The sequence below is a fragment of the Cibotium barometz genome, chromosome 50 (genome assembly GCF_041138505.1).
Source record: "Cibotium barometz isolate CiBa-2024 chromosome 50, ASM4113850v1, whole genome shotgun sequence".
Taxonomy (NCBI): domain Eukaryota; kingdom Viridiplantae; phylum Streptophyta; class Polypodiopsida; order Cyatheales; family Cibotiaceae; genus Cibotium; species Cibotium barometz.
The window spans coordinates 45,607,982-45,680,070 of NC_141095.1; the positions used below are offsets into that span (position 1 = coordinate 45,607,982).

General features: G+C 43.8%; 1 protein-coding gene across 1 annotated transcript; it reads left to right on the forward strand.

The window, feature by feature from the left end:
* The first annotated feature begins 7,618 nt into the window (after positions 1–7,618).
* LOC147610155 (UNC-50 family protein) lies at positions 7,619–55,082 on the forward strand. The gene is made up of 10 exons (XM_086786985.1): positions 7,619–7,773; positions 34,714–34,781; positions 38,674–38,699; positions 38,900–38,990; positions 39,112–39,207; positions 40,590–40,661; positions 53,173–53,231; positions 53,353–53,475; positions 53,641–53,712; positions 54,669–55,082. The coding sequence occupies exons 1-10, from the start codon at positions 7,681–7,683 to the stop codon at positions 54,722–54,724; spliced, it is 756 nt and encodes a 251-aa protein (XP_086643111.1). The 5' UTR covers positions 7,619–7,680; the 3' UTR covers positions 54,725–55,082.
* Positions 55,083–72,089: the final 17,007 nt, after the last annotated feature.

A 72,089-nucleotide genomic window follows, 5' to 3' on the forward strand; every position in this document is an offset into this window, starting at 1 on the left:
AAGTTGGACAAGGTCCAAAAAAGTACTTAGTATGAAAGAGAATCGTATGCTATGGTGCATACGTATGCTATGGTGCATACGTTAACGCAGTGGTGTCATTGGTATGGTACCTAGTTTGAAATAGCCTTTGGCCTTGTGAGTATCAAATGGCTATCTAGATAAAGGAAGTTGAGAGGTTGAAAGGCTCGTCGAACAGAGTTGTCAAGAGTTTGACCTTCAAGTTAAAGAAAAGAGTGCTCGCTTGTAATCACTTAAGGGGTAGTGTGTTGATGATCCTCATGATGCCCATGTGTGGTGTGCCATAGTAATGAGATAGTACTCATCCTGAAGTATAGTGGCCCCATTTTTGAGACAGGCACAACCACTCACGGTAAATCTCATAAAGAGGGTAGTGTCCGATAAGTGACATGATTCCCTAGATGGTAGATATGATGTTGGGATCCTTATTCACCATTCCAATCAGAATTGTTAAGCTCAAGACTACCATAAAAAGAATGTCCGAGGTGACATTATCCCACTTTAATTAGTGAGATATAAAAGAAGTTATTGGCTAGACCAAAGGATGTCCACATTTAAGAGGGTCTAGTTACAATAGCGGATTGCCAAAAGTATCTTGTTGTTACTAAGTGGTATGGGACTTAGTACATAATGAGGATGAGGTAATCAAAAAGTGGTTGACCGGTACTTGGTTGAGAAGTTTCTCATCCAATGATATTTCAAGCTAGTCGACACTTGAAATATAAAGATTTGGCCAAAGGAAGTAAAGTATATGGTTAGTCAATGAGTAAGATGTAGAACTCGAGAGTTAAGGGATTATCCACAATGAATAGAGGCCATGATTCGGTTTGCATAATCAAGAATTGGTTGACTAAAAGGTGTTGGTGCATTCCAACAAAAATACAGTGAGTATGCTAGAGTTAGTTTGGCTATTCATTGAGTATATCAGTCGTATATATGTGGGCTGATTGTTTTGGCATGCTGTGTTCAAAATATTGGATACTATGCTAAGCTTAAGTACGATTACTCATCCATAGCAATGGTCTAACCAAGAGAGTCAATCAAATCCAAAAGGATATGCTACGAGCATAATTAAGAAGCAAACCAATTGGATGCGTATTTGCCCATATTGATTTGGTAACAACTGTACTAGACATTCAGAATGAGGATCCAGTGTAGATTCCTCATGGCCGTTGGACTTAAGAAACAAAAGATACAAAAGGTTAAATATTTTCTTCAAGATCTCCACGAGATGATGAAAATTGAAAGATAATGTTTAGAGAGCATAGGACCGTGCTAAGATTATGCAGACAAAGATCGTAGACAAATCATCTTTGAGGAAGGTGATAAAGTGTTTCTAGAGGTTCTTGCACACTCCGAATCTTTGAAAACAGGAAAAAGTCCAAAGATATCTCCAAGGTATTGTGGTCCATTCACAATACTTAAAAAAGTAGGTAGTGTTGCTATAAGTTAGCTTTACCAAAAAGCTCTAAAGTTCATCCAGTTTTTCATGTTAGTAGATTGAAAAAGGATGACGATAATCTTGTCAGTCACACAAGAGATCCTAGTAAAACTTATTGAACCCCCATCCTTACCACATGAACCAAAAAAAGTCTTAGATTTCGAAGAAAAAAGAACTCGACACTCTGTATGACAAGAGTGTTTAGTGAAGTGGAACGATAGACCAGAAGAAGGTTCTACCTAGGAAAAGGTAAGCACACTCAGAAAGAGGTTCCCAAATTTCATTTTCGAGGACGAAAACTCCTCAAGGGGGAGTAATGTCATAATGAAATTATTGGGAGCCTAGAGAGCTCGACCAACCAGATAAGTCACGGGAGGGGTGGGTTTAGGGGAGCCAAAATGACCGGGTATAGACTCAAGAGTGGTCGGACACTAGTAACAGTGGTCGGGCACATATGAAGAGCTTACTAGCTAATAAAAGAGTGGAGTCAAATCTTAGAAGGTCATGCAATTTTAACTATGGTTGGGTGGAGAATCCAAGAGCTCTTAGCACCCTTGTCTTGGGAAGGAAGTCGTGCAACATAGGCTGCCCTTATAGAAATACCATGCCGTCTTGATGCCGTCGAGTGTTTCTATGCGCACTGTGCCTTGTCGGGTTATTTCAATGACTAGGAAAGGTCATAAGCCTCTGAATTTAAATTTCTTTTTGTGATTTTTTGTGCTGTAGAGGAGGGCCATATCGCCCTCTCATTTCCTTATCTTTAAGTTGGTCATTAAGCCATTGTTTACACCTTAGCTTTTCCACATTCATACTATACACAACTAGAAGGGGTGTTTCATCCAACCTTTCAAGTTCGAAAGATCGGCAGCTTAGGAGATTTCCCGTGAGTTTCACTTGTACCGCGACTCTTAAGCTGGGTACTAAGAATTCCATAGGCATGACCGCTTCAATACCATAGGTTAAACTGAAGGGTGTTACATTTGTGGCTGTCATGTGCAATACGCCCAAAGTGTAGCTGGTTACTTTTGTTCCCAGTCATTTCGGCTAGCGTTAACTGTTTTGGTCAGGATAGCACAAAGGAATTTATTTGTGCTTTCTGTGGGTGACTGGGATTTTTTTTAACAAGACTTGTATCACTTCATTGATGAAGTGTGTGCCATTATCACTCACCAGCTTAAGAGAGCACCCAAAGCGTGTGATCACTGACTGATTTGTAAAGGAATTTCGATGTGGATCTTGCAGCAGCAGCCTTGCAGGTAGGCCTAGCTTTGACCCATTTAGTACAATAGTACGTGACCACTATGATGTATCGTGCTTGAGTGTACCTACTTGCCAAGCTAATGGGTCCTATGAAATCAATGCCCCACTTTTCAAATGGTTGGACGAACACGACTGGGTTTAGGAGCATTATGTCCTTAAATCATGGGATTGCCACTCGTTGGCATTCATCACATCGTTTGATGTATTCTACAGCGTCTCCAATTAAGGTGGGCCACCATAGTCCTACTAAGAGGATTTTGCGAGCAATAATGTCTGCTTTGCTGCTACAAAGTGTCCTTCCACAGTTCTAGAGTGGGCTTGCTCAAGAAGGCATATTTTTCTTTCCGGACATGATATCTTATGATTATATCTTTCCCTTACTTGTAGAGCTACCCTATAATCAACTCATAAGGAGCAACTTTTTTAATGAGATGCCTCACTCGATCTTTGTTGAGGAGTGGGTTGGTGGGTAGGCCATTGGCACAAGGAAGTGTGCAATTTCCTCTCCCCATTCAGGGATTAAGCATAGCTAGAACAAGCAGGCATCTAGTAGGTCATCATCAACACCCACCGGTGGTTCACCAGTGGGGATGTGTGACATATGGTTGGCCAAAACATGTTGTGAGCCTTTTCGCACTGTGACAGTAAAGGTGCTGGTAGTTTTGAAGGATGCCTCGTATGTGCCCTTATGTAGTTCTTGGAAACGAGTTCCCTTGAAATTATCGTCAAAGTCCATAGCACTCTTGCAGCATTGCTCAAAGGAGGTGTGGGCTAGAGCATATAAGGAGTTCTGAAGGGGTACATCTTCTATGCCCTCGAAGAACCTCCCAATCAACCTTTCATCCGAGAACTTATCTCTGTCATTATAGTGAGAATGGAGGTATCTCACCCGGTTGATATAGTCCCGGATGGATTCCCCATCCTTTTGTTTTACGTTGTGCAATTGCTCGATTGGGATCCATCGAGTCCCTTGCCGTAAGTATCCTACTTTGAAAGCCTCTTTCAAGGCTTCAAAGGTGGCTTTATCCTTTACCTTCAGCGATCGAAACCACTGCCCATCTTTCCCATCTAGGGTGAGGCAAAGGCACTCACCTTAACTTGGTCATCCACGTGGCCAAATGCCTCGCAAATTTGATTAAACATCTCCATGTGCGGTCTGGGATCACACTTGGTGATCAATTTAGAGATGTGGGCTGGTTTATTCTTTTTGTATCTAGGCCCTTATCCTGGTTGAGCCAATGCTGCTGGTGTTATTCTTGTAGCTACCCCCCTACCTATTTCCATGGCTATCCTCAACATTTTTGGAGCTAATCCTGCCATGGCGGGGACTGGTGTGGGTTGGGGTAAGATAGGCGGGGGAGCTAGGTCATAGTATACCATTGGGGGTCCTTGTGTCAAAGGAGGACCGGTTTGTGCTTCATAGGGCCCCATATGATATTCGGGCTACTTTTCGCGAGGCAGGTATTGCTGGTACCTAGGTGCTGCAGGTTGATAGAATTGTTCCGAGTGGCCTCTCTCCCTTTGATAGGAGGTTTCCGATTCCCGGTGAGTGGGTTCCTGTCTAGGTTAGGCATAGACCTGTGGTCTTGGTATGAGTTTTCCATTCCAGTGGTAGAGATGGTTCCCAGACTGCTGGATTAGTCTGGATCGGGTTACTTTCACTCTGTCCTATCTCAAGTCTATGGCCTAGCAGTGTGGACTCTCTTTCAAGAGGTTGGCATTCCATGCCCCTCTCTCCTTTGATAGGAGGTTTCTGGTTCTTGTTGGTGAGTGGGTTCCTGTTCTAGGTTGGGCATAGATCCGTGGTCTTAGTATGAGTCTGCTATTCCAGTGGTAGGCATGGTTCTCAGACTACTGGATTAGTCTGGATTGGGTTACTTTCACTTTGTCCTATCTCAAGTCTATGGCCTAGAAGTGAAAAGATGCAGGGGAGAAGAGAGCTTGAGCTCTTGCAAGCACACACACACACAAAACCCTAGAAGAGAACACACAAGGTGAGAGGCTGAAAATCTTCTTCTTCTTCACACGACAATCAACACACCATATACAAAGATAAGAGTACACACAATATGAAAAGGTACTCAACCAAATACATACTAGGGTTCTCTATAGTGTGAACCCAGCTAAATGAGCTGGCGCAATAACTATGCCACAGTCTCTAGAATGGCTGTCACACAGCCTGTCATCTCACTGGCTGCATATCACCCATGATCTCACCAACCATGCCAGTGGTATAAGTGTGGGGCCTATCCCCCAGGCGGGTCATCAGTGTCCACCGCCTCATTAGATGAGCTCGATATCTCAACACTCCCCCTCGAGCTCAACTCCATCTCATGTACACCAAGCAAAGTCCTGAATCTGCGGAGCTTCTCTGTACCCAACGCTTTGATGAAGATGTCAGCGACCTGATCCTGTGTGCTGACATAAACAAGGTCAATGTCTCCTGCCAAAACCTTCTCTCTAACAAAATGGTAGTGGACCTCTATATGCTTCGTGCGAGCATGAAAAACTGGGTTCCTGGCCAACTATATACTGCTAATGTTGTCACAAAATGACAACTTGTAGTACTCGGTCCTCTTTCTGTACTGGATAGAGCAACCGTAGGCTGCTTCGTACTGCTCCAAGTACAACAGCACTCCCCAAAGAAAACATGAAGCCACTAGTAGATCTTCTATCTGAGATACTACCAGCCCAATCAGCATCTGTGTACCCATGTACACATATCTCTGTCCCAGTTTCATAAAATAGTCCACAATGCAAAGTAGACCTCACATACCTCTCAGTATGCGTCTCAATGCATGATGCAGCCTGCCACTCCATGGTCTATCAACTAAACCACTAGATGAGGACTCTTCTGGTCCACTCAAAGACTGTGATTGCTGACTTGTATTCTGTGCAACCACATTTCCACTCACATCAGCCCCAACAGCTTCTTTTTCAGCAGCATACCGGCTGCTCATCTCATCAAAAACAACATCCAAGCTTACCCTGAACTCACGTGTAGCAGGGTTATAACACATGTATCCCTTTTGCTCAAGGGAATACCAAATAAACACGCATTTTTCAGCTTTTGGATCTAGCTTAGTTCTCAGCTCATCTGGCACATGCACATATGCAATGCATCCAAAGACTTTAAGATGAGACAAATCAGGTTTTTTGCCAGTAAACCTCTCCTCTGGAGTTACATCATGTATGGCTGCAGTTGGAGTCCTGTTCATGATGTAAACTGCTGTAGAAACAGCCTCAGCCCAATAGCTATGCGGCATATTCTTCTCTCCCATCAATGCTCGCGCAATCTCAGCAATGTGCCTATTTTTCCGCTCAGCAACTCCATTTTGCTGCGGAGTGTATCTGCATATAAACTGTCTCCGAATACCATTCTTCTTTAAAAATTCAGCGAACTCATTGGAGAAGTACTCTCCCCCTCCATCTGACCTTAGGCACTTTACATATTTCCCTGTTTGCTTTTCAACCAGAACTCTGAAATTCTGAAAATGAGTGAATACCTCACCCTTCTCCTTCATGAAGTATACCTACACTTTCCTTGTGTGTGGTCATCAATAAATGTCACATAATACTTGCAGCCTCCCATAGATATGGTCTTCGTAGGACCTCATACATCTGAATGCACAACATCTAGTGCATTTCTGCTCACATTTCTGTCACGTGGAAATACATGCTGTGTTTGCTTTCCAAATTGGCATGCTTCACATATTTTCTGCATACCTTCAACTTTAAACTTTGGCAGCCCTGTCACAATTCCTTTAGTCTGCATAGACTTCATTCTCTGCACATTCACATGTCCAATTCTTTTATGCCTCCTGCATAGATAATGGCACATCTCCAACATGGGCAATTGGATGAGCAGTGTCATCCCTTGTTTCCACAAAACCTGGTCTTTCAACTTCTCTTCTAGAGGGTACGGGTGCTCTTTTTTACAAGGTACGGGCATACGTTGAGCAAGGAACGGACGTTCATTTAAAAAGGTACAGATGTACGCTTGAGGAAGGCACAGATGTGGCTTGATAGATGGTATGGGCGTACGCTTGTGAAGGAACGGGTGTACGCTTGCTGGGTCAGGTAGATCTACTAAATTCGCAGGGATGACGTGTCTTCTAACAGCCACCCCTTGATATTCTCCTTATTGTATAATTGTACCCTATTTGTACCCCACTTCAATGCTATTTATGCCCTTTTCAATGCACTGTATTCTCCTTGAATGCACACTACTCATATTTATGAAGTAGATTTGGAAAGATCTGGCCAGAAGGAAGGAATGGCCGCGACGCCTAAGGAAGGAACGACCGTGGCTCTGAGAAGTGAATGGACGTACGCTTCTTAGAAGACGAAAAGGCACCAAACTTCCTCGAGATATCTTTGAGATTTTGGGTTTTTCTTTATGATTTTTTTTTGTGTTTTCTTTTTGTGGATAGCTTGAGCTAACCTCAAGCTACCCAATGGTACATAGAATGCTTGACAAAACCTATTGACCTACGACAAAACCGACCAAATGGGTCGAGTACTAGAAGAAGTGGATGCTTGGATACTTCAGTTGTGCGATGAGGTTTGTCCACTGCCACTATCTTGGGTTGCATTGTAGCCGAGCTAGGGGGTGTTAATAGATGCCACCGAGCGAGACGGAGATGGAGCCGCTTAACGTCGACTTGAAACCAGGTGGGTTCATGTCATCCCAAGGGCAATCCCACTCGCCATTTCTACCGCACGATGGGTGGCAGAAAGGTCATGAGAGTGTCCTCTTTTACACACACATACCAGGAGACGGAGCTGAGACGGAGCGGAGCTGAGAGAGAGAGAGAGAGAGGAGAGAGGAGGAGGAGGAGGAGAAACAAAAGTGCAAAAAAAGATGGCTATTTTTTTTTCAAATATAAGAGTAATAAAGAGTATGTTGGGTAAAATCATGGGAAAAAAAAGGGGACGCTTGTGCACAGAGTAACGCAAACATGTTGCCTACTACTACCTCCAGCAGGCATCGCCCGGCTGTAGGCTTTCGCCAAAACTCGTTGTTGACGCAGTACCTCAGGCAAATAGTCAAGGTGTGTTCCTCTGTCTCGCATCAAATTTCGTATTGGAATTCTTTTTGGTCAAAATACACAAATTTCAAGATCACTAAAAGCCATCGCCGGGCAAGTTAATGAAAATTTGCCGTTTTCTTCTTGATCCTGTTTTTTAAAACTAGCGTGAATCTAGCATTACGGCACGGGTACTTGTATCTGAAAGAACTCTGCGAGACATCAATCTAGTTGAGAGTAACAAGGGCATAACAATAACAACAAATAAAAAACCAGATCTACCTTTTCCAGATGAAACCGTTTTAGCAGCACCACAAGACACAGTCGCATGCGCTATTAGATTGGCATACATATTTTTGTACGAGGGATATCACAACATGAAATTCCGCAGCTCTCCCGAAACACACTAATGTTGGTACACCTGCCTGTGGCAGGGACCCATCGTGACCACTTGTGAAACTTAGATGGGAAATCTTGCTCATCCAGACTCTGCCCATGGCCGCGCTGGCAAAGATTTTTCTGCATGAAGGGCTACTCTTTCATGAGCCATTGCTTGATAACTCATGAAATTTACAGCTTCTTGAGGGGACACTAAACTACGGCAAAATTAAATGAGCTAATTAGATAGATAGCTAATTAGATAGATTTTAGGAGGACGGATACGGTTCTATGTTTTTAGTAAGCTATCATTATTGCCACCTACTTCTAGCTAATTGTGATCTTAAGTGCTTTGATTGTGTGTACTTGAACAGGGGTGTTTCCTTTGTAGGGTCTCTAGCCACTCCACATTTTGAATTGTGATTATATTTTTTTGCTCCAGACCCTTGATATTTTCCATAGGAGACAGTCCTTGTAGTTTTCATGTTACCCTCATGCATAGGATTTTCTACTTTCTTCTCCGAGAGAGAGAGAGAGAGAGAGAGGGAGAGAGAGAGAGAGAGAGGAAGATATATTAAGAGTCTACTAAAGACCCAATGTGCCTATGAGACCAAAGTGATACAATAATGTCCATGGCATATCTCATCATGGAATGGAAAATAAAACAAAAAGAAGACATAAACATAGCTATCTCATTGGGGTGATACAAAACTGTCCATGGAAACTCATCATGGAATACTAAGAACATAGAAACATGAGAGCAACATCAGCTCCGAGTAGATGGTATAATACCAGTCTCCAAAATATCAAGCATGGGGCTAATGAGTATGGCCAAGAGGTCTCTCCCTCAGCTATGTCACGTGGAAAGGTAGCTCCATGGCGGTGGAGCATGTCCTGGGTTTGGAGCTGATGAGGTGATCCTTGCCGACGGGGGGCCGAGGGCGTCGGGCACGTTGGAGTGTGGAGGCTCGATTTGAGGTAGCTCCTCTCGGGCGAGGTAGGTCCAAAGCAACTCGTGGAGGGTCCACAAGATCCACCATGTCGGTGTCCTCCACCTCCTTGGTCCACAAGAAACTGGTGATGGTTGGCTGGTGAGGGAGGGGGTGGGGTGGTTGGGGCCGAAGCTCTCTCAAGAAGGTGTCCCTGTGTCTGCGGAGCTCAAGCAGAAGAGGCCTAGGCAACGTTGGTCCTGGAAGTCAATGATCCTAGAGAGTGGACCATATCCCTCACGAAATAGACAGTAAAACCTCCGGCGGATCTCATAGTATACCGGGCAACGGCATATGTAATGCTCCTCTGTCTCAACCTCTGTGTGGCATAATCGGGAGATCCTTTCCTCTCTGGGTCTCCGTATGAGCTTCCTGGCTTTGAAGATGCGCCCAGCTCTACCTGTCTCCACTTTGAGGCGGTGGGATGAAACCCGTATCTGGCCAATCGCAATCCGCATGGCATGGGATGTGAAGAAACAACACTTTTTCTAGCCCTAAAAAGGGACTTTCTGGATATTTTATATTTTATATTTTTGGGGGTTTTTTGTTTTGGCAGCTGGCCTACACCTTTATGGTGACCGACCAGCACCCCCCCTTCACTATATATAGCATTGTCTATACCTCATCATTCATGTACCACTTCATCGCCATATCAGGTACCATTTGGCCACCTATAGGAGGGGCTCATCTTTGCGTTTTCCTCTGTTGGTCCAGGTTGCTTTTTACATCAGGCAGTTTCTTGGCGCTTACATCAGGCCTTCTTCTGCTCCACATCTGCATTTTACTTTAGCACATGTCAGTGCCTACATTAGAGCATACATCAGCTTACATCAGAGCTTTGCTTCAACAATCATCTGCGTTTTGCTGCAGCATACATCAGCCCACATGTGCGCTTACATCAGGCTTATGTCAGGGCTTATATCGGCATTTATCTCAGCCTTCTTCAGCGCACAGATCAGGGCTCACATCCGTGCTTACCTTCAGCAAATCTTGTGCGTTTTGGCACAGCCCTCGAGACGGCAACCCTCTCTGCTACATCGGGACAGCAGCCCTCTCTGCCACACGTCGGGAGAGCAGCCCTCTCTGCTACATCGGGACGGCAGCCCTCTTTGCTTCAGGTACGCAGCACCCATGTCACCAGAGCTTGAACCACTCGGAACGGTAGCCCTCTTTGCATCATGTATGTAGCACCCATGTCATCGGAGGCTGCACCACCATCATCGTCATCGACGTTACCTTTTTCCGCTGTCACTATCACTTCGGACAAGAAAAACAAGGGGCAATAAACTATCGAAACCAAGGTTGAATTAAAGGACAAGGAAAAGGAGCTTATGGATGACATAAAACCAAAAGGGGACATAAACCCAAAATAGCCAAAAGCTACACATGATGCAGAAGCATCCACCTCAAAAGTCACCACACAAACCACAAAACCCATATGTGCGAGACACAGGGTACAAAAACCCAAAAGAAAATTCGATCTCGTCGCATGGGCAAACATAATGAAAAACTGAAGATCCAAAGAAAGTCAGAAGATGAAACAAGTTCTAGTACGTCACTTTGTGAGGATGAAACAAGTTCTAACTTTTCACTCAGTGCACCTCATAGACCAATTAAGAAACTAGAACCCACCCAACCACCCCAAATTGAGAATCATGTTCATATGATATATACTGAACGCAAAAAGCAAGCTCAGAAGAGCATGCTTAGCTTGGTTGAATGTCTTACAGGATCACCGGTTGTGATTGAGCCTAATAATGCCAAACCTAAAAAAACAACCAAAATACAAAGCTAGAGGAGTACCGCTTCCCCTTTCAAGAGGAAGACATACTCTCTATAAAAGAGTCATTTGAGACAGAGTGCGCGAATTATGCGGTTGAGAAAGCACGCGAGGAATTCGATAATTCCGTTAGAAAATTAAAGCAGTCTCTCAAAACCTCATTTGGAGCCTGTAGGAATGCTCTTCTCTCATGGTGAAGCCAGCATAACATCAGCACTTGCACCTTTAAGGGCTCAACATGAGTTATACCAAGAAATAAAGAACTCCATAGAACAGGATTGTGAGGATTCGTAAGTTTTCAAACAGTTCTCATTTAGAATTGTCAAAGGACCAAATGTGCCAGTGTACACATTGGGTACTCTTGAAAAGCTGAGAGCCAAAAAGAGGATGAAAGTGAATGGGAATATGAAATCGAGACGGGATCTGAAGGTGAAATAAAAACTGAAACATTCATGGTTCTTTTGGAAGATTCTATCATGATATGGTTGGATTTTCCTACAGGCAATGATGTTAAGCACAAACGCGTAGTGATTAGTCCTCGAGTTAGTCATAACATCATGACAATAGACACTTGGGTGTCATTGGGACAACCTAAACTCATCCCTACAGACAATGCTCTTGTAAGAGGAGCCAATGGACAAAACATTGAAGTTCCTGGTTCTTTTGGCTATGCTACTCAAACAATCTATGGAGATGTGGAATTTACATTCCATGTTACCCTAGATTCCCTTGAGTATGATGTCATCCTTGGTGGAACTTGGATACGTGACTCGTTGTATTCAATAGATGAATCCATGCAAACAGTCATCTTGAACACTCCTGCAGGCCATGTACAATTGCTATTACGGGAGTAAGAGACCTTGGAGGAGCTGGAACTTCCAACATATCTTACTGAAAAGATCCCTAGGATTGGAAATTTCAAATAAAATCACCACAATTTAAGCACAGCTTTATCCAATACGAGAACACAATCTCATGAGTCTTGAGTTATGGGATTTGTTAGGTCAACCAACACTCATGGCTCATCCTGAAAAAATTCCCTTTACACAAGACTTGAACATGCCATGTTTGGGGTACTTTGAAAATACAATGTACATTGGAACTAACCCCCCTTTTGGTTGAGTATATTGGAAGCAGATTTGATCTTGGGGCATAAATGGACTATTGTTGCCCAATTACCATTGGGCTTCGCTAGTGATAGAATCATCATGATGGTCACCGACAAAAAGTTGACAATACCATATTGCAAGGAGGAGGATCCAACTTTAATGGATTTCTACAATGTTGAACGCAAAAGGTTACAAGCCTCTTCCACAGAAGCCCCTCTACACAATGACCTACCATCTACGTCAATGATCGACTTCGATAAAGCATCTACTCCTTCAACCCCATCCTCACCAACGAAGTTAGATGCCAATACCTCGCAATCAAAAGCTATTCCTGAAGAAATTCCCACAATGCAACCATCTATCTCTAACATGGAACGCAAAGGAAAAGCCTCGGAGCCTATGTCTCTCATCAACAAATCCCAGCAAAGGAGACAACCGCATGCTCGAAAGCCTCATCATCGACAGTCACCTCATTGTCAAAAATACCCATGAGTCTCAAACATGCAACCTCAGTACTGCCAACCAATGTGAAGGAGGTCCCAAAACCTTTCACTCCCACCAAAAAGAAAACTCCACCAAGACACCAAAATCAAGGTATCTTAATGGTATCAAGATGTGGGTGGAGAAGCAACTACTTGTAGCAAGGCTACTACGAAGGTGCCATTCAAATTTGGGTGCCTCGACAGTCAAAGCCTCTTCTTTAACGCAGCACTCAGAGGCCAAGCAAAAAGAAAAGTACTCCACAACACCATCCACAAAAGCCTGTGCGAGTTCCTAAAAAAGATTACTGTAAGCACAAGGGTACTACCAAGATAATACCAAAGCTTGGATTCTCAAGCGCATCACAAAGTCCCCTAAGCTTGCACAAAGAAGAAAGCCTCAGCACCAAAAGCATCAACCACAAACTTATAATGTTCATCAAAGATGGGTGCCTGGGCATGTGCTTCAACAACAAAGATACTATGATGGCAATCCCATCATATGGTTGCCAAAATCGAATAACGTAAAGAAAGCCTCACCACCAACTTCAACCCCAACAGCTTCACCTAAAGTTAGATAAGCATGGAGGCCCAAACAACACCAAGCAAGTCACTTAACCACTCTTGTGCATTTAGTACCTACACAAGAGCTTGTGTGTTCAAGCAGCAAAATGGTCACTAACCAGCAGTCTTATCTACCGTCTTGACAATAATTGAGCTAAAAATTCAAGAATCAATTCCCACATCTGCGACGGAGACTTATGAGCGCATCAAAGACAAACTCACAATTCTCTTTTCACCCCTCTGGATGTGAAGTGTAAATGCAGAAGCTACACGGCAGACATAAGAACCTATTCTCTCAAAAAGGAAAATAGCCACAAGAACCTGTTGTTCTGTCACATGCACTCTGCACTCGGTGCATGGTGACAAACTGGCTCATCATCAGCAGTGCAACATTTGTACATTATTAGAACCCAGTAGGATGATATTTGTCGTACGCTGTGACCACATTGTACATCAATCCAGGATAAGTCAAGTACAAGCTATGTAGGTCATTCCTCAGCCTTAGCGGGTCAGTCAGTCAGTCAAGTCCCTTAACCCACTTGGAGAGAATCATTCATGCATGTAGAGCCAGTAGAAGCCTTAGGGTTTTGTCACAGGCACTCTGCACTCAGTGCATGGTGACAAATTGGCTCATCATCAGCAGTGCAACATTTGTACATTAATAGAACCCAATAGGATGATATTTGTCGTACGCCGTGACCCCATTGTACATCCTTAGTCCAGGATAAGTCAGGCACGAGCTACGTAGGTCATTCCTCAGCCTTAGTGGGTCAGTCAGTCAGTCAAGTCCCTTAACCCACTTGGAGAGAATCATGCATGTAGAGTCAGTAGAAGCCTTAGGGTTTGCATCAGAAAGCACTCTGCATTTTGCATAATATGCATTCATATGCCTGTGCATCATTTAGAACGTCCCATAAGCCTTAGGGAATTTACTAGGATTTATCCGGTATTCTTCCCATATTTTATGGTATTTATTTAGCATTTAATGTCATTTATAAATATAAACTTTATTAAATAAATGACCAGCCAACTTGACCAGCCCCTAGTTAGTATAAATAGGCTTGCATAGGGCTTAGTTCAACATTCAATCTTCAGTGTGCTAAGAGCTTTCCTCCTGAGCCCTAGGAGTACCCTTGCCTTCAGCCTAGATTGAACTCCTGCTCCTTGGTAGTTGGCATCTTCTTGCAGCCCTTCTTGAAGCCCATCTAGTAGCCCTAGGCGCAGCCATCAGACCCCTTCAGCCAGCAGCCAACAGTCCTTTTAACGCAGCAGTTCAGCTCTTCAATCCCCTGCAGACCTAGGCGCAGCATAGAGTCCATAGGCGCTTGCAGTCAGCACTCTTGCAGGCCTCAGATCAGCATCAACCTCTGCGTTTGTGCATACAGCATAACCAGCAGGTACACAGACCAGTACAGTCGTGCGTTTGCAGATATCCAGCCTTGTAAACTTGCGTTTGAGTCATACAACAGGTGTAGATCTGCGTTACAGCCCTACAACAGCCCTACAGACCTGTGTTTGCGGATTCCCAACAGTTCAAGCCTTGATTCATCAGTCTACATCAGTATCGAGCATTCAGTGCATCATCCAGGCAATTCATAAGCATTTACAGCATTCTAACATAGCTTACATTAGTCCACCATCTTCTTTTCTCAGCCTCAGGTGTGCAGCCCTTCCTCATGCCCTTGGGAAGAGTGCATAGGCTCGAGATCAGTTCATTGAGGTGTTTCTACAGCCATGTACAGTTCAGCCAGGCTTCCGATCCTCCGAGATCTTGCGTTTGGCTTATCTACAGTCCACAGTCATTCTCTCTAAAGTAATAAAGCAAATACTATCTTGTTATCGGGATAGGGGGCCCTTCAGTGGGTAATCCGGGACCCAATCTGGTGTACAGTTCTCATGTATCTCTCTCTCATTTCCCTATCGTCTTTCCAAGACTTTAGAGGGCGAGTTAGAAAAGCAGTTATCTGAGCTTCTCCGAGCCGGATTCATTCGGCCTTCTTCCTTCCCATTTGCTGCACCTATCCTATTTGTCCAAAAGAAGAACAAGTCTGCACGCCTTTGTGTAGACTAAAGGGCATTAAACAAACTCACTATCAAGAATAAGTTTCCTATGCCAAGGATAGAGTACATTTTGGAGCGTTTAGACAGTGCTAAGTTTTTTAGTAAGATCGACCTCAAGAGTTGTTACCATCAGGTCTGCATTTTTGAAGCTGACATTCCAAAAACAGCTTTTCGAACAGAGCGTGGTCACTACGAGTGCGTAGTCATGCCTTTTGGGCTTACAAATGCACCCGCAACCTTCAATAAGATGATGTCTAGGATTTTCGCAGTCCACAATTGGAAGTGTGTTTTTATATTCCTTGATGATATACTAGTCTTCTCAGCCACTGCGGAGCAGCATGAGAAAGATGTGGAGAAAGTCTTGCAACTTTTGCGAGATAATTAGCTCTACATAAACGCCAAAAAGTCTGTCTTTGGTGTTAAGGAAGTTTAGTATTTGGGCTACATCATCAGTTCCGATGGGATTAGACTGGATCCATCAAAGGTTCAGGAGATCTTAGATTGGGACATTCCTAAGACCGCCCAAGAAATCCGCTCATTCGTAGGTCTTTGTCAGGTCTATAGTACCCATGTCCATCAGTTTTTCAACCTTGCAGCACCTCTTACCGACTTGTTGAAGGGGGTGAAGACTCGCAAGCAGAAAGTCTCAGTTACAGGCAAGGCGCTTGATGCATTCCGTGCACTCCATAAAGCTGCCTCAGAAGCACCTGTATTAAAGTTAGCATCATGGGACGAACCTTTCGAGGTCATCACCAATGCCAGCAATGTAGCCATAGGTGTAGTCCTCCTGCAAGACAATAGACCCGTGGCATATTACTGTAGAAAGTTGGAGGTCGCCGAAAAGAATTATTCGGTATATGACAAAGAGCTTTTGGGTGTGATCACAACGCTTAAACCTTGGAAGCCTTTTCTTTATGGACAGGCTTTCACAGTGAAAATAGACCACCAAGCACTTAAGTGGCTTCAGACTATGCCAAGTGCCCAGTGGAGTGATCGACAGGCCAGGTGGAGTCAAATCTTCCAACAGTTTGGAGGTATGATTGAATACATCCCTGTAAGCATAACCCAGTAGTAGATGCTCTTAGTCGAAAGTCCAGCATCCAGGCAGTCCAAGAATCTACCATTCTCGAAATCACGGGGAAGGACTTAGATAGTATGAAATACCAATATGTCGACTCTCCTGAGTTTGGTAGTCAGTACAGTTTGGCCCTCAATTCTGAGCCTGGCCACTATTCAGTACAGAACGGTTGGTTGTTCTACAAGAACCGTCTCTGTGTTACTAGGGAAAAGCGTTCCGTTCTTCTCCACGATGTCAGAATATGCAGCGGAGATGATGACCAAATCTGGGAACACAAGAGCAAAAACGCAGGCAGAAAAACAGCACAAGAGAGAGACAGATGTAGGCGTGTAACTCTGCTCTATATACACAAGAAGATCCCGAGGAATGATACAAATGAGGTATGGGGGCTGAGGACCTATATATACCCCCCTAGAGGGCAGTCGGCCAGCATAAGGAAAAGCCCACGACTGATAAAAAGGTCCACGACTGCATAAATGCAGTCGGCCAGCAATCTGGTGCCCAAAACTGATCAAAACCAGTCGGCCAGCAGCAAGAGTGCCCACGACTGATAAACACCCAGTCGGCCAGCACTGTACTGCTCTTGGCACCCTCTGGCAGCCCTCCCAAGCCTCAGAAAAATGGAAAAAATAGGGAAAAAATGCGAAGAGTGGGGAAAAATGGGAAAACACCTCATAAGGGCGGGCACACCCACAACAAAGGCCCTGGTGTATAAATCTAGACAGGATATGACTTCTAACACCCCCTCTCAGCTCCTGGCTGTGAAACCAACCACTGGGAGCTGGGGTGCCGCCTGAGCAAGTCCTGAGAGAGCGACTTCGTGAAGAGGTCCACCGTACTGTCCTCCGTCGAACAGAACTCTAGCAAGATGTCATCAGCAACGATCTGTTCACGAACAAAGTGCCTCGGGATGACCATGGGTTCCTCCAGTGGAAGCCCAAACCTGCAATGTAACCTCCTCCTGCTCCGTAAAATTGCTCCTGGGACATAAGTAGATCTCCTCGTGTCCGGATCTCCTCCCCAAACCGAGTCACTCCAACCGTGGAGTCGGACTCCATCCAACAATCCCCCTCCTGTGTACAAGAGTCCATGATCCTTCGCATGCCGCAGAAACCATAGGAAACGCAATCCTGCCTCCCAAAGAGACATCTGCAACCAAGAGCTCAACTGCCTCATCAGGAAGCTCTCGTCCAATCTGGTGTCCATCAACCAGATCAATGAACCATACAGCTTCTGAATCACAGAGACATCACACTGCTCACAAGGATCAACACCTGTTATGGTGCACAAGCAAGTCCTGGAAACCTGATGAAACCTGTCAACCACCCCCTCTGAATCCGGAACCACAAAGCCTGGAGAAACCACCTCCTTCTGCAAGTAAGCACCTGTCACCTGCCGGGCTTTCCGAAAGGTCCCCGTGGAACACAAGATCCCCGTGACCTGTTTAGCTTCCTCTGACTCACGAACACAAGAACTACCAACCTCAGTACTGGAAAGTTCCTGCCAACTGCTGCCATCTACTGGTAAGCTATCCACCATCTGGTCCCGGAAAGCCTGTACCTGCAGCGTATCCACACTTGAGTAGCCATTACCAGACTGCCACTCATCACAGCCCTGAGGACGTGGGAGAGAGAGTGCTGAAAGCCTGTAGACTCCATTCTCCACTCCACCTTCCCAAACCACTTGGCCTGTTGCTTTGTCTCGGAGAGCAACAAAATGCTCATCAAACTCCACCCGTACGCCAGTCTTGCAAACCTGATGCACTGACAATAGATGAAAACCAAGTGCCGGAACATACAACACCTGGGAGGAATGCTTCCCCCCTCTGCCATCGGGAACTATCTCCATCCTGCCCTCACTGTGAACTGGGATAGTGGACGTATCCCCAGTAAGAATATGACTAGAACACCTGCAGAGATCCTGTAAACCGGAATGGGAAGGAGTCATGTGCCTGGAAGCATCACTATCGAGAATCCACTCCCGAGTATCCGTTGCGGAGAGTCCTCCAATCTCCTCCTTGCCTGAAGAAAATGAAGCATCGGTGTCCATCACCTCCAGGTGCACAAAAGCCGGAGTCTTCATGATTGCTAAGGAGTCTTCACCCTTCTCGGTCTTCCGCTTGGGACACTGCCTCCAGTAGTGGCCTTTCTCGCCACAATCATTACAGGTCCTCTCTGCCTTCAGTTTCTCGCGGTCACTGTCGGACTTCTTCTCAGAAGACTTCTCCGATGAAGCCTTCCCTTTGCCCGAGTTACGGCCTTTCGACCGTTGGCCAGTAAAGGCCTCCGAACCTCCACCCTGAGGAGGGTACGAGAATCGTTCCTCCTGGTCCAGGACCATGGGCACAAGCTCCTCCCATGTGATGGTGTTGAGCCTGCCACTGGTAATCAACGACGAGTAGAATGCTGAGTACGAAGAGGGCAAATGTGACAGCAACGTTATGGCCATGTCCTCTGACGATATCTCCTTCCCAGCCTGAAGAACTTCTTGCTGAAGAGCTTGCAGCTTGTTAATATGCTCCCGCATCGTCGACGACTTTGCAGGGCTCATAACCCGCATCTGTACTTCCAAGGAAATCCTCTTCATGGGCGATACCCTGTTGTAAAGTGAGGCCAAATGCTGCCATATACCTCTGGCCAGCGTCATATGCTTTACATGATTAATTACCTGTGGTGTGCAATTGAGGAAAATAAACGAATGGACCCTGGCGTTGACGCGATCCCACATCTGCGTCTGGGCCTCCCGGTCCTTTCGGATCGACGGTAACTCCCCTTCCTCTACTTCCGGCCGTGGAACACCAACAACGACGAAATCGGCGAGGTCGTAAGACTCCAAAACGGATTCCATCATCACCTTCCATATGCCATAGTTGCTCCCGTCCAACTGACCGTCCACCGGGAACGTGGGGAGTGTCGGGATCTTCACATGTCTCTCGGCCATCTCATACAGATCTGCCATAGCGGGGATGTACTCTGAAAAGGGTGGGTGGGTGGGAACAAAGAAGAATTGATACCTGCAAGTGGCTGTCCAGCAAATCAGCCCGCCTTCCTCTTGCTTCTCCTCTTCCCGATCAGCCCAAAACAGTCCACCAATCAGCCACAAAACAGCCCCCCTCTTGCTCACACAAATCCCAAGACCTATCTAGAGCCTAGGGCTCTGATACCATGTCAGAATATGCAGCGGAGATGATGACCAAATCTGGGAACACAAGAGCAAAAACGCAGGCAGAAAAACAGCACAAGAGAGAGACAGATGTAGGCGTGTAACTCTGCTCTATATACACAAGAAGATCCCGAGGAATGATACAAATGAGGTATGGGGGCTGAGGACCTATATATACCCCCCTAGAGGGCAGTCGGCCAGCATAAGGAAAAGCCCACGATTGATAAAAAGGTCCACGACTGCATAAATGCAGTCGGCCAGCAATCTGGTGCCCAAAACTGATCAAAACCAGTCGGCCAGCAGCAAGAGTGCCCACGACTGATAAACATCCAGTCGGCCAGCACTGTACTGCTCTTGGCACCCTCTGGCAGCCCTCCCAAGCCTCAGAAAAATGGGAAAAATAGGGAAAAAATGCGGAGAGTGGGGAAAAATGGGAAAACACCTCATAAGGGCGGGCACACCCACAACAAAGGCCCTGGTGTATAAATCTAGACAGGAGATGACTTCTAACACACGATGCCCATGACTCCTTAGTTGGAGGACCTAGGGGTATCAACAGTACCCTCGAGAAATTAGAACGGTCCTTTTATTGGCCAAAGATTAGGCGTGATGTCTACGCACATGTACAAGCCTGTAAGATTTGTCAAAAAGTCAAGGTTCCCCATACAAAGAAGGCAGGTTTACTTCAACCTTTGCCTATCCCTGACGGACCTTTCATCGACATATCTATGGACTTTGTAGGGTCTCTACCAGCATCCACCGGATCCCGTAACACTCAATGTTTTACCATTGTGGATCGCTTTAGTAAATTTTGCATGCTCATCCCATGCAAGCATACGGCCACAGTCGAGGACGTAGCCCGTCCGTTTCTCAAGCATGGGTATCCAGTTTGTGGTTTGCCTAGTACCATAACATCAGATAGAGATTCCAAGTTTACCTCGCATTTCTGGAGGGCATTATTTGAAAACTTCGAAACTAAGTTGCAGTTGTCTAGTGCATTCCATCCACAGACAGATGGCCAAACAGAAATTTATAACCAGTTGACCTTTGATGTTCTCAAGTCACATACTGTCATGACCGGCAGTCCAAATGGGAACATTATCTTCCATTGGTCCAAGCTATCTTGAACGACACTCATTCATCCATTGTTAGGCGGACTCCATATGAAGCAGCCTTTGATCGCCGTTTTTCTTCTCTTTTGACGAGAATGGTGTCTCCATCTTTAGAGGCTAATAAAACCACGGAAGCATTTTCCGAGATCATTGAGTCAGTCAAGGACCGCTTGACCAAAGCTCAGGAAGCATATAGCAGACAGGCAAATAAGTCTAGACAAGATGCCCACTTCAAGGAAGGGGATTGGGTCTATTTGCGTATCATGAAACAGAGATTGAAACAAGTGGACAAACGTTGTCCCAAGGTTTCATTCCCTACTTTTGGCCCTTTTCCAATAGTTAAGAAGTTAAGTGATGTCTCCATGAAGTTAAAGTTGCCTACCACAATGCATGTTGTTTTCCATGTTTCTTGGCTAAAACCATATGTTGGTCCAGAAGTGTTTGATGTTTCAGGATGAACAGCAGCTAGACGTGGTAGACGAAGCGGAAGTTATGGAGCCCGAGCAGATCCTTCTTCATCGTTGGAGCATGGTTCCGGTCGAGGGATACGTCAGTTCTATACGAAATTCGGAGATCGAGGTACCCACGAAGCCGTATGGCTAGACGAGGAGTTCTTCCAGGAGTACCCCCAGTTGTTGGCGGACTACTTGGAAGCCATGAACCTACCGCCAAGCTAAGTAGGAGGGAATGTCACATGCACTCTGCACTCAGTGCATAGTGACAAACTGGCTCATCATCAGCAGTGCAACATTTGTACATTATTAGAACCCAGTAGGATGATATTTGTTGTACGCCGTGACCCCATTGTACATCCTCAATCCAGGATAAGTCAGGCACGAGCTATGTAGGTCATTCCTTAGCCTTAGCGGGTCAGTTAGTCAGTCAAGTCCCTTAACCCACTCGGAGAGAATCATTCATGCATGTAGAGTCAGTAGAAGCCTTAGGGTTTGCATCAGAAAGCACTTTGCATCTTGCATAATATGCATTCATATGCCTGTGCATCATTTAGAACATCCTAGAAACCTTAGGGAATTTACTAGGATTTATCTGGTATTTTTTCAATATTTTATGGTATTTATTTAGCATTTAATGTCATTTATAAAAATAAAATTTATTAAATAAATGACCAGCCAACTTGACCAGCCCCTAGTTAGTATAAATAGGCTTGCATAGGGCTTAGTTGAGCATTTAGTCTTCAGTGTGCTAAGAGCTTTCCTCCTCAGCCCTAGGAGTACCCTTGCCTTCAGCCTAGATTGAACTCCTGCTCCTCGGTAGTTGGTGTCTTCTTGCAGCCCTTCTGGAAGCCCATCCAGTAGCCCTAGGCGCAACCATCAGACCCCGTTAGCCAGCAGCCAACAGTCCTTTTAACGCAGTAGTTCAGCTCTTCAATCCCCTGCAGACCTAGGCGCAGCATACAGTCCATAGGCGCTTGCAGTCAGCACTCTTGCAGGCCTCAGATCAGCATCAACCTCTGCGTTTGTGCATACAGCATAACCAGCAGGTACACAGACCAGTACAGTCGTGCGTTTGCAGATATCCAGCCTTGTAAACTTGCGTTTGAGTCATACAACAGGTGTAGATCAGCGTTACAGCCCTACAGACTTGCGTTTGCAGATTCCTAGCAGTTTCAGCCTTGATTCATCAATCTACATCAGTATCCAGCATTCAGTGCATCATCCAGGCATACACCAATCATCTGGTAAAGGTATTCTATCATTCATGAGCATTTACAGCATTCTAACATAGCTTAGAACAGTCCACCGCCTTTTCTCAACCTCAGGTGTGCAGCCCTTCCTCATGCCATTGGGAAGAGTGCATAGGCTCGAGATTAGTTCATAGAGGTGTTTCTACAGCTGTGTACAGTTCAGCTAGGCTTCCGATCCTCCGAGATCTTGCGTTTGCCTTATCTACAGACCACAGTCATTCTCTCTAAAGTAATAACGCAAATACTATCTCGTTATCGGGATAGGGGGCCCTTCAGTGGGTAATTTGGGACCCAATCTGGTTTACTGTTCTCATATATCTTTCTCTCATCTCTTTAAAGTTTGAAGTATTAAAGTGGATTGCTAAACTCACGAAACTCAGGATACAGAAGACGGTGTGAGCATTTGTGTGACAGGATCTTCCAATACAAAGACTTTCGCTGCATATTACAGGTTTGCATCAGAAAGCACTCTACATCCTGCATAATATGCATTCATATGCCTGTGCATCATTTAGAACATCCGAGAAACCTTAGGGAATTTACTAGGATTTATCTGGTATTTTTTCCATATTTTATGGTATTTATTTAGCATTTAATGTCATTTATAAATATAAACTTTATTAAATAAATGACCAGCCAACTTGACCAGCCCCTAGTTAGTATAAATAGGCTTGCATAGGGCTTAGTTCAACATTCAATCTTCAGTGTGCTAAGAGCTTTCCTCCTGAGCCCTAGGAGTACCCTTGCCTTCAGCCTAGATTGAACTCCTGCTCCTTGGTAGTTGGCGTCTTCTTGCAGCCCTTCTTGAAGCCCATCTAGTAGCCCTAGGCGCAGCCATCAGACCCCTTCAGCCAGCAGCCAACAGTCCTTTTAACGCAGCAGTTCAGCTCTTCAATCCCCTGCAGACCTAGGCGCAGCATAGAGTCCATAGGCGCTTGCAGTCAGCACTCTTGCAGGCCTCAGATCAGCATCAACCTCTGCGTTTGTGCATACAGCATAACCAGCAGGTACACAGACCAGTACAGTCGTGCGTTTGCAGATATCCAGCCTTGTAAACTTGCGTTTGAGTCATACAACAGGTGTAGATCTGCGTTACAGCCCTACAACAGCCCTACAGACCTGCGTTTGCAGATTCCTAGCATTTTCAGCCTTGATTCATCAGTCTACATCAGTATCCAGCATTCAGTGCATCATCCAGGCATACAACAATCATATGGTAAAGGTATTCTATCATTCATAATCATTTACAGCATTCTAACATCATAGCAGCCAGGTACGGGACGGGACGTATAATACGGCAAAGTATAATACGCGTATTATACGTCTTTTTCGCGGGGCCAAAATAAAAAACGCCGTTTTTTTTAAATAAAAAACACTAGTTTAATTACATTTGGTCGAGACATGTCACATACATGTTTAAAGTTGAAACTTGAAGTGTTGAACTTTAAGACTCAAGAGAGAGAGAGAGTTATGTTGCTACCTTGAGGGCCTGAGCAAGGGTGGGTGGGGAAAGGGGGGCGACCAGCACAGCGAGGAGGCGAACAAAGGGAGAGAGGGGGAGCGGGGTGGGTGGGGAAAGGGGGGCGACCAGCACAGCGAGGAAGCGAACGAAGGGAGAGAGGGGGAGCGACGAGCAGGGGCGAACGAGCAGAGATGAGAGAGAGAGAGAGAGAGAGTACCGTACCATGTGAGGTTGGAACTTGGGCGTGCAGGTTCGGGAAGCAACAGAGCGCACCAGAGCGCACGCGGATCCCAAAAAAGCCCAGGCATAACGTTGAACGTTAGCCTGGCAAATTTTTTAATTAAAAAAAACCTCACGTTTTTTTTCAAAAGGACGTTTTTTATCCAAAAAAACGTCCCGTTGAGTATTTTTTATAAAAAGCGCGTTTTATAGCTGCTATGTCTAACATAGCTTAGAACAGTCCACTGCCTTCTTTTCTCAGCCTCAGGTGTGCAGCCCTTCCTCATGCCTTTGGGAAGAGTGCATAGGCTCGAGATCAGTTCATTGAGGTGTTTTTATAGCCATGTACAGTTCAGCCAGGCTTCAGATCCTCCGAGATCTTGCGTTTGGCTTATCTACAGTCCACAGTCATTCTCTCTAAAGTAATAAAGCAAATACTCTCTCATTATCGGGATAGGGGACCCTTCAGTGGGTAATTCGGGACCCAATCTGGTGTATAGTTCTCATATCTCTCTCTCATATCTCTTTAAAGTTTGAAGTATTAAAGTGGATTGCTAAACGCACGAAACTCAGGATACAGAAGATGGTGTGAGCATTTGTGTGACAGGATCTTTCAATACAAAGACTTCCGCTGCATATCACATTGGTATCAGATTCAGATTGTCCACACACATCGTATCCTAGTGTCAGTAAGATTGTCCTGAGTGGAACAATACTCAAGTCGAAGAAGACCAAGCTCAATCAAATCCCGAACAAAATGATAGTGAACCTCAATGTGTTTGGATCGGCCACGTATCACAGGGTTCTCCTTGGATGGTTAGATTGCGTTCTGGCACGACCACCGACTTTAGCATCATCATGTCTACAGAAGAGAGTACTCATCAGCCGGAAGACGTCTTCCCCGAAGGAGACCATGTTCTTCCGCCTACAGCAGACACCAGAGCTCTTCTGAGAGCTCAGAACCAGCTGCTCATGGAGCGTCTCCAACTCTTGGAGGCAGCAGCAGCACGTCCTTCTTCGCGTCTAGCATCACCCGACTACATCTTCCTCTTCTTTCAGATGGAACAACAAAGGAGAGAGGATGAGGCCCGAAGGAAAGAAGAAAATGCAGAAAGACGGGACTATGAGGAAGCCCAATGCAAGATCGACAAAGACCGGCATCAAGCTGAACTCGTCGCTCGGGAACACCAACGTGAGCTTGATCGAGAACGTATGTTACTCGAGCACCAACGGGAAAAGGAGGCCATACACTTGAGGTATCAAGAGCTCTCTTCAGTCTCCCCAGTCATAGGTGTCACCAGCCCGTAGTCCGCAGTAGCATCAACCACCGTCATTCGCAGTGAAGTTGTGAACCAAACCTTAGTAAGTATGATGGTAAGTGTGATCATTCATCAGTTAATCAATTTATTCATCAGTTTAATGCTCATTTTCTATTATAGCTAGGATCACAGACCCACAAGATAAAGTCCACTTAGTGGCTCCCCATCTCACTGGTGAGGCAGTCACCTGGTAGTAGCATTGGTCTAGTATTTATACAGACCAGGCCACAGGTGTCACAGCCTTTGACTGGGACATCTTTGTCCTTGACCTGAAGACCAGATTTCTCCGGGAGACGTCCCAGTACATGACTGGTCTGAAAGATGAGTTCTATGGACTTAGACAGAACTGATCCCTAGGGCTTCAGTTTTCCGGTAAGGTTATTACTTTAGCACAGCAGTTAGGGTTATCAGCGCAGGCCAAGATGGAGCAATTCATTCATGGATTGGACTCTAACATTCGGTTCATAGTTCGTAACTTTGAACCAAGTACATATGACCGGGCTCTGACTCTCGCTCAGAATGAAGAAATGAAGATGAACGGAGGCAAGCCCAAGCAGTCATCACAGTCTAGTACCAAACCCCAACAGGGGAAGGGTAATTCGTCTTCTAAAGACACTAAGAAAGACAACAGTCCTAGCTCTAGTTCAGGGGGTAAGGATTCCAAGCCTAAGAAAACCCCTTAGGAAAAGGCTCAAGCAGGCAATACTGGAGGTTATCATCCTCCAAAGGAGCAAAGACAGTATTAGTTAGAAAATGGATGTTTTTTCTATCATACCATTGGGCATGGTAAGAAGGATTGTCCAAAAATGCAAGCGGAGCAAGCCTCCAAAGAGCCTTCTGCCATAGTTGCTAGTTGCTGCGGTATCCCCCGCTCCTCCAGACCCTCCTGCTACCACCAATGCGGTTCAGATCTTACCTTCTATGCATTCCATGCCATCCGAGGGTGAGGCAACAACCACACAGAAAAGCTTGATCCGAGCTTATGGCTCTGCTAAGGGCCGACAGTTCATAATCCTTTCTGACATGGGCAGTTCTGAGGATGCCATCTCTCCCCAGTTGGCTACCAACATGAGCTGTACCTTAGTGCCCTATCATTTGGAGGTAGACGGGTTTACACCTGGTCTCCGCACCCACATATCTGAACAGGCACAACAGTTTTCTTTTCAAGTTCAAAAGGTCTCATTCTAGTGAGATTTCATTGTCTCTCCTCTTTTGGGATGTGACATGATCTTAGGAATCCAATGGTTTCGTTAGTATGAACCTATTTCCAATTGGGGATAGGACACCTTTATTATCTCTAAAGGTTTTCTTGAGCTTGTCATGATTCGGGGGGATAGGAGCATCCTATGATTTCTCATCTCCAGGCCTGACGAGCTATGTGCAAGGGAGTAGAAGGAGCATTGATTTATGCTCAGACAGCTTCTATCTCATCGATAACCGCTGTCTCATCCTCTTCAGTCCCTCAGTTGGCAGATCTCCTTTCTCATTCAGACATTTTTAAGAATGATCTTCTACCTAGTATCCCACAGTTAGCAAAACTTCCTAGCAAGTTTCCCTCTTGTCTTTCCAAGACTTTCAAGGGCAAGCTAGAACAACAGTCAGTTCTCAAACATTTGAAACATGTTCCTTATGAACACATTTTCACAGTCACCACAGACCACCAAGCACTTAAGTGGTTCCTGATGATGCCAAGTGCCCAGTGGAGTTGCTCAGCACACTAGACAAGGTCAGCTCTTCCAACAGGTTGGAGGAATGATCAAGTACATCCCTGGTCAACATAACCCAGTAAGCAGATGTTCTTAGTAGAAAGACTAGCATCCCGACCAGTCAGGAGTCTACCATTCTCAACATCTCTGGAAAAGACTTAAGCAAGCATAGAAGATCAGTATGTCAATTCCGCAGAGTTTGGTCCTCAACCCAGTTTGGTCCTCAATTTTGACCCTGGCCTTTATTCAGTTTACAGACAAGTAAATAAGTTTAGACGAGATATCCACTTCAAGAAAGGAGATTGGGTCTATTTGTGTACATTTCATAGTTTTGGCCCTTTTCCAATAGTCAAAAAGTTAAGTGATGTCTCCATGAAGTTAAAGTTGTCTACCAGTTGGACAATACATGATGTTTTTCATGTTTCTTGGCTAAAACCATATGTTGGTCCAGAAGTGTTCGATGTTTCAGGATGAACAGCAGCCAGACATGGTAGACGAAGCAGAAGTCATCGAGCCCGAGCAGATCCTTCTTCATTGTTGGAAGCATGGTTTCGGTCAACGGATACGTTAGTTCTATACGAAATTCGGAGATTGAGGTACCCACGAATCCGTATGGCTAGACGAGGAGTTCTTCCAGGAGTACCCCCAGTTGTTGGCGGACTACTTGGAACCATGAACCTGCCAAGCTAAGTAGGAGGGAATGTCACATGCACTCTGCACTCAGTGCATGGTGACAAACTGGCTCATCATCAGCAGTGCAATATTTGTACATTATTAGAACCCAGTAGGATGATATTTGTTGTACGTCGTGACCCCATTGTACATCCTCAATCCAGGATAAGTCAGGCAGGAGCTACGTAGGTCATTCCTCAGCCATAGCGGGTCAGTCAGTCAGTCAGTTAAGTCCCTTAACCCACTTGGAGAGAATCATTCATGCATGTAGTCAGTAGAAGCCTTAGGGTTTGCATCAGAAAGGACTTTGCATCCTGCATAATATGCATTCATATGCCTGTGCATCATTTAGAATATTCCAGAAACTTTAGGGAATTTACTAGGATTTATTTGGTATTTTTTTTTTCATATTTTATGGTATTTATTTAGCATTTAATGTCATTTATAAATATAAACTTAATTAAATAAATGACCAGCCAACTTGACCAGCCCCTAGTTAGTATAAATAGGCTTGCATAGGGCTTAGTTTAGCATTCAGTCTTCAGTGTGCTAAGAGCTTTGCTCCTCAGCCCTAGGAGTACCCTTGCCTTTAGCCTAGATTGAACTCCTGCTCCTTGGTAGTTGGTGTCTTCTTGCAGCCCTTCTTGAAGCCCATCTAGTAGCCCTAGGCACGGCCATCAGACCCCTTCAGCCAGCAGTCAACAGTCCTTTTAACGCAACAGTTCAGCTCTTCAATCCCCTGCAGACCTAGGCGCAGCATACAGTCCATAGGCGCTTGCAGTCAGCACTCTTGCAGGCCTCAGATCAGCATCAACCTCTGCGTTTGTGCATACAGCATAACCAGCAGGTACACAGACCAGTACAGCCTTGCGTTTGCAGATATCCAGCCTTGTAAACTTGCGTTTCAGTCATATAACAGGTGTAGATCTGCGTTACAGCCCTACAGACTTGCGTTTGCAGATTCCCAGCAGTTTCAGCCTTGATTCATCAATCTACATCAGTATCCAGCATTCAGGGCATCATCCAGGCATACACTAATCATCTGGTAAAGGTATTCTATCATTCATAAGCATTTACAGCATTCTAACATAGCTTAGAACAGTCCACCGCCTTCTTTTCTCAGCCTTAGGTGTGCAGCCCTTCCTCATGCCCTTGGGAAGATTGCATAGGCTTGAGATCAGTTCATTGAGGTGTTTCTACAACCGTGTACAGTTCAGCCAGGCTTCAGATCCTTCGAGATCTTGCGTTTGGCTTATCTACAGTCCACAGTCATTCTCTCTAAAGTAATAAAGCAAATACTATCTCGTTATTGGGATAGGGGGCCCTTCATTGGGTAATTCGGGACCCAATCTGGTGTACAGTTCTCATGTCTCTCTCTCATATCTCTTTAAAGTTTGAAGTATTAAAGTGGATTGCTAAACTCACGAAACTCAGGATACAGAAGATAGTGTGAGCATTTGTGTGACAGGATCTTCCAATACAAAGACTTCCGTTGCATATGACATGTTCGCAAGGTGGTAACAAAAGACACACACACACACACACACACACACACACACACACAAATACAAGGGAGTCACACACATATCCTATCAAAGAACTCTCAAAAATCTTAAATAGCCATTCCATTTTCGTTAAGCTTATAGCTTAATATTCTTTTGGCTATGTTAATGAAGCAGCTGCTCCATGAGTACATAACCATACTCATGCATAGGAGAACATTTGCACTAAAGCTTCACCATCGATAACTTTCAGGTACATCTCTGGAAGGGGAGGCCGTGGTGGACAAAAGCTTGGTCAATGGTACAACCTATCGCCTAGAATTTTCCTTCAAATTACAATCCTCTCCAAATGACGCTACTATCTTCATAAATCAATGATCTTCAATCCTTAGTGAAGATATCTATATTAGTCTCGCAAGTCAACGTAATTCTTTCAATCCTCACTAACAAGTGGCTACTTCAACATAGAGCAGTTCAATAAGAGTCTATATGACTCAATTCTTGTTCTTCATGTATATCTGCTTCATAAGAGCACTTAAATATACATAAAAACATAAAAAGCACATGGACAGAAGAAAGCGGGAACAGGTTCTACTCAACAACATTTGAAAAGAATCTTGCCACACAAAGGGACATCGTAGAAGGCCAATTTCTTCAAATGATGAATGTCGCTTCAATGAATCAAATGAGGAACCGAGAATCACCATTTCGTTCCTGACGATTGGAAACTTGGGGATTTTGTAGAAATTGATACTATTTGTAGGTCTATAATAGACATTTGCAGGCATTTTGGGTTTTACAGGCACATTCACTTGGCATTGGGGCATTACAACATTGGTACAGGTGACAATTGCACATTTGGCCACTTTAGCAGATTTGCAAGTGCCGGTTCAGATTTGGTCCATTTGGTTGCCTAAAAATTGGGGCTTTTCTACATTGAGGTCATTTTTGTAGCATTCGATCCATTTACCTTTGATTTTGCCGGGATTTGCGCACTTGCAGCTCTTATAGGTGTCAACTGATCGTATTTTTCATGGCACATGTATACATTTGTGGTTTGCTGCAGTATATGTATGCCATTGTGGACATTTTGACAGATTTGCATTATTGTGCAGTGAACTTGCAGATTTGGGACATGCATATGTATTTCTTGTGGTGAAGGAGTTCCCTTTCAGTCCATTGATTATCCTACTATTCATCTCTTGCATTCTTACAGTTTTGCTGGGGGCATTGCCTACTCTTGTGGTAACCTGTGACAGATCTCTTTTGTTGTGTTGTCATGGCCAAGAGTAACAATGACCACTTTGGCATGCTGCCTCAAGAGAACAAGCTCAATGGGGATAACTACCCTATGTGGGCTTATATGATGCGTCATGTATTGGTTGCCAAGAATGTATGGCTATATGTGGATGGCGTTGAGGAGCGTCCTCTCGCACCTGCTCCAGCGGAAGGTGAAGTGATTCCCGCTCACCCTCTTGCAGGTCGACCTTCTCGTCGTCGTCCTACCGAGCAGCAGCGCACTTGGGATGCTAGGGACGCTCAGGTCCATGTGTTGATTGCTCTCTTGTGCTGCAGGCACATCATTCCGTGTATTCATTCCTGCACCACCGCTAAGGGTGCTTGGGATACCTTGGTGGAGTTGTATTCAGGTCGTAACGAGGCTTGTGTAGCTTACCTTCGGGGCAAGCTTGAGACTGACTAGATGCTAGAAGGTGACTCTATCGATTAGTACCTTACACTTGTGAAAGACCTTCAAGAGCAGCTCATTAACATTGATGAGGTCTTGACAGATGGCTATCTTTTTCAGACAGTCTTGCGTAATTTGCCCGATGCTTATCAGACATTTGGCACCACTTGCGGTTGTTGGCTGGGAATGCACCTAATGCGATCACTTTTGACAACCTTGTGACTCTCTTGCTCAGGGAAGAGCAATTCCATTCCAACAGGAACAACATGATGTCTATTGAGTTAGCAATGACTGCTTCCTTTTGTGGGAATCGATCTGGGCCTAAATCTAGCCCATTGGATCCTTCCAAGACAGAGGACAAGCCTGAAAAGAAAAAGCGTTGTAATTATTGCAGGAAAACTGGACACACCATAGAGGAATGCAAGAAGCGTATTGAGAGTGAAAAAAAGAAGAAATTGGCATCTTCTTCCACAGGTGCAGATTAGGCCAATTTGACTACACATGTATCAGCCTTGACCATTACATCTTCATCACCTGAAGAGATGTCTTTGGATACCGTTGCTTTTGATGACTATGCTCTATAGTTAGTACTTTTTGGTATTCATTGTCTACTAGATACATTTCAGGGGGGGATTTTACTTGTCCACATGCAGTTGGTGATGCCTCATGGTCACTTATGCTTGTTGACCCTTATGCTTGTCTATGCTAGACGCTTTCTCTTATGTGATGTGTACTGGAGATGCCTTTTATGCTGCTTTTCCTTGCAGCGAGATTGTTTCTATAGTGTTGACATTGTCACTTTCTCACATGTGATGTTTATTGGAAGTGCCTTCTACACACTTGGCCAGTGTTGGCTTGCCCTCATGGTTTTGACATGTCACATGTATATTATTCATTGTGGGATTATGCATCTTTACACTTGCTATACATGCCACTGATCATGGCATCATTGAGAGTTTACCCATTCTCTCATACAATTGGCTGACGTGTGCTCCGAGCCCCCACCTTTTCTCCCGACTTTCAGCTTTCCCCATTGCTGAAATTTTATTTTTATCAGCCCTACAATTGCTGATTTTTCCTCATCGGACCCTCCATTGATGAGTTTCTCTCTTGCAACTTACATTGCATGTCTCACAGGCATGACTTTTGGATCCTATTGCCTTTACACATGGGTATATTGCTACATCTTCTTATGCTTATCACTGGTGCAGTTACAGAGCTATGCTTTGCTCTCTTGTTATCATTGATATGGATTACATGCAGTTCAGTTTGGCATTTGGATGCTTGCCTTCAGGGGGGTATTATGCGATGCCTCTTGATTTGATGCAGTTGATGTCCACATGATCTTTGACATGCATTTCAGGTGATGCGTTTATGCACTATGACATTGGGGTTTCTCATCTTCCCCGTCATATAGTGCTTGCTTTTTCCTTTGGCACTACAGTTCATCTTTGCCATCGTGATCTCTTTTGATCACTCTTATTGTGGGGCACAGTACATGACTGCTTTCACAGCTTATGCACCCTGTACCCGTTCACAGCGTTCACTTGAGGGGAGTTTGTTGGTCATTGTAGTCCATGCCCGCTTGGCCGTTTATGGTGTGAATCCTCTCTATCCTTGGGCACTTTTTACCCTGACTGGACAGGGGTTTTTTCTCGTGGGAACACACTTTTGTGTGTGGAAACTTTGCCCTAGAGTACTTTAGTACTCATGTATTGTACTTTCATTATCATTATCGAGTATATCTTTTCCAGCACTCTCACGTTTTCTTTGTGCTTGAACTTGTGTGTGTGTGTGTGTGTGTGTGTGCAGGCTAGCTGCCCTCCTACCCAACAGGGCGGTCATTGCGACCAGATGGCCCAGATGGCTGTACTAATTTTCGCAGTCAGGCGGTCATTGCGACTAGATGGTCTAGATGACTGAATTGGATTTTGCAGTCGGGCGGTCATTATGACCAGATGGCCCAGATGACTGTATTGGATATCAGAATCGGGTGGTCAATGTGACCAGATGGCCCAGATGACTATTCATGAACTCTTGGGCGGTCCTAGAAACCAGATGGCCTTGAGGGAAGACTGAGTGTTCCTAGTGACCAGATGGCTCAGCACGGTTTCGATGAAACCAGACACGACAATCCATGAACAAGAGGATCATTACTTGTCCATTGCATACTGATGTATGTCTGAATTTTTTTGACCATGTGTGCTGTTTTTGATGCGTGGACAATGCTTGGATTTATGGCATGTGATAGTCCATTGGGCTCCAGACTACCTAACTTGTACCTGTTATACCCAGTAGACGCGAATGATGCATACTTGTTTGTTGACTAGCTTGTGTCTAGTTTTTGTAGAAGGTGAGTATGCATTTATTATATCTAACCCTTGTTACAAGCTATGAAGAACATGTACCATCAAGAGCAAGGACTTTGGTCAAAGAAAGGCATAAAGATGTTGCCAAAGGAGTAGAAGGCACCACACTTCGGGGTGCACTTAGGCGCAAGTGCGCATAAGCGCGAACATTGAAAATAAAAATAAAAAAAGCTAAGGGTCAACTACCATGTGTAATATGAATGCTTGTGGTACGTAGGAGAGAGCTAGTTAGTGGGGTTTAGGCCTCCGGAAGTCTTCAATTATTGCTCTTCCTTCGCGGTAGACAGCCCACTTTCCAGCTTGGCGGGCTTCTCAAACTTTAGCAAGTTCTGCACTTTTGTTTTTGAGCTGCATAGGTGTAAGCTCGTCTGCTAGCCACAGCTTAGTGCCTTGGAGTGCCTTGGATTGTCGCAAAACCTTGATCTTGTCCTTCTTGGTTTCATAGCATAGGATGGCCTGTCCCCCTTTTGGGGTAATGAGATATGGATTGCCTATGTCGATGGAGGAGAGAATCTTGCTGATTCTCCTTTTCCAAATGTCCGTATCGGGGATGTAGTCATCTGCATCAATCTCGGTTTGCTCCCTTACCTCTAGCTTGTCCCAACCTTGTGGGAGTCCCCCTACCCGAATGTCTCGGGCAACCGACACTTGAAGTTTTTCTTCCTTGATGGTGGAAATAACATCTAATTTCACATGTTGTTGCATACCTTTGGTGGCGTCAATGAACTCCTTCTTGGCTTCTTGGATCTGCTCCTGAACTTCTTGAACTGGGTCACGCTTGCCCTCGAGAGTGGCCACCCTGGCCTCAACTTTGCTGAGCTGCTTCTTCAAGGCTTCGTTTTCTTCTCGTAGCTTGTCGATCTCTGCTAAGAGAAACACCTCCCACAAGCTCGAGCTGTGACTGGTCAATGGCTTGGTCGGTGTAGCGAGGGCACTTGCGTAGGTGAGTTTCCTCGGCATTGTGGTAATGGCCAGCGTTTGTTGGCCTGGCTCTCCCAACGTACCACAATCTTGTTACAGGGCGGGACACAGCATGGAGGTGACCGCTATGGCCTGGTGGTGCCCTGCACCCGGCCCAGCGTGGCGAGGCTTAGGCGGGGCTCAGACGCGCGAGCAGCAGAAAGCGGCAGTTAGGTGAGGCTCAGGCGGGGCTCACGCGCGCGAGGGAGAGAGCAGGCAAGCAAGCATGCGTGACGGGAGAGAGCAGGCGCAAGCGAGGGGGAGGGGACGGAGCAGCGTGAGACAGTTGCACACGACAGTCGCGAGAGAGAGAGAGAGAGAGAGAGAGAGAGAGAGAGAGAGAGAGAGAGAGAGAGAGAAAGTTATATTAATGTCTACGCAAGACCCCAAGGGCCTATGAGAGAGAGAGAGAGAGAGAGAGAGAGAGAGAGAGAGATTAAGTGTCTACTAAAGACCCAATGGGCCTATGAGACCAAAGTGATACAATAATGTCCATGGTATATCTCATCATGGAACATAGTTATCTCACTGGGGTGATACAAAACTGTCCATGGAGTACTAGGAACATGGAACATGAGAGAGAGAGAGAGAGAGAGAGAGAGAGAGAGAGATCTTGGTTTCATATCTTATACTTATCAACCTTATTTTCAGTGGAGGCAAATGGATACCGAGTACACATTTTGGCAAATGTTGCACTTGTGCACTTCCCCAAAAGTTGTGTAAGTTTCATGTTCCAAAGGTTCACATATACCAGCTTTCATTTTTCAAAGCAATGCTTTTTTATGTTTTCTGTTAAGCTTCTATACAGCAAGGTCATGAAGCTTTGCAGCAATATGAGCAGTGTTTGAAAACTGTCTTTACTTTGGAGTGTAGGGGGAGGTGGTGGTTTACAATAAGCCATTTGGACCCAATGTGAGAGTGTGGTGTCTTTGATGTCCTTTCTGTCTGTGTAGTGACAGAATATACAAAAACACATGATTTCAGCTTTTATGTGGGTGCCTTTGGTAACAAAACGGGATTCCCAGGTCTAGTCAATGAGTTCTCAATCAAGAAAGAAAATCTGAAGCTATAGATGCAAACCAAATTGTTGGAGGGCTAGTAGAGTTGGAGAAAGAAAAAGCAGATGAAGAAAACTGACATTGCTTTGGAGGGCTAGTAGAGCAGGAGAAAGAAAAAGGCCTTGGAAAGCAGATGAAGGAAACTGTCATTGCCAAGGTGAGGAGGATGAGGTGGAGCAAAGGGGTCCCCTAATGAAAGACAAAAAACAAAACTTTGCCAACGAAGTCCTGATTGACAACCTGGCTTCATTTGGGGCCAGTTCCTCAGATAGACCAGCCCATTCAAAGGTCACGGGAAAGTGGCCTTTCTCACTTTTCCATGTAAGGCTTCACAAATAGAGTTGTTTCTTGAGTCATTTATTTTGAGGCTTACTTCAAGGAGGTCAAGGTCAAGGAAGAGGCTAGGTGCTTGAGACGTTCTTTTACTTGAATGGAGATGTGGTCATGCACACAGACATGGGAAGGCGATCCACTATATGGCAGGGTTTTGGAGACCAACTTCTTGCTTGTGGAAGTTTTGAGATTGAACATGCACACAGACATGGCAAGGTGATCCACTATATGACAAGGTTTTGTAGACTGCTTTTGCCTTGATTTTTGAAGCGGTTGAGGACTGAGTTCAAAAGGACATGGCAGTTGAAAAGTTTGTCCAAAGAGTGCATTGGAGTTAGAGAAAGTCAACTGGATGCCTTTGTCATTGGAAAACCTCAGTGTTACGTGGATCGGTTTGATTTGGCAATATTTAATAAAGCCTCGGCTTTGGCAAAGAGGTACAAGCCAATTACGTAGCCCTGCAATAGTATGAATGAAGGGAAGACCACTTCAGACAAGGGGGAAAGATTTCGAGTTTTCTGTCAAAAGAAGAGAAGGGATGACTTTCCAAACAGAACGGGTGTTTCAATTGTCATGAAGTGGGCCATTCTAAGAAGCACTGTCCCAAGTTGCATAGCATCACACAAGTTCCATAGCAGACATCGAGCACATTAGGCTTAGATAAAAGTTAACAAAATGAGGGTGGTCAACACCATTATTACTCGGTGTGATTTGGTTCAGCAGAAGGGAGCTCCCTACCTGGCATTTGTTGCTATTATTTATAAATTTTTCAAGGGTTTAGGCCTCCATTAACCTTGGTGCCTTAACACTATTTTCCAGCATTTGGTCCTGGCCATATCTTGTTTGGATATCCTGCTGCAGTTGCAGTTCAGTATTCACTAGTAGGCGGTTTGGTCTGCCTGCCCGAAGGCATTACTTTGTGGCCACAATACCAATGGGGAATTATGGGGATCTTGGGGACCTCCTTTCCATGAGTCACAAACCCTCGTTGCTAGACTACATGCCTGTAGCTTTGTCTACTTTGATGATTACAACTTATAAGACGAAAACACATAATAATAAAATAAGGGCTCGATTTCATACCACGTGTGTACACACAAAACTTTTGCTGGTGCGTAGATTAAACCATATTGGTAGATTCACAGTGCACAAAATGAACAATATACAACCGGAAGTTGGGATTCAGGCATATGTAGTGGTTCAAACAACCGCACTTGCTCTAGCACAGTTTCTAGCTGTGCTTGGCTGCATTAATACGTGCAGGCTGAAAATTTATGAAAAACAGGAAACTCTAGACTTGGCCTTACCGCTGGCTGAAATCCCTACCTGACAGAAAACTGTGTGCCCAAGTCATGAACTGCTGGAAATTGTTCTTGATTAAGCCATGCATCACAAGTTTGTCTGGTTGGCCTGCACTGGGCTGAAAAGCACCTTTCTCCTTTGATTTAAGAGTTCACATGTCTGGGTCGAGTGCCCACCATCCGCAGGCACCCACCTAGGCTGCCTGGCTGCCCAAAACATCCTGTATGCAGCAAATTTAGCTCCTGCTGTAGGCAGTCCATGCACCTTCTGGTGGGGCCTGCAATCTGGCTGTGGTGAAGGATGTAATGCTCACTTATTTTTGTCTCCTTGGAAGCAATGATGTGGGAATTCACACTTTCTTTTGATGGTGTCTTTGGTAATCCCCACCACTTGTGTAAGGGAATCAAAATTTTATGATGGAAACACTGTTTTGCTTTGGAGATATTTCTGCAATCTGATTCCCATGAATAAAAATTCTCTTTGAGCATTTACGCTTGCCTTAGGAATGGTGGTGGGGAAATACCTTGCACAATAGCTTTGCTTCCTCTGCTAGGCAACTGTTATCTCGTCAATTCAAATAACAGTGGACATGAGCACCTCCATTGGGGATCTCGCTTCCTTGAGTAGGTGGCATTAGTTATCATGAAATAGTTGAGGTTTGCTTGTAACCCTTTGAAAAGCATAACTTTTTTCAGTTATATGGTGCGGAATGCCAGACATCTTATCTTGGGACACATTCAGAGTGTCCCTACTCTTAGACCCCATTGGGAGTCTTATGGCATTTCGATTGACATTCAGAGGGTATTTTGTCGGAGATTGTGGCATTCTTATAGAAAGCCATAGATTTCCTCCTTTATCTCGGTTTCCCTTCATGGTGGTCTAGCCACCAATCAGTGGAGGTCTGTTTACTGGTGCTTGCCCAGCATGCCCTAGATGTGCAGGAGTTTCGGAGTCAGTTTACCATTGTTTATGGGAATGCAGGGAAGCACAGAGGGTTTGGTTTGCGATTGCGCACCTCTTTGGTAGGATTAAGAGGGATGCTATCATTTCTTTTGGTTCTATCATTTGGTTGACACAGTCTGGGCCTCAGCTGAGGTTCGAGGGGATTGACAGGAGCTTGGCCATTATGGTTAGGCAAGGAGTTGCTTGGCAGTGTTGTCTTCAGGATTTGTCACTTTCACACTTTGTCCCTCTGGCACAGAGGTTAGACAGTTCTTGGGAGATTATTGCTAGCATCTCAGCCTGGAATATCTGGAAGGCTAGATGCACTGAGGTCATTGAGGGTACTCCTGTTCTTGTTTCTCAGTGTCTTTGCAGGATTTGGAGTGATATTATTCACACTATTATGGCTACCTGGGCCAGAATCCAGGGATCTTTGAGGGCTGCAGAGAGGAAGCGTGCCCAGTTTATGAGAGAGTGGGACAGTGGTATCTTTTTCACATCCTCTCATTCGGGACCCTATTGGCAGTGCAGGGCTCTTGATTGGTTGAGATCTCCACCTTGCTTGGTGTGAAATCTCCATTTTGTAAAATTTTTCATACTTAATAGAAGTCTCCTTTTTGAAAAAAAAAAAGAAATAGTTGAGGTCTCGGGCCTTAGCTGACAGCATCACACATAAAGACAGATTGGCCAGGTTGCTGCCCTTACTGTTTTCATGTGCCTCCGGTTGTATGAGTGGGGCTTCAAGGCCAACTTTAGACCCCTAAGGAAATGCTGACTGGTGAGAGATACGTTACGATCAATCAAGCAGTTTGAGGTGTAGAGAGTAGCTGGATTTGTAGGCTATCTTGTATGTGTTTCATAGACATTCTTTATGTCCTAGAAGAAAACTGGTTGCACATTCCTGTGTAAATGAGGAGACTAATAGAGCCTTTCTTCATGCATGCCTTGCAACCATCTTTGCTGTTTGGAGCTTCAGCTATCAGCACACGAAGTACCATAAGCGTAAGTAATTTTCCCATAAATGCAAGACATATTATATTTATTGGCTTGTCAAAATGCCATAAAACTTTACTAATTAAGGAGCAGAAAGAGAACTATTGTGCCTAGCATTTTTATATTTTTTGTCTAGTATAAAATGCCATAGCATCCCTAATCAAGGAGCAAAAAGAGAACTAATGTGCACCTTGTCTTTGGGCATGCAGAGACCAAGAATCAATGGGCCAGGGATGATCCTGCTTTTGTGGTGATTTGCAGCCTGTTGCTGGCAGTGGCTGCTTCTGCATACTGTGCTGCGTGAGTGATTCTTCTGTTTTATGACATAGAAGGCATTCTTAATTGTTACTAAAACCATCTTAATCCATTTTTGCAGTATGCCCAAAGCTTCTGATTACATGTATTTTGTGGGCTTTTTCAGGTATGGTCAGAGCATTGCTTATGCTTGTCTGACAATATTTTCGGTGGTCTTCTTTCACTTCTTGCTGATTGGCTTTCTTTTAGCAACTCTTTTCTGGTAGGATCCTGTTACGGTTGTTTCTATTTGTGGTGTTTCAAACACAAATAAAGTGTAAGATTTCTTTTATAGACCCTCTGCCCTTGGCATGTGATATTTTTTTTTTTGCTCCTTAAGTAGGTTATATTTGAAGCCCTAATGAGCTGCTTGGATTGTTTACCCTGAGGACATTGCTGAAAGTGAAACTTTTCTGGCTTCCCTCTCTGCCTGTTTCATTTTGCCATCATTTGCTCTCTTGCTGCTTTGGTTGTCCTGTGGCCCAAATTGGCTATAACCTTCTCCTCATCTTTTTCTGGTCTGTCTGCTTCTTTCGATTATTTTTGTTCCTCGACCTGCACTTTTATAGGCTAATGCATCCTTCTCCACCCCGGTGCATTCCTACTCACACTTTCATAGCCTCTTTCTAACCTGATGGCTTTTTTTGGAAGGAGGGTGTGTGTGTGCGCATGCTTGTTGTACCATGATTTTTTGGGGCTCATCCTATAGCCCAACAATGTCCATGTGTATGAGTTTACTCTTGGGAGGAGTGATGCTTGTGGCAGAGGGTTTATATCACTTTTTAATAGGATCTTCTTTTCATAAAATATGTAACAGATTAATTGAACGTGGTAGGCAAGGAGGTGGCGAGGTGACAACAGGGAGTTCATTTGGTGGCTTCTAAAGACAGAGCCTCCTCCATGTTTCCATGAATACATTCTTTAGCTTTGGGCTGAGAAGGTTGAGAGCTATGAGGCTGCACCCTTGCACAGCTAACCCTCACTGTTAATCATGCATGTGGCTGGCCTTCAACAGACTTTTCATTTCTGCACAGATTCAGCCCTCCTTTTTCCTGCTTGTACTGCTGCTGTACAGCCTCCATGTGGTCGTGGTACCGCCTGCCACACACGCTATCATATGACCTGCCACACGTGCAGACCTCTGCTGCTGCTGTCACCAATCCATACTGTCCTTGCACTGCCTCTACTGCCAGCACTTACATCCATGGAGCTGACAACAGTAACTATGTGCAACCTCCATGTTCAACCACAGATTGTATATATTCCTTCCACATAGTCCGTACACAAAAAGTAGTACAATGCATACTTCGCTTGTCCATTCTGTTGAGCAGCAGGGCATCTGTTTAGTTGCAGGGTATGGAGCTGAGAGGTGTGTGCTGATGTCTGGGTGGGATCAGGGATGGAGAAGCCTGAGCACTGATTGATGATTATGCTTCTAATTCTAAGAGCGGTCCACCCTCTTTTATAATAACCTATACATCAAAAAGCACATGAAGAATAATAATTAAAAATAAACTTCAATTTTTTAAGTTTTGAGCTAGTTCGAGAACTCGGACTGCCCTGCAAAGTTGTTGTGCAGAGTTTGATATCCTCTTTGTCCTGCAGGCTCTTTTCCAACCATTATCTCAGAGAAGAGGCAGCTGTTAACAGTCATGCTGTTGAGCAGCGTGTGGAATGGTATGCTTAAAGCAACTATGCTGCTGCTTGTTTACTTGAATAGAAATGAAACTGAAACAGTTTTGCTCTCTTAGCAAAATTCCTGTTATTGACAAAAGTTTAGCTTGAACCTTGATCAGTTCTCATGAATTTTCAAGGCATCAAGTGCACTGAAATCAATCTTTTGAGGCTTAAATCATCACCTAAAGCCTGGATCTTTACTTACGTGCTTGGGCATTGGTTTGAGATAATGTGGGAGTGACATGTGAGAGCATATAGATATTACATCAAACCATGCTCAATAATGGTGCTCGTTGAATATTTGGCTCCTTCATAGCAAATTTCAGTTGGGGTTGTATAAATTCTGTTGATCAAGGATTGGAGAGGCTCTGTATTTAGAGGGTTCAAAAGAATATGCCTTGGGGTTGGAAGAAAGAAAGAAATATTTATTAAGCTGTACTGGAGGCCAAAGTGACCTACAAGACCAAAATAGTACAACGTGTGGACAATCTTTGATTGAAGATGTAACTGACGGGGAGAGAGAGAGAGAGAGAGATGAAATCTGTATTAACGTCTTCGAAAGGCCAAAATGACCTATGAGACCAAAAGTTACAATAATTTGGTCAGATGAAGTACAAATGTCAGTGGTGTGTAACAGAAAAAAGTGAGGAAAGATTTAAAGATCTATAGATCTAGAGATCAAGAGTAATGTGGGAAACATGGGAAACTTGGGAAGCTACTAAGAGGGGACGAAAGTGTCCACTCAGAGACATCTTTGGGCGCATGAGGCTCATGAATGTGTGAGGGTATAGACGGGCCCTCAGTGGATGAAATTCCTCATAGGTCGCTGAAGCATGAAGACAAGCTCCTCCAGGGTGAACTACCTGGAGGGTATGTACTAGTGATTTGTGATGATCTCTCTAATCCTCCCATGCCATCTGGATCTGGATCTGCCATCTGGGGCGTCTAAAGAGTACTAAAAAGGTGGCAATCTATCCATCGAGATCCCATGTAGACTGAACCATGTAGTCATCTATGCATACCAGCATGTCTCATCTCCCCTTTCTGCAAGCTGTCGTGATGACTCCAAAGCGAGCCTAGCATATTTGTGTCAAGGGAGCTCCCATAAACTATGGAGGAAAGATACTGACCTGGTAAGAGCCTCTACTACGAGTGGTGCAGCAGCCATCTCTGCTCGAATGATCTCATGTGGGACTGATGGCTTACTACGTCTCATCCTAGCAATCATCATAACAAGAGGTCTCTCCATAGACCCCCATCCATCGTAGGCGCCCCCCCCCCCACCCCCCCCCCCCACGCCCCCCGCCCCCGCCCCCGCCCCCACGGCCGTGCGGCGACGGCGATGATCTAGGCTCAGTCCCCAAATGGGGGCACCATATAGTAGAGTAGGGGAGACCAAAGTATCAAAGAACCATAATTTGGTCTTGGGCTCCTGAAGCCGTACCTGTGAGCACATCTTATCTAGCATCCCTAGGGCAGCATATCCTCGTGTCAATCTCGCCTCCGTGGCTGCCCGCATGGAAAAAGCCGGGCCCCTAAACAGGACTCCCAGGTACACACAGGAGGTAACCTGCTCCACAGTCTCCCCTCTATAAATGAAACCCGGTGCTGATCTGCTAATCCACTGTACTGAGGTATTAAAAATCATAACCTTAGTCTTGCCTAGGTTGATTGTGAGGTCCCTGGCCTCTGTGTAGGCCTGTAGTGCATCCAAATGTCTCTACATCCCCTCTGGAGAGTCTGCTATAAGGACTATATCATCAGCATATATAAGCAATGGTATCCAAACTCCTGCCAAGGAAGCACCTCTCCCCTCTCCTCTATCAATAAAATGCGAAACCTCATCAATGTATAGCCCGAAAAGAGTCGGAGACAAAGGGCAGCCCTGTTTCACCCCTATGGTGCTGTGAATCAAGTCTGAGTTTCTTTCTGCAGTCTTTACTCTGCCAGAAGACTCTGCCAGTGACTGACTCATATAAAGTAAGTATCCCCCAAGTGAGTGTTGGCGGTACCCCAATGTCATACATCCTTTGCATCAGCCTGGCCCGTGGTACCGTATCAAAATCCTTGCGAAAATCCACAAAGCAACAATATATCCTCCGACCATGTGCTCTGCCCTCCTCAATAATGGCTCTGAGCGTAAAGATATGATCTAATGTCGAGTATCCTCGTCGAAAACCTGCCTGGCCTGGAGCTCGCAATCCCTGTGTCTTTGCCCAAATACTCAACTCATGCTCAAGAATAGATGCATATAGTTTGGCCAAGGTGTGGCCGACCATAATGGTACGGTAGTTGCTGGAATCTGTGGGATCTCCAGACTTCAATATGGGCACAATGGTGTTATCTCTCCAACTAGCCGGAAAGCCCTCACGCAACCCTGTTGAACATATGAGTCAACAAGGGTGCCAACAAATCTCTTGCATATATAAAATGCTCTGCAACTAGACCGTCTCTTTCCCTGATTTCATCCTGTCAATAGCATCATATACCATGCCCAACCGAAAGAAAGTGGGGGCCTTCAGCCGAGGCTCCGGTGGATCTGGGAGGTCAGGCTGGTCAGGCACGTGGTAAAGAGTAGTGGCATACTGACCCCAAATGGCTGGTGAGGTAATGGGGATAGGTGGGCGTTGCTCTCAAAAAAGTCTCCATGCATCTCTAGAATCCTGCCCCAGGAATAGCTGATACAAGTCCTGCTCAAGCTGAGCTAAGTATGCTCTCTTCTTTCGCCGTATGAGTTGATGAAAGACAATGCATGACTGCCTATGTGAGTAGTGACTCCCAAAGCCACTTCCTTCTGTAAGTGGGCTCTCACCTCGCAGCGCTCCTCATCATACCATCTATTCTGAGGAGCGGTCCCCAATGTAGCCCTGGATCTGGTGCTAGAATGAGGAAAGGATGTAGTGGCGGATGAGTGCAAGGGAACTGCAATCTGCATAGTGAGCTCCTCCATGGGCGCATGCGGGTCTAAATTAGCTGTAGCAAGAAATACCTGGGAAGTATAGATATAGGAAGTCTCCCTAGTGAAGTGGTATCTACGATCCTCGATCTCTGATGTCTGATAGGCTGCGTGGAGTAGTGACAATCCCGGGAGAAAGAGAGGTATGCATGATCTGCAGCTACTCCAATAGGGCGGGCCGAGACTGTAAGATTCTGTACATGAGGTATCAGAGATGAGGAGCTGTGCTGGCACCATGTTGCATAGGATAGCACGTGAAATCTCTTGAAAGAGGCCATCTGGAAAGACCATGAAGTATTGTTTTGTTTTGTTTTCTTGTTTTCTTGTTTCTTGTTTTTTGTTTTTTTGTTTGTGTTGTTTTGTTTTGTTTTGTTTTGTTTGTTTGTTTGCTTGTTTTTGTTTTTTTGTTTGTCTTAATTAAAAGTCTTAGTTTGATATTATCTTTTGATTTCCTCTCCTTCGTAGCTAGGTTTATTTATTTTTGATCTTTCAAATGCTTTGTTTTTGTCTTTGTCCTTCTTCACTATTATTTCTTTCTCAAATCTCTCAATTCGTACGTTCAGATTTTTCTGACCTTATGAAGGTATATATATAGCCAAGCCATGTGCTCCTCCTAAAGCCACAAGATACTCTCCATATTCCGTACATGCGGCTGTGTCCTGTGAGACTCTCGATGTTGAGATGCTCCACCTCCATCTCTCTGAACATGTCATCTGTGCTATCAAAAAAGAGTGTCTGTCAATTGGTTGTCCTGACATTAAAGTCTCCAACTAACAAAACCTCCCCCAACCCTATAATGTCCTCATACAATGCATAGTAGGGGGACTGTCCCTGTGTGGCAAACCTAGAGGTGGATGGAGCAAAATAACATACAGCAATGTATACATCTCTAGCCTTCTGTGCCCTGACTCTAATCTTTATGAAACGAGCCTCATCATTGCGACGTACTACTTGGATAATATGTCCTAGTTCACTCCTAAAAACAGAACTGCAACCCCTCCCGATCCTCTAGTGCTACCCGCTGACCGTGGGCATGGACGATAAGTAGACTCCCATCGTAGGTAAGGTACCTGTTTGACACTCATGTGTCTCCGTTTAGAAAACAACATCCCTCCCTTTGAATGTCTCCTCAAACAAACCTGCATCAAGCCTTAGAGCTCCATTACAATTCCATACTGCAACACTAAGGCTGGTCCCATGGGTCTCACACCGTCATTCGGCGCGTCTTTCTGTGATAAACACACGCCCCTCTCTATAGTATGCAAGCTTCCCTTCCTTTCTTGCTTCTTGGATGTTGGGCATGCATTCCTTCATGTGTGCTAGTTGGTTGAGGGTGAGGTCATCGCCAAGGAAAACCCCCTTGCCTTTGAGTGTTGGCCTTTTAGCCAAGAATTCTTTCCTTGCTTCTAAGTTAGGGAATTGCATAATGAGTGCTCGATCCCTTACTTTCCTGTTCATCCTGTCTTGTCCCTCCTCGTGCTGCACTGTTTGGCATGACTTTCTTGTCCACTCATTGGGGGCCATAAATGACCCATGGGACCAAATTTGGTTACAAAGCATAGATAATTCTCCTTTCAAATGAAAGGGTTTTAGGGGGTGTTAGTTTGACTACTTACAAGGTGTTGTCTATGATCCAAAAGTTGGTTGAGAAATGTGCCTAGCACGGTGGGAGAAAAGAAACTCGGCCGCAAAAGCTGTTGTATATCTTCACATCCATCTAGAAGTTGCTTGAAGTTATCTTTAATGTGTGAACAAGCTGGGCACTTCAACGTGAAATGCTCTTCCATCTCAATGGCATGCATAGAACATTGTCTACATAGCGGACTTTCTCTCGAGTGACCTGCCCATGCACCTATCTGAATGTGGAGGGGGTGGCATCTAGTACATCTAGAGAGAGAGAGAGAGAGAGAGAGAGAGAGAGAGAGACTTTTATTATCGTCTTCAAAAGAACACTAGACAAAAAAGGTGTTACAAAGTATCCAAGTGTTACACTAATCCTGGTAAAATAGAAAAATAAAACACTGGAAAAAGACTACTAGCTACAAATACAAGTAGCATCCTCAGGAATACAATAGCACGATGACCCAAGGTCCAAGGAACATCAAGCTAGGGTGGCTGGTGTGGAGGTCTCATCATCATCCTCAAGAACTGTGTAAAGGGCATCAATGTCCACATGTCCTGTGTGGGCATCTCTATATCGGTGGAGCATCTCTTGGACTTGGAGCTGATGGGCGGAGCACCTATGTGGCCTAGTAGGTCTTGGGCACCCCGCGTGCGCGTGCGCGCGAGCGAGAGAGAGAGAGAGAGAGAGAGAGAGAGAAAAATGAAATGATATATGCGTCTCTAAGAGGCCATAATGGCCTATGAGACCAAAACTGAGAGTACATTTGAAGTTGGTGTCTCATCAAAGAGAACAACTAAATGAGACTAAAAAGTACAATAAACTGATGAGAGTGTTATATTAAACGTCTCCTAAAGACTGAATGGGTCTTTGAGACCAAAGTGATACAATGCTATCCATGGTATGTCTTATCATGGAAAAGAAAAACCAAGCAAGTAGTACAAATATCATAGCGCTTTGAAAGTAGTACAAATAACATAGCTGTCTGAAAGTAGAGGTTGATACAGTGATGATCATGGGGAAGTACATGGGGTATATGCACTAGTACAAGAGATCCTCATCATGCAGTATATGAGAATATGAAGCATGTGGGGCACATCATCCTCTAGTAGAGGGTACACCTCTTTGCAGTTTTTTGAGCATGGGGTTACTAAGTATGGCCAAGAGATCCCCTTTTGTCATGTTACATGAGAAGATGGGGTGATGGCGATGGAGCATGTCTTGGATCTAGGCTGATGGGAGGATCGTGGTTGGTGTCTAGTGGGCTGGGGATGCCCGGTACATCAAACGCGCGCAAGCCCGTTCCGAAGTGACTCCTTGGGGACGGGGTGGAGCTGCGGTATCTTGTGGTGGACCTGTGGGGTCCTGTATCCCGATATCCTCTCCCTAGGCCTGGAAGAAACTGGTGATGGTCGATGGCGAGGAAGGAAGGGTGGTCGTTGTGGCCGACACTCTCTTAGGAGTGTATCTTTGTGTCTGTGAAGCTCCAGTAGGAAGAGTCCCATGCAACGCTGGTCCGGGAAGTCCATGATCCTGGATAATGGGCGAAAACAGTGGGACTCCGTTGGACACCCACACGCGTAATAGCACAACTTAATATCACAATTTGAAATGGACAACTTAAAAACAACTGAAAATTGAAATGAAATGAAATGTTGATAGATGGACACCAGCACTGGGGCCGGAACGGGCCGACCCCCCCTCAATATATGATATATTATTGGGAGTATTTAACAAATACAATGCTCCATGGGTTCAATGAACCAGATGATGTCCATGTACAACTGAGATGAATACAGTACCAAACAAGAGGCTCGAAGTAGATGTTCGAAGGAGAGCGACCACTTGAGTGGTCCAGTCTCTACGGTCCTGTGCCTTCACTGGAATCGGCGGGGAGAGCGCCCCACTGGTGTTCCAGGACCACGCACAAACAGGCCCTCCCGTACTAACGCCTGGCTCTCCCGATCTCGGCACCTTTGGACCGTGGTTCTCCAAAAGCTTGGACTACCTGGCACTGAACGGGTGTTAGCAGTAGAGAGAATCCTTTATCAGATTTACAACAAAGTTCTTTACTTAAATCTGAATTCACTTACTCGTAGCTCGTAGATGGAAGACCAATACCCGAGGTGTCTGTGTGCAGCTACTAGTGGTGGACACCAAGACACAGCAGCCTGTCGAGGAGGATGAGGAGTAGCTGCCTGTGGAGAAGGTGTAGCCACCTGAAGAAGGGAGATGCCGCCTATGGAAGGGAGACACAACCGCCTGCAAAGGAGCACAGCCGCCTGCTGTGGTGGAGGAGGCGTAGCTGCCTGCAAGGGGAGGATGAGGAAAGCAGCCGCCTTTGGAGAGGTAACGCCTGGCTGTAGGAGCACAGCCGCCGTCTGCTTGTGGAGGTGGAGGTGGAGGTGGCGCAGCCTGAGGAGAGGACAGAAGGAGCAGCCGCCTTTGGAAAGGAAACGCCTGGCTGCAGCGTGTGCCGCTTGCAGTGTAGAGAGCAGCCCACTGGAGAACAAGCGCAGCCACCTGCAGAAAGTACAGCCGCCTGTATGGGAGGAAGAGCAGCCGCTATGCAGGGGAGGCAGCCGCCTGCTGGAGAGGAAAGGGAACGCCTGGCTGCAGCCTTCACCGCTTGCAGCCTACGCCGCCTGCAGTGTAGAGGGCAGCCTACTGGTGAACAAGCGCAGCCTGCTCACTGCAGGCTGGTGAACAAGCGCAGCCTGTTGGACAGAGGGAGCCGTCGGCTGCTGAGGTGATGGAGATGGCGCAGCCTGAAGAGGAGGAGACGATCGCCGGTTCGGTCCTTCCACGAGTGGGGTGGTCGCTCTCTTTTGTAGAGATTGGAGAAGTTAAACGACCACAGCTGGCCGGCTCCCCACGTTTGCATGGGGGCGGCCAGCTTCATGGTGTGGTGTGGGTAGGTGGCCATGCACCCCCCCCCACACACATAAAAGGTTAAGTGTGGCTCCCCACCTTGGCCCATATGTGGGTGCCCATAATGGGTGCCCACTTTTAAATGAATGTGAACTTACCACCTTATAAAATGAAAGGTTAGAAATAAAGCTATTAAACCAACAAGTGCAATACACTTACCACCTGTTCACACGCAACAAAACTTCGTCAGAAGACAGAGCAAACTTCACGACTCACTGGCAGGCGTCCCCACTCAGTAAGTGGCACGTCAAGCAGGCAAACACAAGAATACAAGTCATGCGAAAACAGTTTCAAACATGCAAAACATGAGTGCATGTGCAAATAGTATCATGGACATATCTCCCGTTCATGGAACAAGTACAAAACATCTGTCGGCACAAAAATGGCACGACATAAAACATAAATCCTGGTCTTCCTATGGAGTGACAGTCCCATAGGTAAAACACAGTTCTAGGCGCACGAGCCTCCCTATGGACCATAGTAGCCAGGAGTTTCATAAAAAAGGTTTTTGAAACGCGTTTCGAAACGTTTCATTGCCCGACCCAAAAGTATGAAACGGGAGGGGTACCTGGGGGGGGGGGGGGGGGGGGGGGGGGGGGGGGGGGGGGAGACCCAACAATAGGGACCCTCAACAAGTTTCATATCAGTTTATAAGACTGCAAACAAACAACATGTCACCTTGATCTTATAGACTTAAAAATGTGTAAATAAAAGCAAGACATTGCAATTTGAAATTTGATTTACGAATCACGATATCATATCAATATTTGACATCATGATTCATGACATGCCAACCTTGGCCTCTGGATACCGAATTTAACAACTTACAAGTAACCAAATGACAATAAGATTGTCTAAATAGTAAAGACCAAAGAGTGGCAATCCATAAAATCACGCACGTAAAGACCAAAGTGTTTGTGTGTGTGTGAGAGAGAGAGAGAGAGAGAGTCTTGAGAGAGAGAGAGAGAGTCTTGAGAGAGAGAGAAAGCTAGAGGAGGGAGAGAGAGAGAGAGAGAGAGAGTCTTGAGAGAGAGAGAGAGAGAGAGAGAGAGAGGTAAAACCTGCTAGTTGCAAGGCTGTAGCAAACACGCACGCACGCTCTCTCTCTTTGTGAAACTCGCACGTAAGCTCTCTCTCTGTGAAACGCGTGCGCAAGGCTGAAAAAGGCCCAAATTTTGAGCCGTACGTTTTCAAACGGCAAAAATCCCCAATTTTGACATTAAAAAAAAATAAGCATAAAAAACTCGTTTCAAATTTAACGAAACGTTTCGAAACGTTTCGTACTTCAGTGGGGATGCGAAACGCGTTTCATTGCTACTATGCTATGGAGTGACAGTCCCATAGGCAAGACGGCACAAATACTGGCTCTTCCATGGCGTGACAATCCCATGGATAGAACACAGTCCAGGTCATACACGGGTGGCACCAGTCTGGCTCCCGTCCATACGACACCATCCTGCTAACACACGGGTGGCACCAGTCTGGCTCCCGTCCATGTTAAGCAAAAATACTGGCCTCTTCACATGAGACACCGGCCTGGCCTCAAGTGAATGAGACACAAAACTGGAGATGGACCAAATGGTCGGCCAATTGGTGACAATCGAGCACGGTGGACTATATTATGGGATCCCCTGAGCTTGCTTCACTGATCTCCGAGCTCACCATCCCCACACGCCCTCTTGGAGCCGACCACACCTAGCTCTCCTCCTCCATTGCGTGTACACCACCCAACCCACCGCCACCACCTTTGCCACCCCCACCTACCTCCTGCCATACCAAAATTTACTTCACACATGAATGTGACCACAATGTCGTAAAGTGTCGTCGATGTCAAGTGAATAAGGTTGAACGCCTTAGGGCTGGAGGTATGTTACATCCTCTAGAGTAGAGAGAGGAATGATAATTTTAATGCATGCAAGAGGCCAAATAAGACCTATGCGACCAATACAAGTGCATCACATCAGTTAAGGACCGAGGGGCCATGAAGCTTACAAAACAAAAGAAAATGGATACCCAGTCAAGACTTTCACTAGGTGGCCAATGAGGTGATAGCCCAAATGGTGAAGCTGTTTGCCTAGGACCAGGAGATCTTGGGTTCAAAACCCCACAAGCTGCTTCCTTGGTGGCATCACCTACAGGCGGATAAAGAGCGCTTACGGGCGATGAAAAATGGTAACTACGGGAGGCTCTTGGGCCTAAGGCTAGCCGCTGGGGTGGCTTGGGGGGGGGGGGGGGTGTGGTTCCACTAGGTGCTAGTGGTTAAAAGTCTCCGATGGCAGCTAGTGCTTTGTGGAATTGGCTTGTTTGATGGTGCAGAACTTTTGGATGAGAGCCCTTCCTACCGTGGAGGATGTCCCACGTTCCTGCCCTGGTGCTGCCGTCACCTTCTCTAGTTTTGCTCTTTTTGCTTGCATTGGTGTGAGCTCTTCAGAAATCCAAAGCTTGGTGCCTTTGAGAATCTTGGATTGCATGAGTATCTCTAATCTTACTTTTTTTAGGCACGAAGGTGACAATGGCAAGTCTCTTAGTACTTGTGTCTTTTCGATCTCGGTGGTCTTGTCTATATCTTGTGGTGTTGCCTTGGCCATTGTTTGGAATGTCGCACCGTCGTTGTTGCAAGGCATGGACCATCCATCTGGAAAATCTCCAATTCTTAGCTCAAGGGCAAGAGCTTCCAGTTGCTTCTGCTTCCTCAATTGGATGGCAACCTTCCCTTCCACTGCTTGTGAGACCTTGATTCGAGTCTTGATTTTCGCCTTGAGGACTTCCATCGTTTCAGGGTTGGATGGTGCCCTGACCTCTTTTTACTTTGATGAGGATTGCTTGCGCTTGTGCTGCTTTCATGTTCTTGTGAGATTCCACCGCATTGAGAGGGTGCTTGACTTCTTGGAGCCGCTTCTTCAGCTTCAAGGACTTTTTCTGTAATGTGAGAATTTCTTCTTGAATGTTGGCAGCCCACTCATTCTGGCATGTGGCAGCCAGTTTTCTTGGTGAGGAGAGAGCGCCCACAAAGGACGTTTTCTTGCGCCTAACATTTTTTGCAGAGAACCTGCTCATTATTTTTTTTAAAAAGGGAGAAAACATAGGATTACTGAATTTCTTCAAACCAGTGAGCAAGTTGGGTGCTGGTGAAGGGATCTTAGCCGTTGCTCAGCTGGGTGGTCAAGCTCCAGGCGAACCGAGCTGGTGGACTGGGTGGAGGCGAACAGAGTAGAGCAGGGGCTTGACTGTAGCGTAGATGAGAAAGGGGAGACTGCGGATTGGGAGCTGGAGCCAGTGAAATGGAACTTGTAGGTGTGGGTGGGCTGCGCCCAGTGAGATTGCAAGCCAGATATCTATCTATCTATTAACCATGGACAACCAAGGAACAAGGAGAGGAGAGAAAAGAGAAATCCTGGATTTCTAAAAAGTAAAAGGAAAAAATCCCTTTGATTTGACCCTTTGTATTCTGGCATATTCCGCTTCTTAATATTGCAGCTACGCGCGGGTTGAGTACTTAATACACGGATAAACCTGGAAACCGTGGTTCAATGTAAAAGACATACATTGTATCATACAAATATGTAAGGGTTCAAAAACGTTTTAAATAGGGGGCTTACATGTCTAACAAATGCCAGATGCCAATGATCATCAAGAAACATTCCACAAACTCATACAAAAAGAAAGACAAAGCTCAAACACATGAAAAGTATGTTGAGAAACTGACAACATATGCCAAGAAAGTGCAGTGGGAGTCCATGAGAAGAAGATCGTGTGATCCCAGTCTCCTTAAGATAGTGCACTTTGCTTGCGCGTTATCTTCCCAGTCTCCTTAAGATAGTGCGCTTTGCTTGCGCTGATCTGGCTGGCCCTTGTAGATGAGACCACCTGGTCATAAGAGTATGGATGATATCTCGCCAAATAATACAGATACACTATCTGAATGTCCTCAATCGCCTCTGTGCATCTGGCTTTGTAGATCTGTCAGGTTGTGATGCTGGCGATCATCTCCTAAGTGGTGTCAATCCTCCCCAAGGGTGGTGTGTAGTATGACGGAGGAATATGCACTTCTGGGCTAGTCCTTTATCAATAATAACGTTAGTGTCATGGTCCCCGCCCTAAAAAAGAGGTTTTCTTTTTGACCTTATAGAAAAAAAGCTGAAATAAACTCGTTTGAAAAGTTCGAAACGTTTGCATTGTTGAAACGTGTTTGCCTGGGAAAGAAACATGTTTCATGGTAACTATGAGTACATCCATGCAGTAACTCTATCATTGAATAGAAATAAAACAATCTAGCTATGAACAAAGAACATCCTTGGGTATGACAATGTTTCAACGTATGTCTTAAGAAAAAATGCCCAGCTAAAGGAATGGGAAGACTCAGCATCTTAGGTACATGCCCTCTGTTTGGCTAAGAGGGATCAATGTGCCTCCACATCTGTGACCTCATACAGACTCCCTACATCCACCGCCTGTGGTGGAGTACTCTTGTCTCTGAAGGATCTTGTGGATCCAGAGCTGTCGTGGAGGGTCATCTTGGTCCAGTAGGACTCGGGCATGCGTAAATGGACTGCTGTCTCCAATGTAACTCTTGGAGGCAAGGTAGTTGAGGTAGCTCTGGTGCTGCCAGTCTGTGCTTCCATAAGGTCATCTGACTCCCGGACCCTTGTGATTGTCATCGGGTGTATCCATGTGGGACTGGTTGAATGAAACTATTGATGGGTATCTGGGAAGCGTTCAGGGTTGGTCTTGGACCTCCTGGTATAGGTGCTTTATGTCAGCACTGCTTCATCAGGTACAGTCCTAGGCAGCACTGGCCCTGGAAGGCAATGACTTGGGACAATAGACCAAAACCAGAGAGAGAGAGAGAGAGAGAGAGAGAGAGAGAGAGAGAGAGACTCCATTTGAGTAAGATATATGCTAATTAAATGTTGTGGTACAATGCCCTTTTATGGTTATGCCTGAGATTAAGTGTAACCTTGCATGCATTCTTTTGGTCTTCTTGAACTCGATTTTTGAAGCAGGCTTTACGCATTCGATGTTCATTGCAACTCCTACTTCCCTCTATTTGTCTCTCTTTATGGTAAAACACATCTTCAGTATTTGTTCTTTTAGTAGTAAAAATCCTTGGCTCATTCAGCTTGATCAAGTTGTTATTAAATCATATATATTTTTGGAGCCTAATGGGGTGTGTTGTGATACAGTGCTGCATTATTTTCTATCACCTCTCTTAATTGGACAAGGCATTCTTCCAGCTATACTTTCCAACATACTCTTCATGGTCGCCCTCTCTTATTATCACTATCTAAACTTTCTGGGTTATGATGGTAAGTCAATATTTGTATCATATATATATTTTTGAGAAAGTTGGCAAGATTCCCAACCTCCCCACCACAATCATGATGTGAAAAATTCTGATAAAGTTTTAACTAAACAAAAGAGGACAAATTGTAATAGAGATTTGAACTAAAAAGTTTCTTTGGCTTTGTCAGTTCTGCCATTTTTGGACAAGACAACTTTCTTTCTGTTTCCGATCGTGATAATCATCATTATCTTCCCATTTTGTAAGTGCAACTGCTACATCTTTGTTAGGTTATATGGCCTTATACAAACATCTGGTATTCTCTTACATTAGAAAGCTTCTCTGTTTCCTTTTGTAAATATGCAGTAAAAAGGCAGAGTAATGGTTTTTCATATTGAAGGTAGTCACAAAGAGGGTTTGGAACCACTTTTGCAAGTTTCAAGTGTGATTACTTATACCTTTTGTACGCATGCATGCAAGCAGATGCATGCACTACATGCTTGTATATTAAGTGTGTGTGTATGCACTACATGCTTGTATACGCCTATATATTAGGCATATACAAATAATACAAATATATTAGGCATATACAAATAATACACTACATGCTTGTATATGCCTATATAGTAAGTGTATGTGTGTGTGCACCTCTATATATTTTGTATTTTAGCCTTGGGCTGTGTGTCTCAGTTCCCAATTGTAAGGGATTCCTCATTTTGAATGTTGTAGTTTGTGGGTGGTATAGTAACAGGAAACAGCCGTTTTCTAGCCCGGAAACACGGAAACGTCGTTTCCCAAGAGTCCGGCCTCTGGGCAACAGCAATGGCTCAAAACTAGGAAACAAAAATGGCTAGGAAACATTGATGTATGATGCATAATATAAAAATAGTGAGAAAATTAATAACTAGGGAAAAGCTTGAGGAGTACACCATCATAATTTGAAATAAATAGTGAGCAAAATTTGTAGAAAGTCAATAAGCAAGCACTAGATGAGACAAATCAATGGGTGATATAATTGGAGACACGGAAACGTTTCCATTTCATGCAACTATGGTGGGTGGTGATATAAAGAAGTGAACGATATGTGAACTGAATATCCTTTTTTTTTTTGAAACCTCGAGGAAAAAGATTTGGACTTTGATGGTCAAACTTGTTTTTTAAAATCATTTTCTTGCCTGCGCGAACTGATGCTGTATTGTATTTGTTTTGGACGGGCAGCTGTCTTAGCAGGCTTCAACCCAACGAGATTCGCCTTGAGTTTCTACTTCAGCTAGTCTGGTGTGCTTCATCAATGCCCTGTGGCATTGAGGCTCTGCTTTGCTATGATATTGGCCATGCTGCTGCTGGCTTTGCCTACAATGGTGAGATGGGCTCACGGAAGTCACTGTATGTTGCAGATAGAGCAGTTGCACATCATTCTTTGTATCTGCATGCATCGTGGTGACACAAGTGTAAGGTGTTTGTCTCGCAACATTTCAAGGCCTAGCAGTGTGTCTATATATTCCGCCTCAATTGTGCTACAGCGTAGTCCTGGAGTCAACAGGGGGGACTTTGGATACACAGGTGGAAAATTTTTTCATCTATGTAGAGGGCTTCAAATATCGTGCAAAATTTTTATCCCTTCAGAAGTAATTGTCTGTTAGCTTTTCATTATTTTAGGGATCTTGTAGATGCGACCAAATGCCAAAGCAGAGCTAATTGATGTTTTGCTTGGTTTTATGAGGTCTTAGGCCTGCCTCTTGTCAAAATTTTGATGTTTATTTTGGGAGATTAGTAGGTCATAGCAGTGGCACTGAGATCAGTACCTCATGGATGTGGTGGTAATAATAAAGGGCCCAATAAAGGAGAACACAATCTTGCTAGTGGGCCTTAGTCCGAGTGGTGGTTAACTTGGCCTGCTTCTAGCCATGGCTTTTTGGTTCCAAGATGACACCACCCGATCCATCTACTTGCCCATTGAGACTAACCTCCAAGTTAAAAAGCAATTGAGACTAACCTCCAAGTCAAAAAGCCATGGCCTGCTTCTAGCCATGGCTTTTTTAGTCCTAAGATGACACCACATGATCCATCTACTTGAGTGAAAAAGTCCCATTGAGACTACGCGCTTGACAGTCAAAAGCAATTGTCTTGCAAATGGCTGCTGAGGTGAACATGGACTTGCAACAAAAGAGCATAGCTACAAAAATCCGCAACACTCACTAATGCGGTCACATAGCCTGCCCAAGCATGCATCCTGCTTGGTAGATTGCCACTTGTCCCGTGTCTAAACTGGGAAATGCAGGGTGCTAACCATAATGACTGTTACTCATAAAGGGGGCCTTGCAAAATAGCACATCCGTTACCCACACCACCACCACGAGGATGGAGCATTGAGCAAATGCTTTTCCAATAAGATCATCCAAGAGACATTTTTGTACAATCAGACTTAATCACCAAGAGACAGTTTTGTACAATCAGACTTAATCACCAAGAGACATTTTTGTATCGTCAAAACTTCATTGATAAAAATGAAAATTGGACAAGTAGATTATATATATATATATATATATATATATATATATAGAGAGAGAGAGAGAGAGAGAGAGAGAGAGAGAGAGAGGTATATGTATAGGAATGTGTCTCCACCTTATCTTAGTGAAGTTTTTGTGATTTTCTTGGGGTACTCTAGTGCTTGTTTGTCTCACGTAGAAGAAACCTCGAGAATACACTAAAATTACTAGACAATGTACAAAGGATTCAAAACATAGAGTGTTGATGCAAGGGGTCCACATGATAGTCCTTTTGGTAGTCTACTAGGTGCATTATGTTTTGGCAAGCCATCTACTTTGCTTAGCGGTCTAACACCTAAAAAGCCACACTAGGTATAGCCCTCCTCTCCCTCCACATCAGGTAACTCTTGTTGAGTTATTAAGCACTAAGTTATTATGGTAACTCTTGTTGAGTTATTAAGCAGTAAGTTATTATGGTGGTTGGATTGCTAGAGTTCAAACACCAACTATAATCTATACAACTTATTGAAAAAATAAAAAAGAATCTATTCACTTTGAAGGTGTCTATTGTTGACCAAAAAACACTTAGTACATTGCTTAAGAAAAACACCAAGTTGATGAAATCTTGAATGTTTTTTTATAAACTTGAAATAGCTCGCCAAAGCGTACATCTTACTTGGTAGATTGCCAAGGCTACATAAGCTATCTCCTAACCATATGGCCATATTTGTGTCTAAACTAGGACGTGTTGGGTGCTCATCATAACGATTGTTACTTATAAAGGGAGCCTTACAAAATAGAGCACATCCGTCATACATAGTAACAACATGAGGGTGAAGCATTGAGCAAATGCTTTTTCAATAGATCATCCAAGATACATTTTTGTACAATCGAACTTTATCATCGAGAGACATTTTTGTGTCGATAAAAATGAAAAGCGGACAAGTAGATTAATCATCACACACACACACACACACACACACACACATGTATATATACAAGAATTTTGTTGTCAAAAGTCCTTAGGATATTTATTTTGTGTGGGTATGTGTTTTTGGGTGTTTTGGGGGGTTGGGAGGGGGGATGATGGCCATCACACTCGTATATGATGTGATTCTAATGAATCATTCCAATGTCTCTTCACCTTATCTTGGTGAAGTTTTTGTGATCTTCTTGGGGTGCTCTAGTGTTTGTTTTTCTCATGCATAAGAAACCTTGAGAAGTACACACTAGAACTACTAGACAATGTACAAAGGATTCAAAACATTGATAGGTGATGCAAGGGGCCCACATGATAGTCCGTTTTTGGCAGTCAACTAGGTGCTTTTCGTTTTGGCAAACCATCTACTTTCCTTAGCAGTCTAACACATAAAAAACCAGTCTAACACATAAAAAGCCACACTAGGAAGCCCTCCTCTCCCTCCACATCAAGCAACTCTTGATGAGTTATTAAGCACTAAGTTATTATGGGTGGCTAGAGTTCAAACACCACTAGGCTGATGAAATCTTGAATGTTTTTTATGTACTTGAAACATAATGGGAAGTTAGTACTTGTTCATCAATATTGATACAAAGAATCCTTGTTTATCAATATTGATACAAAGAATCCTCAAACATTTTCTTGATTATCAAGCCACAAAAGACTCAATAACCAAACATCAAAAACATGAAGGTCCTAAAGGTCTAGACTAGGATCTATCATCAATATGTTAAGGACAAGGATTGTGAGAATGTGAATTGGGACCATTGGATAAATTTCCAGCCTTAAATTTCCCAAGGATACTAATTCTGCAGAACAAAATCCATAACTGGATGTGCAAGAACATATTCTCATCATCATTTTTTGAAAATGAAGCAAATCAAGATAAAAAACATTAAACCATGATTCAAATGCTTGTTCAAATTCACCTCTCTCCTCTTGAACCCATCATGAAGGATTGATGTACGGTTAGTGAATTTTTTCCTCCAATGCAACCATTTATACTAACTTGTGGCAATTTTAAAGCAAGAGAGACCATTGTTACCCACATCATTCTTGTGAAAATACAAACACATGCCTACACGTGCAGAGACAGATTTGTCATCCACTGTCTACCCAAACTTGTCACTCAATCCCAATAATGTAAGATTTAAACAAGATCTATCTCTCTTCCCTACAATCAAAGCTAGGAAGTCTATGCTCTTGATATTTGTTCTCACTAGGCATTGCACCATATATCTCCTCGTCTTCATCTTCGCAGTGTCATGGAAATTGTGGACAATCTCACGAGAAATAGCCTTGCAAAGATCTATGTTCAATAAATCTCCCAACAACAACACAAATTGACTCCTCATCCTTGTGTTTTCATTGTAAGACAACACCCTTTAATCTTGTTCTTTCATGTCAAATGCAATAGTTTCTTTGAGAGATACTTCATTTCTCTTTGCAACCTTTTGTTTAGAGTGCCACCTTGTGATGTGGTTGAGTTTATATGCTCGCCACCTTCTTGTCATCCTTCTCCAACTCTTTTAATAACTATGAGTTCTTTGTGATGCGTGAACTCTCACAATATTCTTTCAATTGTGTTTGAAAACTCCAATATCGAGAAACATATACTTGTTCACTCAATCTATAACAATTTCCTAATAAGTTCTCTCCCCCATCATTTAAAAAAAAGCAAAACATCATGTGAATTTTCATAAGATAGAGACTTCTTTGTTAATGAATCTTGTGTGTACATTGGAAATCCATGTTATGTTCTTGTGATTGGGCTAGTGCACAACCAATTGAAAATTCTCATGCATTGATGCGCACATGAAATATGACATCCTAGTTGGGAGGTCTTAGTAGTAGTGCACCACGGTCAATTCTTTCTTGAGGGTATTATAGGATTACCAACACTCTTTAGTCTACCAAAGACAATGAATATATGGTACAATGGTCTTGATATTGTATGGGCATACCAATACGATAAAGTGCAGACCATGCCCCATGAAAGGATGTGGACACCCTTGAAATTTGCTAGTGGGAGGAGGTAGGTCAAGAATGTGCCACACCTTGCTATCATATGTCCAAATGCCATGCTTTGGGACAATATGTCCCAAGATAACTTTGATGTCTTTCCCAAAATTGGCATTTCAAAGGGTTAGAAGAGATCCTCTTGGTACGACCTACATCTCTCTAACACTTTTCTTAGACACCAAATATGTGCTTTTCACATTAAGTTGACACAAAAACATCCATGAATGCTTCAAGGAATTTTCATAGATAATTCTTATATGTGATGCACATTAATCATTGGAATGTCCTTGGGTGTTGGTTTAATCAAACAACATAACTCTATAAGCGTACGTACCCCATTCAATGGCAAATGCCATTTTGTGAGGGTCCTTTGGGTCTATTGACACTTGGTTATAGCCCAAAAATCCATCAAGGAAGATGTAAGCCTCCTTTCTTGTGATATGTACTCTAACACACATTCCATGATGCGAGATTCCATGTGAAGGGTAATGGATAGTGGTCTTGGACAGTTTCATGCATACTTTATTTTTTTGTTCTTTATGGGAACCATCACCAATGGTGAGACCCATTCTGTTCTTCTTGGGCACTATCACTAATGGTGAGACCCATTCTGTGTGTTCAATCTCATAAATGAATCCATCTTCTACAAGCCTATTAATCGCTTTTTTGTATACCATTTTGAGTACTTTGGATTCATTGGGGAAGCAATTTTTATCACTGGCCTTCTCCTTCCACAATAGGAATGGTGTGCTTGATTACTTTTGGAGGCACACTTTTCATGTCCATGTCCTTCGAAGCCAAGCAGTCTTGGAATTTGGTGAGAAGATCTATGAGATCCTTTTTCTCTTTGGGAGTGAGATCTTTCCCATGAAGACCAGCTTTGACTCCTTGCCAGGTGCTACTAGGTTAACCTCCTTCACTTCATCTTACAAGCGGTCTCCCACGGTGTATAACTTAAAGTGGTGAGGGACATCATGTCTAAGGTCTTTGACTCCTTGCCAGGTGCTACTCCTACACTTCAGTTTACAAAGAGATCTCCCACGGTGTACAACTTGAAGTTGTGAGAGGGACATGTCTAAGGTCTTTGACTTTGGCACTTTCTTCCACGTTTCATTTGGCCTCTCTTTCAGCTTTACCTAAAGGCCGTTTTGTCTCTTCTTCACAGGAGTATGAGAGATTTTTTGGTTAAGGGAATCTAAATGACTCTACTCTTTCAATGGTCACTAACCTAACTATATTAGGGATGGTGTTCAACTCCTTCTTCCACAATGATAGCAAAAATCTATATGGGTGTCTATGGCTTCAAAGTAACAAAACCAATTTTCTTCTAAAAGGGTATTCTCCTTTATCTTCTTCTTTCTCCTCGTACTCAGGGATCCTAGAAGACCTTTGGTAGAGTTTCCATTCCTTGTTGTTGGAAGTATCTTCCTCACTTTTAGGTAGGTGTAACAACATGGCAAGTGTCGAAGCAAGACCCGTTGCACATTGATAAAACTTGTGTGACCTCGGCCGATGGAGCAATGCAAGGGTCAAAATGAAGTAACTCCATGTGAAGATGTGTAAGGAAGAAATCCATGTGACCTTAGAGAAATAAAAAAAAGGGCAAAAAGTCATGGAATGCAATGAATGTTGGTACATCATTTCATCATGAGATGAACATGGCTCGCTCAACATGATATCGGCTAAATACTTCCAAGTATCCTCAAGGAATGGAAATACACCCCACCAATCCTCATACCACCTAAGAATGTGCATGACACTTGTGGCATGGGAACGCTCACATGATGGTGGGATGGTGTCAAGAACACATGCAAGTAGATGTGCCATGATGTGAAAAGATGTGCGTGGAGTAAATCAAGGCACAAAATACACATAAAAGATGAGATGTGTGTGCATGAAAAAGAATAAACTCCTCTTTTGTTTCTTTTTTGGAGTTTTGATTTTATTTTTTATTTTTTTTAATTTCTTTTTGCTCTCTCTCTCTCTCTCTCTCTCTCTATAAAGGGGAGGGGGTTTTGAATATATACAAAAAGTTAGCAAGGTTTAGTAAAAAAGTCCACATCATGGTATATCATCTATAAAGGGGAGGGGGTTTTGAATATATACAAAAAGTTAGCAAGGTTTAGTAAAAAAGTCCACATCATGGTATATCATGAGGAGCTTCACACATGGAGCTTTGTATCGCTACATTTTGAGCCTTGGGAGGAGCCCCTCGTAGCTCATATATCCTCACCATCGAGCATTGTATTTGAGCACCCTCTTTCTCTTATTGAGGAGTTTCTTTCCCCTACCATTGACACATCTTTTTGGGGACACCCCCTCACCCATGTGATTATGTGACACCATTCGAGGTGCATGTGCCACTTCTATCATCATCCACAAACCTCATCTTGCATGGTTTTCACGCATCACTTTTGTGAGAACACCCACTCTTAAAACTTACATTTTGGATCTAGATTCCTTGGATGTGGATACTTTATCCTTGCCATCGACTTTTGAGGGGCTTTCCACAGAGCAATGATATCTGTATGGTCATGAGTACTTTGTACAAAAATTTTGTGGCCGGATTCGTGTTTCAAGCACGTCTCCACCTTTGCAAGGTATTTTTTGGGCACTTTTGGAAGTTATGTGTTTGGAACTGTTTCTCTATGAACTCTAGTTATTGTAATGCAACAGTGCATTTTTGATGTGCAAACAATGATTGCAAATGTATTATTAATTGTGGGTGTATGTACATATACTCTAGTCATGTGTTATGATATACATATTGTACAAAAGTACCACTGCAAAAGTCAACAAATACTATTATGTGCCATTTGAGTTTTCACTACCTGCAGTGTATATATAGATATGAGCTAGTGGAGGGGCTCCTAGCTATCCAAACTCCTGAGAGCATGTGCGAGGCTTGTCTTGAGGCAAGTAACTATTAAGATTCATGATATCTCCTACACATAGCTATGGATATTAGGGTTTATCTAATGATCTACTAATGACACATGATTAAGCTAATCTAGGGTGGATGGTGCCTAAGTACACTCGTTGATGAGTATGTGCAATAGACTCAAGCACAATTAGGTTACAAGATTAATACTTTTACTGATAAAGAGGCTTGAGATGTGTGCAAGTGATATATTTCATTGCTTGAAATAGTCCCCTTTTATATGAGGAGGTACACCCTTGGGCTTGTACATCAATGTGGAATAATCCCCTTTGCTCATGTGGCTGCATGCTATGCTTTTCTCTTCCTTGGCTACTTATTCTCACTCCCTACCTCTTCCTTATGCTCTTTGGCACCACATTTCTCGGACACCCCCCTAGGTGCCATTTTCTTAAGCTACTGCAAGGTGGTCAGATGCGAGTTTTATAAGATATTTTCACCCCTTCTCATTTATAACTTGGTTGGGTAACTTAAAGGTTGTTTGGTTGGGTTACTCTCTAGCTTAGAGGTTAATTTTAGAGATGGTCAGGTTGATTTTCACTCCCCTAGGGTGCTGCTTTGGCTACTCTTTGGTGGTCAAGTGTTCTCAAAACATACAAATTTGCCTACTCATTTGGTGGCCTTTACAATATATTATTTATGTTAGGGTAGTGGTTGGTAGCTCGATGTTGCTTAGTGCTGCTCTTCTATGCTAGCTCCAGATCTTCTTGATTTTGCTTGATGAAGATCCCTTGTTGCTTCCTTTATTATTCATGTTGATGTCGTATCCTTCTTTACATTGCTAGATGCTTGTTGGCCCTTGGTCTTTGCTCTTTGGCTTGACTCTTGGCTCTTTGACAATGTCTTTGGTGTGGACATTGTTGTTCTTGTTGTCTCTTGATGCTTGGTGCTTGGATGCTTTGTTTTTTATTTCCTTATGTGCCTTTGATGCATTTAGTGTGTGGATGCCATGCTATATGTTGTGGTCATGTCATGCACTTGTGCTTTAGACATGCCGAGGATTGTACTCTGTGCATTCATGCTTTGCTTTGTGAGATGCTTTATTTATCTGAGGATACGTGACTCTTCCCTAATGAACTTCCTAATGTTTGATTCCATGTGAGAGGGTCTTACCATAAGTTTGTGACAAGTCTCTATGGCAATGTCTGTACTCTCTTACAAGATTAAACTCTAATTTTTCGTGCAATGACTGATTTCAAGCTAATGAAGACGATTTAGATGCAAACTATGCACTCAAATTGAATTGAGTGTAGTGAAAGTAATTTTTGCTAATACTACACTAATGATGATGATTAATGCTTAATCAAGGTGATTAGAGGTAACAACATATGGAGGGTGAAATTGAACTTTTAGATGCAAGCATTCAAGGGGCTTTTAGTATAGCTTTCCTACCCTAGTTGAGGACAAGTGGCCTGTGCCCAAAAAAACTAGCTCAAAACCTCAAAAATTGGGCAGATTTGCATCTCTTCTAGTGACTGGTTTTCTATTTGGTATATGACGATGCATGCATTTTTTTCCATGAGCTTCGTGTTGTGGATTCCTTGTACAGTAAGTAACAAGTGTACCAAAGGGCTTAGACTAATTTAAATCACACAAGGTGAATGGGTTAAATAACCAGTCACTAAAAGTTTAGTTCATATGGGTTGTAGCATGCGATTCAACATGTATTCTTGGAACTGTAGCTTCCCTTGGAGATGGATAATGTGTGGCTAAGATGGTTTCTCCAATGTTTGTGTGAGTACAAGGAGAACCAAGCAAATGAAATTTTGACCACAAGGAGGTAATGAGTATAAGATTATGATTAGTGAGTTCATGATTATGATTAGTGATAAAAGTTTACTAATGAGCTAAAGTGAATGATTTGGAGAAGCTCAAAGAGGAAAGGGGAGGCTTTGATACCATGTTAAGATTCATGATATCTCCTACACACATAGCTATGGAGATTAGGGTTTATCTAATGATCTACTAATGACATATGATTAAGCTAATCTAGGGTGGATGGTGCCTAAGTACACTCATGAGATGATGAGTATGTGTGCAATAGACTCAAGCATAATTAGGTTACAAGATTAAGACTTGCACTCATAAAGAGGCTTGAGATGTGTGCAAGTGATATATTTCACTGCTTGAAATGGTCTCCTTTTAAATGAGGAGGTACGCCCTTGAGATGTGTGCAAGTGATATATTTCATTGCTTGAAATGGTCTCCTTTTAAATGAGGAGGTACGCCCTTGGGCTTGTACATCAATGTGGGATAATCCCCTTTGCTCATGTGGTTGCATGCTATGGTTTTATCTTGTTTGGCTACTCATTCTCACTCCCTACCTCTTCCTTGTGCTCTTTGGCACCACATTTCTCAACAGCAATAACAATGAGCTGCCTTCCCGAAGGAGGCAACACATCGAGCTTCGGTTCCCCTCTATTTGGTATGTGTAGATCTATGTGGACCCATGAGAACTGAGTCAATTGGATAGACTCTCGATATGTTTGTACTACTTGAGGTACACTTGGGTGTACGTTCTTCAATCTAAGGATCATGCTTTTATCAAGTTTTGTGACTCGCGAGCTGAGGTGGAGAAAGCTCATGTAGATTGGGTTCACTCTATCATGAGATGATAGACCTTGACCTTCTTCATTTCTTCTTGGGTTTTGAGATTTGACAAACTAGGGAGGGTATTTTCCTTTCTCATCAGTAGAAGTATACCAAGGAAATCCTTGTGAAATTTCATATGACAAATTGTAGATCCGTTTTGACACGTATGGATCCCAATGAGAAGTTACCTTGCTGTGATATTTCTCCCAAGATTGAGCAGAGTAAGTAAAGGTAGATGTTTGGTGTGGCTGACATATTCTAGAGTAGATATATGTTTCTCTATCAACTTATTGAGTTCTTTCTCCTCCAAACCTTGACAGAAGCATTAACAGTGTGCCAATTGCGTTCTTCGGTACTTACAAGAATAGTCACCGTTTAGTAGCCCTGCCATACGGTGGATCTGCTAGGGGTTGTTTTAGCTATGCAGGACTGTTATAGTTTGAAAGAGTGCACAAAGAAAGCATGAGACAAAGAGAGAGTGTAGAGGAAATGCAAGTAGAATCCTACTGCTGTACACAAACACGAACTACAAAGGTGGGATCCTGAGCAAGAGGGTGCACAAAGAAAGCATGAGACAAGGAGAGAGAGAGAGTGTAGAGGAAACGAACACAAACTACAAAGGTGGGATCCCATGCAGGAGGGACTAGCAAATGATGCAAGAATTAATGATGGGAATGACAGGGGGCAAGGCCTATAAATAGGGCGATGAGTTTGTCTCCCGCTTCTACTGTATAAACAAACACGAACTACCAAGGTGGGATATCAAGCAAGAGGGACCAACAAATGATGTAAGAATTGATGATGGGAATGACGGGGGGCCAGGCCTTTACATAGGGTGGCATTGCCCTACTCACCCATCTATAACCATCATGACCTACTAAAAAAGAAATTCCATGTCATCATAATGATGATTTCATCAACAAATTAGCAAAGTAAAATGATGCAAGCTATAGGGAAGTCTAGGAAAAAAGTGAGAACAAGGTGGCCAACCCTAGCTAACATGGCCTCACCTCAATGGGTGCCTAGGATAGGAAGAAAAAGAAAGCAGTCAAGAGGTGAGGAAGATGAAGATCACTAACACCCCATCTCAGCACCGGATGCTGATTGAACTCCAAGAAGCCAAAGATGAGGAAGCAAGGTCTTCTGGGACACTACCTTGGTGACATCTGCTATATTCTCTATCATGGGACAATACTCCAAACGAAGATCACTAGCAAGAATATGTTCACGAACATAGTGATACTAAATCTCAAATGTGTTTCGTCCGAGCATAAAACACAAGGTTCTTAGCAATGGCAATACAACTTTGGTTGTTGCATTGAAGAAGGGTAGACCTGATCTAAGGAAATCAAAATTCACCAAGAAATATCCTCAACCAAATGGCCTCACAAGCAACATAGTATGCTTCCCTATACTATGATTCTGTAGAAGAAAGCACCACTATATGGTTGCTTTTTACTGTTCTAAGAGATAGGTGCATCCATCACCATAGAAGGTTCCCAAGTCCATAGTATCATTTAAGTATCAGAGAACTTGATTACCTAACTGCATATGCTACTGAACACAAGACTTGGATGAAAATGAGCTCAACAAACTTATTGTGAAACAAATGTTGAGTCTAGAGTAGGTCAACTAGATTGACCAACACGGATCCAATAGGCTCCTTGGTCAACCTTTGGAGAAGTGTCGCGAGTAGCGTGGAAGCATGTTAACCTGTTAGTGTTAGTTAGCATGGATTTGCTAGCAAAAAATGTTAGCACTATAAATTGATATAAAGTTTTATATATTGATATAAATTGATAAAAAAGGGTCTTTTATTTCCATTTAATAATTTGATATACTCATATGGCCATATGTTGAAGGTGGAAGAACTCCCTTTCATGATTTTGTGCAGTTAGCTCATGTGGGGCCCTTGGGAATTTTTGAGAGTAGGCAAACATGGGGAGGGGGACCCATGGGAAGAGGAAGTGGGAAGCAAGACCTATGGCAAACAGCCCTCAGTCGGCAACAACATTGCGAAACACAAAATCTTAAGAAGTCGGTGTTTCGCCCCCTCCAGTAAAGAAATCTACCATGGCTGCATCAAGTAAGTCTCTCTCCCTCTCTCATTCTCTGCGTGTTGCACAATGCAAGTTGCATGCATTGCATACACTCTTGTTGCTTATGCCATTTTCTAGACCAGAACATGAGTGGGTTTGTGTGTTCGTATCACTGGCTTGGCTTGCTGCACACATCCTCTTTACTCTCCACCCTTGCCATTTCCTTGAAATCAGCCAGCCCACCCTATTGTGCCACTTGATGATAGAGCCAAGACGGAAAGTAGAGCTTCTTTGTCTCTGATAATGAAGTCTCCAGGTTCCTCCCACATCCGAATATTTCTAGCATAACTATAATAGGGCGTGTGTGTGTGTAAAAACAACTTTGCATGTTGCATGCTTTGCATACAGGTTTGTTGTTGCCTGTGCCATTTTCCCCCTTGTAATAGGGTGTCATATGTTTGTTTTGCAGGCTCTGTGAGAAGATGGAAGGCTCCACGTGTTGATTACCCTAAACAAAAGAAGTTCCGTGTGACGAAGTAAGAGTTTCATGAGACGAATATGGTCTGAGTATGGAGGGAATCGATCCCCGTACACTCAGGGATGAGAAAATCTCTGAACATCAATGGTTGTCCATCTTTAAGGAGGCCAGAGACTACACCAAGCATCAAGTCAAATGTAATGAGATTCGAGAAGAGGCATTCTAGGAAATGACGGTGTTCCACCATAAGGTATATTAGCGACCCCCCACTAATCAAGAGATCACCCTATCGTTTGCATGAGGATATGTGGTTCATAAATGTCCACCATGCAAAAAGGGTGAGGGAAGGTCAACAATTACTGTAGCATGGTTGAGCTTTGCCGAGGACCATGTTAAGGACCTGGAAGACAAAGGCTTCTTTTGCATCGCCAAATTGAAAAATGGAGGGCAATGAATCCGGGTTGGGAAACCTTTGCTAAACAAGACCTTCAAGTGCAACAGCCCTTTGCTAGAGGTACTATGCCTTCAAATGAAGGCAATGACATATCTCAAGATTCAAGACCATCTAGTGTCGAGAGGTGCCAAATTGGAATGCCCTATTGACTCTGAGAATGTCAGTAAGGCCTTGGGATTGGTTAGTTCACTCAATGATATGGTCATGCATGCAAAATCTGACCTACAGGATATTTCTGCTCGCTTAGAGGAGGCAAGGGTTGAGAAGAAGAGCAGTGAGGTCATGTCGAATGCCATCAACAATATTCGACAAACTCTATTATCTGTCCAAGATCAATTGTTAGCCCTACCTAAATGTACGAATGAGGTTGATGAAGCACGCATAAAGTTGGAAGCTCCCATAGCTTCCTTGAAAGCTACACTTCAGCTTCTAGGTGTTTCGGTTGAAAAAGCCACAAGTCTTGACTTACTAGACAAGGTCATTGCATTGGAGGTATGCGTGTAGGCTTTGTGTTTCACCTAAAGTATTATATTTTGATTTTTCTTATCTCTCTTTAGACCTAATTGGTGTGTTGCTTGTCATGCCTTCAATTAGAGTGACCATGCAGAATAGACCCAGACTATCCGACGCCTTGAAGGCCAATGCATGCTTATAAAAGAGATATCGAGTCACCTACTAAATGGAAATAATGTTTCCATTGTGCCACCCCTACCTCAAGCAAATGTTCAGACTACTACATCTCTGATACAGTTGGATAATACATGTGTTGGGTGTGCGGGTTTTCACTTCAGGCGCGCAGAGGACTTCATGGCGATGGTGGTTTTGCCATGCAAACACCCTTATCATCTATTGTGCTTTGCAACAACTTGCTTGATGGATGGTGGTTGTAGGGATTCTAATTGCCTTAACCCATCCCATCATCAGCAAAGTCCATGGTTGTGAGTGCTTATGATCATGGAATACCTACCTGCATAGGTAAATTCCTTGTTTGCAATATATTGACTCCTTTGTTGGATTTTTTAGCACTAGAATACTACTACTTAGCAATGAAACATTATTATTGCTGCTATTTAGCACTATCATACAGCTTTCTAGCAGTATGATAGTGATAGTTAGCCTAGATTTCTAGTTAATGCTTGAAGAGTGCTAGTCATCAGTATGGTAGTGCTAGTTAGCACTATGTTCTTTGTAGTTATCAATGACATAGGGTTAGTTAGCAATGAGTGCTAGCTAGTTAACAATGAGTTCTAGTTAGCACTGACATACTGCTAGTTAGCAATGAGTGCTAGCTAGTTAACAATGAGTTCTAGTTAGCACTGACATACTGCTAGTTAGCAATGAGTGCTAGCTAGTTAACAATGAGTTCTAGTTAGCACTGACATACTGCTAGTTAGCAATGACATAGTGCTAGTTAGCAATGACACAGTACTAGCTAGCAATGAGTGCTAGCTAGTTAACAATGAGTTCTAGTTAGCACTGACATAGTGCTAGTTAGCAATGACACAGTGCTAGCTAGCAATGAGTGCTTGCTAACAATATCACAATGAGTGGTAGTTAACAGAATGGTAGTCCTAGTTAGCAAACAATGTGAATAGTAGTATATAGTAGCACCATGAAAGTGCTAGTAGTTAGTAGAATGATAGTACTAGTTTATCAATCTTAGTTAGTAAACTATTTGTGCTATTTTGCAACACAATACTTCTAGTTAGCAATGGATAATGATAGTGCTAGTTTAGTAGTATCATAGTTCTTATTATCAATGAGTGCTTGATAACAATATCACAATGATTGTTATCAGCATGAAAGTGCTAGTTAGCAGAATGGTAATCCTTGTTAGCAAAGAAAGTGCTAGTTAGTAGTATGATAGTCCTAGTTGTCAAACATTGTTAGTTAACAGTATATTAGCTCTACTTTTTCTTTATATTAATGATGTGATGTACTCTTTTTCTATGCAGGAAAGTCTATTGTAGAAAAGTTAGGGTCCTCACGCAAAATAGCTCGTAAAGTTGATTGTTTGGAGATGAAGGAGGAGGAGGGCACCAGTAAGGCCAAAGATGATGACAAGATACACATGGACCCAGAGGATGTGCAAATGAAGGAAACACATACCTTCAAGGCTATGGAAGAAGAGCCCAATCTTGAAAAGAATCCTATGCAGTTTGATGATGCTGTGAATGCAGAGGGAAAGGTCATTGTAGGTGAGATCATTGCTGAAGCCACTAATGACTTAAACAACGTGGCAAGAAACCCTGATGAGGACATTACATTGAACAAGATGTTTCGTACGCATTATAGAAAATTTAATGCCGCTAATGTTACTAAGGTGGCTAGAAAGCGTAAGAGTTGATGAGTAGAACTATTGTACTCATGTTGCGTAATGTGGCTAATGCAATGAAAAACCTTATTTTTCAATGTTTAATTGTGTGGTGGTTTTGATCATGGACTCTGTACTATTTTTAGTAGTCTATTTTCTTTTGCTTGATAACAATAGTGCTTCAATCATGTGATGATGTCTTATTCACGAGCACGCTTGTGTTGATGTAGATTAACGTTATTTAATAGATGTGTTGTGTTTTTTGTAGATGAGTCCTTGGTGTTGTCCTTGTTTGTGAAAGGACCATGGAAATTGAGGCCAAAGAAACTTTGTAAGGGGCCATGGAACTCCCTTATGATTGAGAAAAGGGCTATTCAGAAACTAAACATAGTTTGGCGTAGTAGTAGTGAGATTCCAATACTATTGCCCCCCTCCAATTGGCCCTCTTATATGCTACTTGCACCTTCAGTGAAGAATCTCCCAAGGCCACTGGACCAGGAGCGTCATGCACTTATCTTGGATATGAATGGGGTACTTGTACATAAGGTCATTCGTGGCACATAATTTTTTCCACATTGGCACACTGCATATTTGCAAGTCAAGGATTGGACTCAGTGGTGCAATGTAGATTTTGGCACCATATTTCTTGTGTGAAAGGATGTTGAACTATTTATGTATTGGGCTTGTAGATGGTTTCAGGTTTCCATATGGAGTTCTCAACGTCATGTGACCCTTCTGCGATGTTTCAAGATCTGCTTCCCAAACTTGGTCAAAAATATTAGTGGTTTTTTGGGGCAAAATGATTGTCAAAGGGCCAGTTTTCACTTTGATGGGGGAAAGCCAGTCTTCCTAAAAGACCTGTCAATGTTTTGGTGGAAGTATTCAAATTTCAGCCCAACAAACACATTGCTGATGGATGACAGTTACTACAAAGTAGCATGTAACAAAAAGGGTTTCTATATTGTATTGCCCAAGTTTGAAAACATGTCATTGTTGGAGCATGAAAGTTTTTTATTACGGCGCGTGGATCCTTTGCTTATGGAATGGCTGCGTTCACCCAATTGTCATGAGTTGTAATTGGCGATGTGTTTAATTCCTAGAAGGATGACGAGAGTTCCTTTCTATGTTAGAGATTGTTTGCTAAATAGACAAGCTGGAAACCTGCTCATATGGCCATGGATATCTTGGCCTGATATTGATGTAATACTTTCAAATAACTTATAATACAATCATGGGGCCATGTTTTGTCATTATCATCCATTGGTTTGTGCCAGTTATTAGCATTAATGGTTAACAATGCTAATTAATGCTTAACAATTATTGGTATTAATGGTTAACAGTGCTAATTACCATTGTTGACATTGCTAGTTATTAACAGTGTGTACACTACTAATTAACAGTGCTGATAGTTAACAGTTAATAGTTCTTAACAGTTGATAGACCATATTCCCCTGTTTGAGAGTGATATGCTCAAAGTGCTCCATGACACAACATCCCGCTCTTGCCTTACATCAAATACTGCTTGGGTATCTTCCATGCTTGCATAGCTTCCATAACCATAACCGTGAAACACATTTCGGTCCCTTTTTTGACATGAAACGTTTCAGCCCTTCAAGGCTTCCAGTTGTGCTGCATACCTATAACATACATATACAAGGAAGGCATTATCCAGACAAGACTCTAATTGTACAACACACATTGCTAGTTAACTGTGTGAAATGGTTAGCAGTCCTTAAAAGTTATTAGTAGACAAAAAACAGTAATACTATCAGTACAAGAAAAATAAGCAAAATGTAAACCCATCTGAGTTGAGCCCATTCTTAAAATTCATATGGCATACTGTTGTAGATTGCCTCGTACACGTCCAAACCAATGGTGTACATTCTAGGCTTTCCTACAATGGGCTCCATAGGTATCTTAATACAACGCACAAGATGCGAGAGTACCATGACCTCTAGAGCATTTTTTCATGTAGCAATAGCTACTGGTCTGTTCATAGTAGTTTCCCTTAACAAAATAAGACCCCTTACCAATTTCATTTCCCCATGCATCAACATGATTCACTTCTACCATTTCTTTTTCTGCAGTGCACTTGAGAACATAGAAGTCCGCACCTTCAACATTACCAAACTCAGCATTCACTGCTGCTGCAAAGTTGTCTTCAATGCACAGAGTGTCACTCAACACATCATGTGGTGACCTTCGTAGATTGCTTCATCATAGGCATCTTCCTCCTCAGATGGGCTATCCTCACAGGGTTCTAAGACATGAAAATCCCAAGATGTAACATGTGCTTTATTAGCACATCTTTTCCAAAGTCCTTGCATGCACGCA

Excerpts from the sequence above, each read along its gene's own strand:
- LOC147610155 (XM_086786985.1), top strand. The coding sequence starts at position 7,681 with ATGTTGCCTACTACTACCTCCAGCAGGCATCGCCCGGCTGTAGGCTTT. Across the intron at positions 7,774-34,713 it reads ACCTCAGGCAAATAGTCAAG|TGGAGGCAAATGGATACCGA; the intron begins GTGTGTTCCTCT and ends CCTTATTTTCAG. Across the intron at positions 38,991-39,111 it reads GCTTCTGCATACTGTGCTGC|GTATGGTCAGAGCATTGCTT; the intron begins GTGAGTGATTCT and ends GGGCTTTTTCAG.